The sequence below is a fragment of the Triticum aestivum genome, chromosome 3B, assembly GCF_018294505.1.
Source record: "Triticum aestivum cultivar Chinese Spring chromosome 3B, IWGSC CS RefSeq v2.1, whole genome shotgun sequence".
NCBI lineage: Eukaryota > Viridiplantae > Streptophyta > Magnoliopsida > Poales > Poaceae > Triticum > Triticum aestivum.
The window spans coordinates 30,589,445-30,661,533 of NC_057801.1; the positions used below are offsets into that span (position 1 = coordinate 30,589,445).

At 47.7% G+C, this 72,089-nt stretch overlaps 1 protein-coding gene across 6 annotated transcripts; it reads left to right on the forward strand.

Moving 5' to 3' along the window:
• The first annotated feature begins 25,127 nt into the window (after positions 1-25,127).
• Positions 25,128-58,261, forward strand: LOC123068393 (LEAF RUST 10 DISEASE-RESISTANCE LOCUS RECEPTOR-LIKE PROTEIN KINASE-like 1.2). 6 transcript variants are annotated; one of them, XM_044490975.1, is made up of 4 exons: positions 25,128-26,078; positions 56,500-56,535; positions 56,697-56,948; positions 57,053-58,261. In XM_044490975.1, exons 1-4 carry the CDS (start codon positions 25,214-25,216, stop codon positions 57,991-57,993), a joined length of 2,094 nt encoding a protein of 697 aa, XP_044346910.1. In that variant the 5' UTR covers positions 25,128-25,213; the 3' UTR covers positions 57,994-58,261. The 6 variants fall into 6 exon arrangements, with proteins under 6 accessions (XP_044346910.1, XP_044346913.1, XP_044346911.1 ...); XM_044490978.1 differs by lacking the exon at positions 25,128-26,078 and adding an exon at positions 26,110-34,119; XM_044490976.1 differs by lacking the exon at positions 25,128-26,078 and adding an exon at positions 41,741-42,709.
• The last annotated feature ends 13,828 nt before the right edge of the window (positions 58,262-72,089 follow it).

Genomic DNA, 72,089 nt, shown 5'->3' on the forward strand with positions numbered 1-72,089 from the left:
ATATGATTTTGTAGAGATAAGCTTTCTTTGGCTATGTTATTTTGATAAGACATAAACTGCTTGATTAGTATGCTTGAAGTATTACTATTTTATGTCAATATTAAACTTATATCTTGAATCTTTTGGATCTGAACATTCATGCCACAATAAAGAAAATTAAATTGAGAATTATGTTAGGTAGCATTCCACATCAAAAATTCTGTTTTTATCATTTACCTACTCGAGAACGAGCAGGAATTAAGCTTGGGGATGCTTGATACGTCTCCAATATATCTATAATTTTTGATTGTTCCATGCTATTATATTACCCATTTTGGATGTTTAATGGGCTTTACTATGCAATTTTATATTATTTTTGGGACTAATCTATTAACCGGAGGCCCAGCCCAAATTGCTGTTTTTTTGCCTATTTCAGTGTTTCGCAGAAAAGGAATATCAAATGGAGTCCAAACGGAATGAAACCTTCGGTAGAGTTGTTCTTGGAACAAACGCAATCCAGGAGACTTGGAGTGGGCGTCAAGAAAGAAACGAGGCGGCCACGAGGTAGGGAGGTGCGCCCCCACCCTCGTGGGCCCCTCGTGGCTCCCCTGACCGACTTCCTTCACCTATATATACTCGTATACCCTGAAAACATTAGAGAGCACCACGAAACCCTATTTCCACCGCCGCAACCTTCTGTACCCATGAGATCCCATCTTGGGGCCTTTTCCGGCGCTCCGCCGGAGGGGGAATCGATCACGGAGGGCTTCTACATCAACACCATAGCCTCTCCGATGAAGTGTGAGTAGTTTACCACAGACCTTCGGGTCCATATAGTTATTAGCTACAAGGCTTCTCTCTCTTTGGATCTCAATACAAAGTTCTCCTCGATCTTCTTGGAGATCTATTCGATGTAATTCTTTTTGCGGTGTGTTTGTCGAGATCCGATGAATTGTGGGTTTATGATCAAGATTATCTATGAACAATATTTGAATCTCCTCTGAATTATTTTATGTATGATTTGTTATCCTTGTAAGTCTCTTCGAATTATCAGTTTGGTTTGGCCTACTAGATTGATCTTTCTTGCAATGGGAGAAGTGCTTAGCTTTGGGTTCAATCTTGTGGTGTCCTTTCCCAGTGACAATAGGGGCGGCAAGGCACGTATTGTATTGTTGCCATTGAGGATAAAAAGATGGGGTTTATATCATATTTCTTGAGTTTATCCCTCTACATCATGTCATCTTGCCTAATGTGTTACTCTGTTCTTATGAACTTAATACTCTAGATGCATGCTGGATAGCGGTCGATGTGTGGAGTAATAGTAGTAGAGGCAGAATCATTTCGATCTACTTGTCGTGGACGTGATGCCTATATACATCATCATGCCTAGATATTCTCATAACTATGCACTTTCCTATTAATTGCTCGACAGTAATTTGTTCGCCCACCGTAATACATATGCTATCTTGAGAGAAGCCACTAGTGAAACCTATGGCCCCGGGGTCTATTTTCTATCATATAAGTTTTCGATCTATTTTATTTTGCAATCTTTACTTTCCAATCTATATCATAAAAATACCAAAAATGTTATCTTATTACCTCTATTAGATCTCACTTTTGCAAGTGGTCGTAAAGGGATTGACAACCCCTTTATCGCGTTGGTTGCAAGGTTCTTATTTGTTTGTGCAGGTACGAGGGATTTGCATGTAGCCTCCTACTGGATTGATACCTTGGTTCTCAAAAACTGAGGGAAATACTTACGCCACTTTGCTGCATCACCCTTTCCTCTTCAAGGGAAAACCAACGCATGCTCAAGAGGTAGCAATCCTGCCGGAGACCTCCAGTAGGCCAATGCCGCCCTCGCGCCCCTCTTTCTCCCTCCTTTCTCTTCCTTCTCCCCTCACCCGTTCTCTCCCTGTCTCCCGCAGGAGCTCCACCATGGCCGCTCCAGTGAGCTCTGCCACATGCCTCATCGTGATCTACCTCATCGGGCGTCGTCGTCGACCACCGCGGCCGGATCCGGGATCCCCATGCCCGGATCCACCCATTCTCGGCCTCCCCGACCCTCGCCGGAGTCCCATGCCTCCACCTCGACGGCGTTGACTTCCGTGCCCACAGTTCTGTACGAGAGAAGGAGCCGACCCCAACCTGCCAAATTTTTTTGCGTGGTGAAAAAACTGCTGACCCTGAGATTCAAACTTCATGTGTGCATGTTTGACCCATCATAACTTTGTGCATATTGCTCCATTTTGTGTGCATAATATGTCAAAATATTCATCTTAGAGTGCTATTCATGTTGGAGTAGTTTGCATTCATGTTACTGTCCATATTGATGCCTTAATCATTGTTGCAAAACTATCAAGTGATATAAATTGCTAGAATCTGCTGATTGTTAACATCATGTATGCATCTTGTGAGTGGTGTAACTTTGTCTCCGTTGATCCTATGATGATGATCTTGATATGCAAATGTTCTGCTCTTCATGGTCTACATGTTGGTTTGCTTTGCATTCATGTTATGGTGCATCTTGACATCTTAATCTCTGTTGCAAAAGTGCACATTGTTGTTAACTACTAAAACTGTTATAAGTTGTCATTTTGTCATTTTAATATCTTTTTGTGTGATTTTCTTTTGAGCATCATGTCTACATGTTTAGGAGCATAATTATGCCTTCTTTACTGGGGTGAAATCCATGTATTTTGATATGCCCTCTAGTGAGTGCAACAAGCTTGTGAAATGGACTACTCGTTGTTAATGTGCTGTCATTTCTGAATTTGTCATATCATGATGCCATGTTTGCTTGATGCTACCAATTAATCGATGCATAATCTGGAGATGCTTAGTTTACATGTTTTGTTTTACATGTTATGATCTATCATGACATGCCTTTTGACGCCTCATATATGTCATGTAGAATATGTTTTCATTGCCATGAACATGCTTATATTATGTTCCAGTTTTCTGTTAACTTCATGATGCCATGTTGTGAACTTGTTAATGATTGATCCATGCCTCTTTTGGAGATGCTACAATTACATGTTTTGAATTATGCTATGAGTACTTTGTCCACATGCCAAGTTTGATAATTTTGGATATCATATGCCTTTGTTCCATGCTTGCAAACATGCTATCGTAATGTTGTTGTTTTCACTTGCTGAAAATGTTTCAACATTCAATATTGTCTTGTTGGTACCCACTAATCCATGAGTCATATGCAGATGATATCTGGATGTTATTTGCTCTTTGTTATGTTTAGTTTGATGCCATGCCATTGGTTGCTATGCATAGTTGTTGTAGCATCTTTGTTTTATGCCTCCAACATGTCATCATATTAACTCTGCTCATGTATATGTCCCTGTGTTATAAACTTGCATTTTGCATTGATCATATTGGTTTAATCTTGATGTCTATAAACCTTAACCTTAATGATATTTGAAGTATATTATCTGTACTTGAAGTGCATGTCAAGTTTGTGCTCATATGATTCCTGTAGCATGTTGTTTTGACGATTGCAAAGTGCCTAGTTGTTGTTTTGGGAAGATTGTTGTTATATCTTGTTTGGAGTGTATGTATTGCACCATTGCTCGGTTTTGAGCATGCTCTATATGAAACTTGCTTAGAATTGCATGTAGTTTCATCATGTCATGTTGAATCCTTATTTTGAGTGTGTTTGCTTGATGTTTGAATGCATTTTGCATCAATGCCATGTTTAACTTGTTTTAACTACTTGAACATAATGTGTTATTCAGATCTGGACCAATTTCGAAATTAGCATATGAGGACTTACCGGATTTGTTATATGTCGTTTCCGGCCTCATTTAAACTTGCTTTGATGTGTTGTTTTTGTATGCATCATCCATTGCCATGAGTAGCATCATATAGCCTTGTCATGCATCATACTTGGTTGAGCATCATGTCATGTTTATGTGTTGTGTGTTTACCATGTTGTTTGCTTCTTTTCGGTTGTGTTCCTTCTCGATAGTTCCTGTTTCCTTGCGATCGTGAGGATTCGTTCGACTATGCTTGGTTCATCTTCGTCCGTTCGTCTTGTTCACAGACTCGTTCTTCTTTCTAGTGGGATTTTAGGCAAGATGACCGTCACCCTGGATCTCACTACTATCGTTGCTATGCTAGTTGTCTAGATGCTATCGCTATGTCACACTTCCTACCACTTGTTTATCAAGCCTCCCAAATTGCCATGACAACCTCTAACCTTTTTCACCCTTTCTAGCAAACTGTTGTTTGGCTATGTTACCGCTTTGCTCAGTCCCTCTTAAGCATTGCTAGTTGCAGGTGCAGTTGCAGTTGCAGGTTGTTCCATGTTGGAACATGACAATACCTCTTATTTTAATTAATGCATCTATATACTTGGTAAAGGGTGGAAGGCTCGGCCTTATGCCTGGTGTTTGTTCCACTCTTGCCGCCCTAGTTTCCGTCATACCGGTGTTATGTTCCTTGATTTTGCATCCCTAACACGGTGAGGGGTATGGGACCCTCTTGACAGTTCGCTTTGAATAAAACTCTTCCAGCAAGGCCCAACATTGGTTTTCCATTTGCCCAATAACAACTAAAACCTAAATAGGGGATTTTCTCTGGACCCCTAGTATTTTTAATCAACCCCCGGGCCAATGCTCCTATGAGTGTTAGTCCAACCTGGGCGATGTCCGGCGCCCCCTGGGCAACCAGGGTCTCAGCCAACCCGATGTATGGCCCATCCGTTGTGCCCTGAGAACGAGATACGTGCGGCTCCTATCGGGATTTGTCGGCACACCGGGAGGTCTTGCTGGTTTTATTTGACCATTGTCGAAATGTCTTGTGCACCGGGATCCCAAGTCTGATCGGATGTCCTGCGATGGAGAATTGTCTCCACGGATCGTGAGCTTGTAATGGGCTAAGTTAGGACACCCCTGCAGGGTATAAACTTTCGAGAGCCGTGCCCGCGGTTATGTGGCAGATGGGAGTTTTTAATATCCGATTGTAGAGAACTTGACACCAGATTCGAACTAAAATACCCAACCGCGTGTGTAGCCGTGACGGTTTCTTTTCGAGTGGGTCGAGAAGAGAACACGATGGGGTTATGTTTGAACGTAAGTAGTTCAGGATCACTTCTTGATCATTACTAGTTTGCGGCCGTTTGCGTAGCTTCTCATCTTATTCTTGTACTCATAAGTTAGCCACCATACATTGCTTAGTCGCTGCTGAAACCTCACCACTTATCCATTCCATACCCTTTAAGCTTTGCTAGTCTTGATACCCATGGTAATGGGATTGCTGACTCCTCGTGGCTCACAGATTACTACAAAAATAGTTGCAGGTATAGGTAATGCGATGATCATGACGTGAGAGCGATGTTTGCTTGTTTTGGAGTTATTCTTATGCTTCTTCTTCTTCGGTCAGGGGATAGGTTCCTGGTCGGCAGCCTGGCTAGCAGGGTGGATGTCGTTTGAGTTTCTTTTTGTGTTTCATCCATAGTCGGATGATGCTCTGATGTATGATGTTGTTGTAATCATGTGGCCTTGTATGCCTTTGTATATATCCCCATCTATTATGTAATGGTACGATGTAATGATATCCACCTTGCAAAAGCGTCTCCAATATGCGCTTCTATCCTTGTGAGACCTTCGAGTTCCTTTAGGATAGGGCCGCATATTGGGCGTGACAACCCTTCGGGTGCTTTCTTGGCCCACTGGATGTCTTCTAGCCCAAAAAAAGTCCACAAAAGGTTTCGCTGTGTTTGGACTCCGTTTGGTATTGATTTCCTGCGATGTAAAAAACATGCAGGAAACAGCAACTGTCAATAGGTTAGTACCAAAAAATGATATAAAATGACTATAAAATAATTGTAAAACATCCAAGAATGATAATATAACAGCATGGAACAATCAAAAATTATGGATACGCTGGAGACGTATCAGCATCCCCAAGCTTAATTCCTGCTCGTCCTCGAGTATGTAAATAATAAAAACAATTTTTTTTATGTGGAATGCTGCCTAACAGTTCATCACATTTCTTTTCTTTATAGTATGGACATTTGGACTTTTATATGATTAAAAGCAATAGCCTAACATGTTCATCACATTTCTTTTCTTTATAGCATGGACATTGACATGAAGACTTTAATACTCAAGCATACCGACAAGCAACCATGTCTTTCAAAATATCAACACTAAAGCAAGTTTTACCTAGCCCATTATGCTCAATCATTGATCCATTCATGAAACACACTCGAATATTAGCTACACCCAATACTCAAATACGATCATAGTTCCCCTTAGTTAGTGTTGTATAAGAGAAGATGGAGACTCAAATTAAAAATAAAAATTGCATAAGTAAAAGAAAGGCCCTTCGCGGAGGGAAGTAGGAATTTGTAGAGGTGCCAGAGCTCAAAGCTTAAATTGGGAGATAAACACATTTTTGAGAGGCATACTTTTCCCACCAACGAAAACGTCTTAGAGCTCCCAACACTTTCCATGCTAGATACATCATAGGCGGTTCCCAAACAAAAAATAAATTTTATTCCTTTTTCCACCATTACTTTCACTTTCCATGGCTAGCTGAATCCAAGGTTGCCCTCCGTACCAACACTTTTAAAGGAATTTATTATTTGGTAACATAAAGTAAATTCATTTTTCATTTCGGGACTGGACATCCCTAATACCTTTGTCGTACTCTCGTGCAATGACAAGTGAATAAACACTCATCGTGAGAATAACACATCTAGCATGGAAAATATTGGCCATCCTTCACCGCCTCGCGAGCGGTAGAGCACACAAAAGAGAAATTTACTTTGAAAATTAGAGATGGCACATGCAAATTTGCTTAGAACGGCATGGAAATACCGCATATAGGTAGGTATAGTGGACTCATATGGCAAAACTGGTTTAAAGGGTTTTGGATGCACAAGTAGTGATCATACTTAGTGCAAAATGAAGGCTAGCAAAAAGATTGAGAAACGACCAACCAAAAAGCAAAAAATCTCATACCCAAGCATTAAGCATAAGTAACACCGAATAATGCACCATCAGTACGATATAAATTTCATTGCATAATTATTGACTTTTGTGCTTGCATAGGGAATCACAAACCTTAACATCAATATTCTTACTAAACCACAATTACTCATCAACATGACTCACATATCATATCGTCATATTTCAAAACCATTACTAAGAATCAAGTTTATTTTGTCCAATGATCTTCATGAAATTTTTATTATATCCTCCTTGGATATCTATCACTTTGGGACTATTTTCATATGTTGCTTTTGATAATCTCAAACAAATATAAGTGAAGAACATGAGCATAATTATTATTTCTCTCAAAATAATCTAAGTGAAGCAAGAGAGAATTTCTGAAAATTTTACTAACTCCCAAATAAATCTAAGTGAAGCATGAGAGCATTTCTTCAGAAATAACAAAGCACACCGTTCTCAAAAAGATATAAGTGAAGCACTAGAGCAAATCCATGGCTCTAAAAACGTAAATGAAGCATAGGAGCAAGCATAGCATAATTTTTGGCTCTCTCAAAAAGGTGTGTTCAGCAAGGATTCAACACTTAAAACATAAAGCAAAACAAGAAAAGACTCATATCATACAATACGCTCCAAGCAAAACTCATAATATGTGAAGAATAAAAATATAGCTTAAGTAAAATACCAATAGTTGTTAGAAGAAAGTGGGGATGCCACTCGGGGGCATCCCCAAGCTTAGTTGCTTGCTACTTCATGAATATTATCTTGGGTTGCCTCGGGAATCCCCAAGCTTAGGCTTTTGCAAATTCTTATTCCTTCATCCATAGTAAGATCACCCAAAACTTGAAAACTTAAATCACACAAAACTCAACAAAACCTTCGTGAGATCCGTTAGTATAAGAAAGCAAACCACTACTATAAGTACTGTTGCAAACCTATTCATGTTTTATTTCTGCATTATATCTACTGTATTCCAACTTTTATATGGCAAAAAATCATCAAAGAAAACCATCGAATCATCAAAACAAGCACACAACGCAAAGAAAATAGAATCTGTCAAAAACAGAAGAGACTGTAGCAATCTGGATATTTCGAATACTTCTGTAAATCCCAAAATCTTTAGAAATTAGGAAAACCTGAGAAATTTCTATATTAATTTTCTGAAAAAAGAATCAACTCAAAATCACGTTTCTGTGATTTATGAAAATTATTTTCGTGAGTGCATAAGTTTCTGTTATTCAGCAAGATCAAATCAACTTTCACCCAAATCAACCCAAAGGCCTTGCTTGGCACAAACACTAAATTAAAACACGAAAACACATCTAACCAAAGGTATAATTGTGTATTTTATTTAAAACAGTAAGAAAACCAAAAAGCAAAAAAGATACAAGTTGGGTTGTCTCCCAACGAGCGCTATCGTTTTACGCCCCTAGCTAGGCATAAAGCGAAGGATCTAAGTTTTTTCATCCTTATACTTGTTTTCCTTGGAGGTATTTGTGTCGGGAGGTTTTGTAAATAAAACATAAAACACATTGTCCATGGAAACTGTAGCACTATCAAGTTGCTTTTTATCATAACCCCTTTGATTTCCGATAATGATCCAAGATTAGTGTTGATTAACATAATTAAAAACTTGCTGGATCATATCTAAAACGGGGACTTGCTTTTTAAGATTCTCATCAAAGATTTGGTTATCTCCAAGCAAATGTCTCAAAACATAATCACTATTATAAAGAATTTCATCAATCATGGATTTTTCATGATTCATGCCATAAAAATCAAAGATTTCCCTAGCTTCCCGTATTATGTCGTCAAATTCATTCATTAGAACAAGAGTGGCTAACTTTTTAGCTTTAGGGTTCTTTATAACGGGCAACTGATAGAAAAATCTTTGCAAGGTAGGATGAGTACGGATAAATCTAGTTTCAAGTTTTAGAACAAGTGCCGAAATAGCTTCCGCATAAGATTTAGTCATTTTAAGTATAGGAATATCATCATGGCTTAATTTTTCGACACAATTGAAAAATTCTTGGATATGTTCTTTTTACATAAAATTAACTTGCCCCAAGACAAAAGTTTTGGCATCCAGATTACCCGTACGCTCCATTTTAGGAGTTAGGCCATCATCTGTTTCTGCCATACCAAAATTACTCATGGTGACTTCACGACAAGATTGCACCCAAAAACAGATCTGACAAGAAAACGTCGAACGAAAAAGAAGGGCGAATAAAAAAGGCAAATTTTTGTGAACTGGGGGGAGAGGAAAATGAGAGGCAAATGGCAAATAATGTAAATTGCAAGGAGATGAGATTTCTGATTAGGAACCTGGTTGATGTTGAAGATCCTCCCCGGCAACGGCGCCAGAAATCTCTTTTGATGTCTGCTAGAACTATGTCAGTATTTCCCCAAAGAAGAAGGGATGATGCAGTATAGCGACGGTAGGTATTTCCCTCAGTGATGAGACGAAGGTTATCGAACCAGTAGGAGAACCTCCTCACACCATGTAAACATCACTTGCACACAAATAGCAAATACTCACAACCCGATGTGTAAAAGGGGTTGTCAATCCCTTTCGGGTACGGCACCTCAAGATAGGCAAATAACATGAGGTAAAAGTGGTAGATAGGATAAATAGATCGTGGAACAAATAAATTGCAGTAAGGTATTTTTGTATTTTTCGTTTAATAGATCTGAAAATAAATTCAAAGGAAAATAGATCACAAAGGCAAATATGATGAAAAGAGACCCGGGGCCGTAGGTTTCACTAGTGACTTCTCTCGAGAAAAATAGCAAACGATGGGAAAACAATTACTGTTGGGCAATTGATAGAACTTTAAATAATCATTACGATATTCAAGCACTGATCATTATATAGGCATCACGTCCAAGATTAGTAGACCGACTCCTGCCTGCATCTACTATTATTACTCCACACATCGACCGCTATCCAGCATGCATCTAGTGTATTAAGTTCATGGAAAAACGGAGTAATGCAATAAGAAAGATGACATGATGTAGACAAGATCTATTTATGTAGAAATAGACCCCATCTTGTTGTCCTTAATAGCAATGATACATACATGTCGTTGCCCTTTCTGTCACTGGGATCAAGCACCGTAAGATCGAACCCATCACAAAGCACCTCTTCCCATTGCAAGATAAATATATCAAGTTGGCCAAAAAACCAAATATCAGAGAAGAAATACGAGGCTATAATCAATCATGCATATAAGAGATCAAAGAAGACTCAAATAACTTTCATGGATAAAAACATAGATCTGATCATAAACTCAAAGTTCATCGGATCCCAACAAACACACCGCAAAAATACTTACATCATATGGATCTCCAAGAGACCATTGTATTGATAATAGAGAGAGAGAGAGAGAGAGAGAGAGAGAGAGGAAGCCATCTAGCAACTAACTACGGACCCATAGGTATACAAAGAACTACTCACGCATCATCGGAGAGGCACCAATGGACATGATGCACCCCTCCGAGATGGTGTCTAGATTGGATCTTGTGTTCCTGGACTCTGCGGCGGCTAGAATTGATTTTCGTCGACTTCCCTAGGGTTTCTGAAATATTGGGGTATTTATAGAGCAAAGAGGTGGTTCAGGGGGCACCTGAGGTGGGCACAACCCACCGGGGCGCGCCTGGGCCTCCAGGCGCGCCCTGGTGGGTTGTGCTCCCCTCGGAGCACCCCTCTAGTGCTTTCCTGGCCCACTAGATGTCTTCTGGCCCAAAAAAATCCACAAAAAGTTTCGCTGGACTCCGTTTGATATTGATTTCCTGCAATGTAAAAAACATGTAGAAAACAGCAACTGGCACTGGGCACTATGTAAATAGGTTAGTACCAAAAAATAATATAAAATGACTATAAAATGATTGTAAAACATCCAGGAATGATAATATAACAGCATGGAACAATCAAAAATTATAGATACGTTGGAGACGTATCGGGCCTAGGGTGTGTGCTTTTGCTAGTGCAATCTCTCAACAATGCTAATATAATAGGATCATATAACCATCCCTCAACGTGCGATGAAGAATCACTCCAAAGTTATTATCTAGCGGAGAACATAAGAAGAAATTGTTTGTAGGCTACGAAACCACCTCAATGCTATTCTTTACGATCAATCTATTCTAGAGTTCGTACTAAAAAAACACCAAGCTATTATTTCCAATCGATCTAACCAAGAGTTCGTACTAAAATAACACCATATGATACACATCAACCAACTCTAATGTCACCTAGATACTCCAATGCCACCGCGAGTATCCATGAGTTGATTATACGATATGCATCAAATTATTTCAAATTCGTAATACTCAATCCAACACAAAGAACCTTAAAAGGTGCCCCAAGATTTCTACCGGAGAAACAAAGACGAGAACATGCATCAACCCCTATGCATAGATTACCCCAATGTCACCTCGGGAATCCGCGAGTTAAGTGCCAAAACACATATCAAGTGAATCAATATGATACCCCATTGTCACCACAGGTATTCATAGCAAGACATACATCAAGTGTTCTCAAATCCATAAAAGTATTCAATCCAATAAAAACGAAATCTCAAAGGAAAAACACAATTCATCACAATAAGATAGAGAGGGGAAAACACCATATAATCCAACTATATTAATAAAGCCCACGATATATCAAGATCGTGCCATCTCAAGAACACGAGAGTGAGAGAGAGATTAAACACATAGCTACTGGTACAAACCCTCAACCCCGAGGGTGGACTACTCCCTCCTCATCATGGTGGCCGCCGGGATGATGAAGATGGCCCCCAGTGATGATTTCCCCCTCTGGCAGGGTGCCGGAACGGGGTCTAGATTGGTTTTTCGTGGCTACAGAGGCTTGCGGCGGCGGAACTTCTGATCTATCGACTCCCCTAGGGTTTTTGGAATATTTGGCAATTTATAGGGTGAAGAGGCGGCGCGCCCTGGTGGGTTGTGCTCCCCTCGGAGTCCCCTCTGGTACTTCTTTGGCCCACCGGTTGTCTTCTGATCCAGAAAATTCTACAAAAAGTTTCACTGCGTTTGGACTCCGTTTGGTATTGATTTTTTGCGAAGTAAAAAAACAAAAAAACAACAACTGATATTGGGCACTATGTTAATAGGTTAGTCCCAAAAAATGATATAAAGTTGTTATAAAATAATTGTAAAATATCCAAGAATGATAATATAACAGCATGGAACAAGAAAAAATTATAGATATGTTGGAGACGTATCAGGTCCCAGCTGTCCGGGCAGGAATAATTCTTTTCGCATAATAAGGAAGCAGTTGCATGAGTGCGTCCATGGACCTGGTGCATTCGTACTGTCAGTCTCTCCACGTACAATTCTCTTCCGATGACTTTGTTGACCACGCCGCGCCGAGCGCACCAAGGCGATGAACAACCGCGAGTCCCCGTATGGGAACGAACGGGAGATGGGAAGGCGCAGCAGTGGAGTCGCATACGGAGAGGAGTACAAGGGTTAACTGATTCTGGTGTGGCGTGGGGCTGCAGCCGGCGAAGAACAACAGGAGGTGTAGAGGGATGGCTTGCCGGCTGTAGGGTAGCGCCTCGCAGCGAGGCATGCTAAGCAGAGCCGCTAGCCGTCGAAAGCGGGAGTAGGCGATCCCGACAGCGCTGGTGGAAGTAGATAAGAGAATGAAGATGCATGCCGGCTGTTGGATGTTAAAATCATTTGTTGACTAAATTGACAATGCCTTGCGTAGGCTTTAACATATTGGCCCACATGTCAGCCTCCAAAAATGTGGCACATACTCAACCCATTTAAAAAACTTTTGTGCTGGGTGAACAAATAATATAGCGTCTATGCGGCTCATTTAATATATTTTTTAAGAAATCATAACTCATTTGCACTTTCTTTAAATACACCAATTTAGTGGGTTGCTTGTAAATATAATGTTGAGTTGGCAGAACAATGTTCTTCTCTTTCTCTGTTTCCGCAGGTGCGCGCTTAGCCATGGCATGATCTCGCCACTTCTCCCAGCGAGGTAGCTCGGCTGTCTGCAATTCTATAGTTCCCTTTCTTTTCTAAGATTTCTTACCCTCTGCTCCACGTCACTAAATTTCTACATAGAATCTTTAACAGAGTACAGGCACACATAGTGTCGCACATTCCCTTAGCAATTTTATCTTGGGAAACGTTGGCTTCCGGCGCATCGGCTAGCGATTGGGCCGGTCTCGTGCGCGACGTTCGATCGCCCCGATCCAGCGAACACCACGCAAGCCACGTGTCCTTTGTTGCTCCCGCAGCTGCCCTCCCGCTCCTATCCTTATTCTATCTATCCTTATCCTATCCTTTTCCATGGACTCCTAGCTGTATCTTCTTTCTTCCCTCTCCTTCAACCTCCCGCCTGCCCCCATCAAGATCTGCTCCTTCTCTTCCCTTTTTCTATAGCAGCCATAGCCGGTGGTGCTTCCTTCCTTTTTTCCATCCTGCACAACCACCATGAGCGGTGCTACTAAAGGCATCGGATGCTGCCCATTTTTCTCTCGCGGAGCTACTCCAAGGGGGTGGTCCTTGCACACACGCCGCCGCGACAGCCCAAACACCGTTACTGCATGCGGCGACGAGCGTGCTGCAACTAGCGCTCGTTGCCATGGCTGCCCGCAGCTGGTCGCGCTCCTGTCCATGACCATCGCAACAAGATTTTTGCTACCACCATGTTGTTTTTTGCTGGAACCGACCCATGTTTTTGCTACCACCCACTCACCTCAAATCTGCTACCATGGTGATTTTTTGCTGGAACCAGCGAACCATTTTGCTACAACCGTTTTGGGTTTCGTTACTACTGGTGTTTTGTGAATTTTTGCTACATCCATCTCTATGACATAGTCTGTTTTTTCTAGTCAATTTTGCTACAACCATGCTTTGATTTTGCTGGAAACAAAGACAATTTTTGCTACAATCATATTTTGCTTTTGCTGGAACCGAAGATAATTTTTGTTACATCCACCAAACGGCGATGGCTTTCATTTTGCTGCAACCGTCTTGGATTTTTGCTACCATAGGAGTTGCCACTTTGCTACTACCAGAGTCTTGCTCGAAGCATCAAGAGTTTTTGCTACCACTCCCTTTTATTTTTGTTTTGATTTTGCTGGAACCAGCCTAAAAATTGCTCCAACCGTCGTTTGATTTTGCTGGAACTGGCATTTTTTGCTTCGCCGGTGGCGGTGAAGGCGGGTGGCGTTTTGCTTCGCCAGCGGCGGCTAGGCTGCGAGCGCCGGCGGCGAGCAGAAGCAACGAGGGTCCAAAGGAGAGCAGGGGGGCTAGCGTGCGGGATCCCGCGAGCTGCGGCGGCGCTCGCTTTTTTCCCCTTTTTTCCCTGTGCGGAGGATGACGAAAGGGGATGCGGGACAGATCAGATGGTCCCGCGCGTCCAGATCGAGCGGCTCGGGTTGGACCGGCCGAAACTCGCGCCGGTGCGCCGGCGCAGAGTACTGCCCTTTTATTTTCTTTTTTTTGTATGCTTCGGTGAAGCTGTTGGCACGTCGGGAGCATTATCTATTATAATATATGGAATTGGTACCTTGGCAGGATTTCAGTAAATACCTTCACACATCTCTCTCTTCAGTTCGTCGTCGCACATCTTGGATGAAATGGAGTTACCCGCGTGAGATGGTAACAATCAATTACGCATGATCTCGCTCCCGGTTGCCGGTTCAACAAGAATTGATGGAAGTCGCAAAGGCAAAGCCATCCGTGAGTGGAGAGCAACAATGGCGATGGCGACGCTCCCACTTTCCTATCACCTCCACCTTTTCCTCTTCCTCTCTAGCATCGTCGTTCAGTTGATACTTCAAAAATTATTGTCGATACTTGTAGAATTACAATCATTATGACAGCAGCAAATACAGCAGTTCACCAATTTAAGAAGATTCAGTAAAATATTCAGTTTGATTCAGTTAACTTCTCACTGATATTAACTGAAGATAACTGAAGATTTTGGGAGTACTGGAGTACTGGAAATTTCAGATGGGATCACGTTTAATCTTTAGTCAGATTTAATCTGGACGCCATCATGATTCATGAGGTGTGTGTGTGTGCCTTCGTTTCAAGAAGGTGAACCACATAACGGATTGAAGAAAAGAATGAAGTTGGACTACTAAAATCAAAGAAAATACTCCATGAGTTTTGTCATCTTGTCTCTGGAACGGCTTGTAAAATGGTGCAGTGCCATCTTGACTCAAAAACATCACGCATCACCGAGTCCCACGGATTCCTTCCGGGTGCAAGTCCGATCCTGTTGGCTGGCCACGTCCGCCAAAAACTGGGCAAACGCCACGCGTGACGACCCGCCGTCGTTCCAAGCTGCCGCGGCGTCTTCCTTGTGCGCCTCGACCCGCACCCTGAGCTCTCTGCCCTCCTCAGACTCCATGACAAGCCTTACCTTGCCCTCCACCTCGCCGGCCTTGACCAGCCCCTGCTGCCACCCGACAATCTCTACGGCGACCCCCATGTCCCCCACCATGAACAGCTTGTTCATCTTCTGCTCCGCGTACAGCGGCCAGCACAGCATCGGCACGCCCGCCGTGACGCCCTCCAGCACTGAGTTCCATCCGCAGTGCGTCACGAACGCCCCGGTGGCCTTGTGGCGGAGAACGTCCGCCTGCGGTGCCCACAGCTTGACGACGAGGCCACGGCCATTGGTGCGCTCCATGAACCCGTCCGGCAGTAGAGCGTCGAAGTCCGGGTCGGCACGGGGGTCCAACGGCTTCTCCGGGTCGTCATCGCTGACTGGGGCTCGCACAACCCACAGGAAGCGGTGGCCGGACTTTTCAAGCCCCACGGCGATCTCCCTGAGCTGCTCCTCGGAGTGGTTTCCTATGCCGATGCTCCCGAAGCAGAGGAACACGACGCTGCGGTCCGGTTGGCCGTCTAGCCAAGCGAGGCACTCGTGACGCTCTTTCGCCTCGGCGGCGGCGATGCTACCGACAAATGGCCCGACGCAGTACACGGGAGGCAATACCCGGCCGGGGACACACCGAGGGTCCCTGAGAGCAGCCACCCCCCGAGCCTCCAACGACTCAAGCGTGTTCACCAACGGAGCATCTGCATCTGCATCTGCGATAACGTTACGCTCACATCACATGGCACAACAATGATTGAGAAGCATCGACTGGCCCTGGGCCCTGCAATAACGTTAAGCACTGGTGCAGTGTAGCAATCACACAGGGAAGCAAACGTGCTAGTGGATGAGCCAGCTAGGGATGATGTGTCTCTTCTTCACTCACGGTGATAAGGATTGAAGTTACAAGTTTTGGTGCTCCTCTTCTCTGAACGTGGCAACTCTGTGATTCTCTAGTTGGTTTTTGTCCGATGAATCGCTGTTAGAGCGTAGCTGGTGTGGCTTCCAACTGTGTTCCCATAATGATTGTGTTTGTGAGTGGAATCGAGAGTTAACTCAAGTTTATCATAAGACTTCTATGCTTGCAGTTTCTGAACACCAAATTGAGTTTAGGTTGTCGCGTTGCTGCAGTTTCTGTACTCCCTCCATCTCATGATGTAAGACGTTTTTTGACATTTCAAAAAACGTCTTACATTATGGGACGGAGGGAGTATTTCTTTTTGAGCTTTGACTCTGCTCACGAGGTGGTTTTGAGCACTAAATTCATCTCTTTTCAACGGGATGTATCTCCAGGATCAATATCCCAGCTCGTAGATTTCTGAATGCAGAGTACTTCAGTACTTATATTTTCTCATTATAAAATAAATCGTGGAAGTCCTCCTATGTTCTGTTGCCCTGCAGATCTTTAAGCTCGCCCGTTTCAAGAAAATTACGGCCAGGAAGGTGTTGACGAATGGTCGCTGGATGCAAGGTTTGCAAAGGATGAGCAATGAGGATCAGCTGACGCAATTCGTCAGGCTATGGGAGGAAGTGTGGATGGTCACCCTCACTGATCCAAAGGACACGATCGGCTGGTCACTAACGGCCAATGCCAGTTACTCTGCGTGCTCTACTTATGGAATTGATCGGATGGATGCATTGGAGTAGGTAGTAGTTGTTAGAAATCATCCATCCTCGTATTGATGGTATAGGAGTATAGAAGGCAAAGCACACAAGTTGTATTTCTACTCTCATGTGTGATATCTCCCTTCCTTGCCAATTTCCAATGTCGTGAGCCCTCGCACCGGCTAAACACTCAGTAAACTGGCCCGGTCTCTACCTCTTCCAAAATAGAGAAGTGGGGAGTAGCAATACAAGTGAAAGCAGTAGAAGGCGTATTTCATACATCTTTAAGAGAGGAAGACACGGAACCGGCTGGGCGGCCTCGACCAAGACATTCAAAACCTAGCTAGCATTGCAGGTTGTCGAGCTAAGCATGCGACCAACCCCGAAGTTGGCAATCTTTAATTACTCTGTTAGCATCATCAACCAGAGTGTTGCCTGGTTTAATATCTCGATGAACAATTTTTCGGCTGTGTAAATAGGCAATAGCTGATAGCATCTGCTTAGCCACTAAGTTGGATTATGAAATCAGAGGAAGGTTTTGGGCCAAGTTGTCTCTCGTCAGTGATGTGCCGGCCTTCAAGAAATCCCGACTCCATAAATTCAAGCAGAATCATAATCTTCCCTTCAAACTAGTCCGCATCATAATACTCAATGAGGTTTGGGTGCTTCACGGTCTGCAATATGGATATTTTAGATCATTAGGGGGCAAAGCCCCCCCCCCCCCCCCCGGTTCCATTATATTCTTTTCCATGATCTCTTCTATATGTTTTGAATCTGGATTCTGGATTTGTAGCATTGCATATACTTTGTTCTTTTTTTTTTTAGGGAAAAAGCAGGTGTACTGCTAATGCATTTCAGGAGAGGAGCAATTAAGATTCAGTTACGGAGTTGGGGATTGGGGCTCCCCCAGGCCACAAGATTAATCATGAAAATAAAAAACCTAATCTGGCTCGGGTTCCGGCTCGTTTTCGCCAAAGACGCTCCAGGTGATGCGGGCGTTAGCAATAGCCACCTCCTGCTTGAGAAGGCAGAACACCTGGTCAGCGTTGCAGGTTGCATTATCGAAGACCCTTCGGTTCCGTTCCTTCCATATGTTCCAGCAACCGTAGATTGCCACAGCGAGATGGTGAGGAGGCAGGCCGCAAACCGTGTCATGCCACCATGTCGACGGAGAGTCGCCAGATGCCACAGGCAGTATGAGCGCAGGCTGGGCAATCCAATCAGCGATTAGGAACCAAACCTCGCGCGCGAAGATGCAGTGCAGAAGGAGGTGGGCGGGGGACTCGATGTCTTGGTCGCAAAGGTTACATGCGCCGTTGTTTGGCAGTCCGCGCTTGCGCAGGTTGTCGTTTGTGAGGATCCTCTCGTTCAGCCACAACCACATGAAAAATTTGCATTTAGGCTCCACTTTGGCAGACCAAATCTTCTTGAGGTTGACTGATGTGTACGTGCCAACGAACTGTTGCAGGTAAGCCGATTTTGCTGAGTACACGGAATCTGGAGTCCACCGCCAGGTAATAGAATCCTCTTCATTAGACAGATGCATGTCACGAATACGCAGCCAAAGATCGACGAACTGACGTAGTTGAGCCTCCGAAGAGATACGCTGAAACCCAGTCATCCATTTGTCATAAGCAATTCCTGCAGCAACTGTGATGGATTTCTTGCGGCTAAGCTTGAACAGATCCGGAGCTAACTCTTTTGGGGCTTGACCCTGAAGCCAGCAAGAGGACCAGAAGCTGGCAGTTTCGCCATTGCCGATGGAGATGACCGTGGAAGCGTTGAACAGAGCAGCATCCATGGAATCACAGGGGATATTGGAGCCAATCCAGGACCGCTTCCTGTCGGTCCATTGAAGCCACAGCCATCGCAGTCGCAGAGCCCGCCCAAAGGAGTGCGGATCAATGATGCCTAGCCCCCCCAAAAGTTTGGGGCGACAAACTTTCCTCCAACTGACTAGGCAGGTGGCACGACTGGCATCCGGGTTAGCTTTCCAAAGAAAGTTCCTTCTCATCTTATCGATCTGCTTAATGGCCCATCGTCCAACTTTGAAGATGGAGAGAAGATATATGGGAATGGCTGAAAGGACCAAATCAATGAGAGTGAGCCGAGCAGCATACGATAAGAGTTTGCCTCTCCATCTCTGAAGCTTAGCGGCTATTTTATCAAGGAGTGGTTGAAGGTCAGCTTTGGAAATAGCACGGTAATGGAGCGGCAGGCCCAAGTAGACACAAGGAAAGGACTTGATAAGTACTGGGAAGGATTGCAGCAGTGTAGGAACATGAAGGTGCTCACAGCGGATAGGGTAGAACGCACACTTGTTGGTGTTAGCATGCAGACCCGAGGCTTTGCCGAAGCAAGTGAGGATCAATTTGACCAACAGGACATCTAGAGGTGAAGGGTGAATGAAAAGGGCAGCATCATCGGCGTACAGGCTGACTCGAAGTTTGGAGGGAGGCAGATCAAGGGGGGTAAGCAGGCCCAAATCGGAAGCTTTTTGGAAGATCCAATGCAGCGGGGCTATTGCTATAGTGAAGAGCATAGGAGATAAAGGGTCGCCCTGGCGAAGGCCCTGACAGTGGATGAATCTGTCCCCAAGCTGACCATTAACAAAATTTTTGGAAGATGCTGAACTCCATAAAAGTGATACCATGTCTCTCCAACGGTGACCAAAACCTAGGTGTTGGAGGAGATCCAGCAGAAAACTCCACGAAACCGAGTCAAAAGCGCCGGCAATGTCAAGTTTGAGGAATAAGGCTGGGCTGCGATTGCAGTGAAAAGAGGTGATGGAGTTGCGAACATATAGGAAATTGTCTTGGATGTTCCTCTTTTTAATGAAAGCACTCTGCGAGTGGGGAATGATTTCTTGTAGGTGTGGGGCAAGTCTGATGGCCAGGGCCTTACAGATGATTTTAGAAACAGAGTGCATGAGACTTATAGGCCGGAAATCCTTCACCTTGGAAGCGGATTCAGATTTTGGCAGGAGGGTGATGTGTGCTGAGTTAAGCAGGTGTAGTCGATTCGCCCTGAGCCCATAAAATTGGTGAATGGCCCTCATAAGGTCCCCCTTGATCGTGGCCCAACACTTTTTGAAGAAATCAGCGGTGAATCCGTCCGGTCCAGGAGCCTTATCCGTCGGCAATGCCATAACAGCAGCATTGATCTCGTCTTCGGTGAAGGGTGTATCCAGCTCAGAGAGATCGAACGTTGAAATGCCGAGGGCATTCCAATTAAGGGAGCAGCCAGTTGGAGTAACCGAGCCAAAGGAGTTCTTGAAGTGCTGCAGGAGAAGTCGCTGCTTGTCTTCTTGTAAAGAGAAGGTTTGTCCCTCAGATTCCAAAACCGGGATGAAATTTTTCCGTCTTCTCCCATTTGCCCTGATATGGAACAGCTTGGAGTTGGCATCTCCATGCTTGAGCCAGACCAATCTTGATCGTTGCCTTATGTGGATGCGATTCACCGCAGCCAAACCTAGAACCTTGTGCCGGAGGTGCTGTCTCAGCTGAATTTCAGCCAGGGTGAGGTCCCTGAGATCTTGAGCATAGTCCAGACCGTAGATCACCTGATTAGCGATCTCAGTTAGTAGCTTGATGTTCCCAACTCTTGTCCTGCTCCAAAGGCGCAGAGCTTTACCTAACCTTGATAACTTAATGTGCAGGACACGCATGGCATCGCTATTGTTTACTGGCTTCGCCCAGCAGTTGGCGACAAGATCCTGGAACCCATGGAGGCGCAACCAGTATTGCTCAAATCTGAAACCTCGATATCTTTGATGCCGAACTTGCCCGGTTAGAACAAAGGCACAATCATCAGACACGGACGAAGTGACAGCAGATAGATGGCACTGAGGGAACATGATATTCCAGTCAGCTGAGCAGAAAGCGTGGTCGATCTTTGTTCTAGTTTGTTGCTGGCAGCTGCTGGTCCAGGTGAAACGCCGGCCATGAAGGCGCAATTCAGACAGCTCCAGTGAGTTTACGGCAGCTCGGAAGGAGTTCAGCAGGCGTCGGTTGATATTGGAGTTGCTCTTGTCTGATGCCCGATACAACAGGTTGAAATCGCCAATCACAAGCCAACAGGGAAGAGTAGAAGGCTTGATGCTCTTGAGCTCATTGATAAAAAGAAACTTCTCCTGATCAGATTGCGGTCTATAGACCGTAGAGAGACTCCATTTGGAGCCGTTTGCTCGCATGACAATGTTTGCAGTGATAGCGTTTTCAGAGAAAATGTGGCTGTCAATCATGAAAAAATCCTGAGAGACGGCAAGAAGTAAGCCTCCTCGAGTTCCATTGGCTGGCAAAAATCTGAAGTTATCACAGAACGCTGCGCCCAAGGTTTCCGTGACAATCTGGCGATCAATCAGTGCCAACTTTGTCTCTTGCAGACAGACTATTGAAGCTCTTTTCTGTAGTACTAGATCATGAACTACCTTCCTCCTAGCCGGATTATTTAATCCTCTCACATTCCAGTTGAACACAGTGCAGTTGCAATTATCCATAGACACTGATACTAGCTCGAAGGAACAGAACAGGAAAACGCTGCTTAGAAGGACTACAACAGCAGGACGAACACTGAACAAGAAAGGTTGCACACAGGCGAAACTGAAACCGAAGCTGAAGACAGTAAGGAGGGGATACACTCGCGGACTGAGCGTTGGCGATCCGCGACATGGCGATGTGGTCGATCATACTGAGATGATGCACATCTGAGCAGGCAGCGGGGGATCAGGCCTGGCCCCTTCGACCCCTTGGCCGACGGGAAGCAGGGGCAGGCCTGGGGGGCGGTGGAGCAGCCTTGGAGAGCTTGAAAGACCCCATGAGTGCTCTGACAGCCTCAATCTCGGCCGGTGCCAGCGGGTCCTTGAACAGGTCGACGAATCGCTGCAATAGCACCTCCTCGGGAGAGTCGTCTTCCTCTTCGCTGATCCCCCATTTCTTCCTGAGTACAGCCCTAGCGCGCTCGATGGTGCCGAGCACGGAGGATTGCATCTTTGCCAGCCTTGAGCTTTTGCGGAGCTGGGTGGCGGAGGGGGTGGCCGGGGGCCTCTGGGAAGCAGTTGGTGCCGGCGTTGGGGTGGAGAGCAGGGCGGTTGGAGCCGGGGCGGCGATGAGGTCGATGAAGTCGTTGACCCTTTCCTCGGAGGGTTGTAGCGGCTGCTGGGCGTGGGCCTGGGCCTGAGTGGCCGGCTCTTGCACCACAGCGGTAAGTGGCTGGGCTTGGAAGGGTGGCCCGGACGACTGACCAGCGTCTTCCAGCAGGCTGGTTGAGCAAGGGAGAGGGAGCCGTGATCCACCGGGCTGCGCTAGGTGGCCCTGGTCAACCACGCCTGCGTCAAGGAGCACGGGTGCACAGGGTGCCATGCATGCAGCAGGGGACAGCACCGAGCTGCCCGAACTGGGAGAGGCAACAACAAAAGTCGCCGGGACGGGAGGCTCGTTGTGGATGTTGGCGTCGTTGACATCTTCATGTGAGCCAGCGAGCCTGGGCGAAGATAAGGAAGGTAGTCGCTGCAGCGGGGCAGGCTGCTCCTGCAGGGCACCAGGCGGCGCAACCTGCTCGCCCGTGGGGTCGTTGACGGTCGTCTCCGTTAGGGCAGCCACGCCCTGCGCGACTGTGAGGATGACGGCGTCACGACGCCTCCAAGCTCCCGTAGCCTCGCCGAGGAAGCCGCCGTTGGAGCCGTTGGCGTACGAACGCCTGCGGGGTGGCCCCCCATGGCAGGCTGGGCCGCGCTGGCTGCCACTGCTGCCACCAAGACCACGACCATTGGGCGAGCGGTCGCGCCGCTGTGACCCGAGTCGGAGGTGGGCGGAGACGCAAATGGTGGGGAGGACGCCGCCTTCGAAACCTTAGTGCCAGGAGAGCCGCCGGCGGCGGGAGCCGTACCCATCCAAATCAGAGGATGGAATACCGCTTTGGCCTGAATGATCGCTGCCGCTGTAGCTGCCACCCGAGCCGCCGACCGTGAAGTCGATGATGGTGTCGATGTGGATGAGGACGGGGTAGGAGAGCGCGGTGGCTGGCCCCTCACGCACGGGAGGGGGCTCCGAAATCCCCAGCTCGGGGAAGTCCATCAAGGGCGACGAAGGCCGGACGCGCTCCTCGATGATGACGACGCCCCGGCGAGCTAGGGTGTCGGGGTCGGCGCAGTTGACCCAAAGGCACAGGCATGCCTTCTCGCTGTCGGTGATGGGGTTGTCGTCGACGGATTCGATGAAGCACGAGTTGTTGAAGAGGGGCTCCGCGGTCTCCGGCTGGCGGGATTGCTTGGGGATGCCCTCGATGCACACGCGCACGCGGTAAGGCATGGAGTGCAGCGTGGCGCCGGCCAGATGGGTCCATGGGCGGAAACGCAGAGCTGCGTACCCGACCAACAGCTCCTCCGCCATCTGGACGGCCTGGTTGCGGACCGCGCAGTCGTTGAAGAAGACGAAGAAGTCTCCCCCATTGGAGAACAGCGTGACATGGAAGTCCTGGTCCCGTACCAGGTCGAAGCGGGCACCGATGGCATGGGACACCTGCCCCATGGTGAGAGCCGGGTGCGTGCCCACCGTGATCAGGATAGCGCCGTGCCGCTCGTTCGCACGTTCGGCCGAGATCATGGCCAACGAGAAACGGACACAGCCCGTCACCATGGAAGGCCGGTTTTGCGGCTCATCACGCGAGTACGCAAACTCCATGCTGGGGCGGTCAGGCTGGGCCGGAGCAACGGGGGGAAGCGAAGCTGGAAGGGGAGGCGGAGGCGGATTGGCAAGCAGCGGAGGGAAGGAGAGGCGCTCTCTGGCTGGAAGTCGCAGGGAGTTGGGATGATCTGGTGGGAATGTGAGGCGAGAGGCGGTAGGCTGACAGCGCGGGATAGGATGGTCGGCAGGAAAAAGGAGGCGACGGTGAGCAGGAGGACGCGAAGGCAGCTGGAGAGGCGGAAAGTCGAACTGAAACTTGAGGCACCCACGGGCTTTGTGACCGGAGCAGCCACAGAGGAGGCAGGTGGGAGTATCCCGACAATCACCGATGCGGTGGTCTCGAGCAAAGCACTTGAAGCACTTGCCTGCCGCCTTCTCCTTAAGAAGAGCTTTCAGCTCCGGTGGCGGACCGCGGGGGGGGGGGGGGAGCAGGGGCAGCGGAGTCATGATGACGCTGCTGGCGCCGCCTGCCGCCATTAGTGCTGTTCTGGCGCGCGTGCTGTTGAGCTTTCCTCTCCTTATGCCACCAGCCTTTCTTCCTCTGCACCGTCCAAGGTCCCTCGGCAGGGGCAGGCGCAGCGGAAGGCCTGCCGGCTTGCACGAGAGAGGGGGACGCGGCTCTGCGGCCGCCCGCATGCGGTGCTTGAAAGGACCCCGAAGCGGACGCCGAGGCATTAACCTCTGCAGCTTGGACGGCAGGGGGTGCTGCGGCGCCGAAGGAGCCCGGAAGGGGCGCTTGAAGATTGCCCGAGCCAGCAGTCAAGGCGACCGGGCTGGCGGTAGCAGACCTGGGTTCCCCATTAATGGCCGAGGATAGAAGTGCCTCCCTATAGGTGGCTCTTTTGGGGTTTGCGTCAGATCCAGCGGGTGAAGGGGTGGAGCTGGGGCTGAAAGAGAGGCAGCGTGGGCTGATGTCCCCTTGCGTTGGACGACGGTGGCCGGACAGGTCCACCGGCGTGCTTGGGGCTGCGGTGGTCGGGGTTGGGGAGGGGCGCTCGGGGGAGGGGGACATCGGGCATATACTTTGTTCCAAAACCCCATTTGAATTGCCAACGATGCAATGCCCAACATTTGGAGGTACAGATGACTCTATCCTGTTTACAAGATGAACCTACCTAGAGGTGATGTGTATGTCAGAAACAGCTAAGTTGATGACGTCTCGCGTAGGTTTCAACATATTGGCCCAAATGTCAGCCTCCGGTGCTGGTTGCTTCAGGTTTTGGTTCAGATCATCATATGCTGAATCTGTACTTCTTTAATTAACAAGATACATGCACATTCCCTTAGCACTGTTTCTTTCTTTCTTTCTTTTTTGGTATGCTTCGGTGAAGCTGTTGGCACGTCCAGAACAAGATACATGCACATGAGCATTATCTATTATATGGAATTTGTACGTTGGCAGGATTTCAGCAAATAGCACATCTCTCTTCATTCAGTTTCAGTTGGTCGTCACACATCTTGGATGAAATGGAGTTGCCCCCGCGCGAAATGGTAACAATCAATTACGCATGATCTCACTCCCGGCTGCTGGTTCAACAAGAATTGATGGAATCTCCTGTCGCAAAGGCAGAGGCAAAGCCATCCGTGAGTGGAGTGCAACAATGGCGATGGTGACGCTCCCGATTACCTGTCACCTCCACCTTTTCCTCTTCCTCTCTAGTAGCATCGTCATCGTCGTGGTCGCCGGCGTCGCGGCCACAGAGAGAGTCCCAAATCCAAACAACACCACCGCCGGCAGCACGTCCGCCTGCCCGTCGTACCGGTGCGGGCACGCGGTGGACATCCGGTACCCGTTCTGGATCGACGGCGGGAACGGCAGTTTGAACGGCTCCCACCACTGCGGGTACCCGAGCCTGCGGCTGGAGTGCCGGCGCGACACGCCGGTGCTGCGGCTCCCGTCGGGCGACTACGCGGTGACGCACATCCTGTACGGCGACCGCACGGTGTCCCTGTTCGACCTGGGCGTCTTCTCCCGGTCCAACACGTGCCCGCTCGTGGGCCGCAACCTCACCCTCCCGGACGGCTCGCCGCTGTCGCTGACGGCGAGGGACGCCAACCTGACCTTCTTCATCCACTGCTCCTTCATGGGCATCCCGGCGGCGCACCAGGTGGCGTGCCTGGAGGGCGACGGGCGGCACCACTCGTACGTCTTCCGGGACGGCGACGACCTCACGCCGTACGGCTACGCCGGGCTGTGCCAGGACGTCGTGGGAATGCCGGTGCTCAGGAGGTCCCTGCTCGGCAGGACGGGCGCGGCATCCAGCGGCCCGCTGGACGCCGTCGTGCCGGCGCTGAACATGGGGTTCGAGCTGAGCTGGAGGCCGGAGGCGATGGGGGAGTGCGGCGGCTGCGAGAAATCCGGCGGCCTGTGCGGTCACCGTCGGCATGCGGCGCGAGATGCATGGACGTTCACGTGCTTCAGGACGGCAACGACGACTTCTGCATGGGGCGCACCCAAATCTTCAGGTACGCAACACTGTATCGCCTTCGATCAGCTGAGATTGTTCTCTGCAACTTTCTGTTAGCCTATATTTTTCTTTAGAGCGAAAGCATTTTCATTTTCAAAGTCTGCCACTTTAGTTCAAACTAGCTGGTACGCACCCAAAAGGGTTTAAGTTTAGATCATATGTACGCAGTAGTGCTGGTGCCCGCCCGAAGCCAATCGACACCAACATTAGACTAAAACTAGCTGAATGCCCGTGCGTTGCCACGGAACAATAGACTTAGACATGAGACATTGCTCAAAATAAATCAAATATTTCATAACAATATGTTTGAGCAATGATACGCGCCGGCGCGCCAACCCAAATTTGGGCCGGTCGGCCTCCTGCCGCCCGATCCAACAGGCAGGGGCCGTCCGATCCGCCTTCCCCCATGTCATGATCTTCTTCCCCCTCTGCCCCGCGCACGCGTCTTGGTTCAAATCCGCCAGTGACATGTCCCTGCCCTAGCCACCGCGAGTGTGTGCTCCGGCGAGACGCGAAAGCACCCGCGTCCTTTCCCTCACCGTTGCCGCTCGTCGCAGTACCCAGCTGCTCGTCGTTACAACCTCTCTTGGATCGCCGATGTCACGTTTTTTTGCTCCGACGATGGTAGCAAAAGAAATCGTCGGTTCCAGCTTTTTTGGTCGTAGCATCGGCGGCCAAAACTTCAACATCGCCGCTTGCAACATATATAGCCGCGAGTTGTAGCTTTTTCTATTGCCGGTTGTAGCATTTTCTCCAGCGGGATGCATCTTCCTTGGTCGCCAGTAGCAGTCATCTACCTCACATGCCAAAAAAATCATCGTCGCCGATGCAACAAAAACCGGCCGCTGGTTGTAGCTTTTTCTAGGGCGGTTGCAGCACTGGCGCATTAGTTTGCAGCTTCCACAGGCCACGGCCCATCGTCGCAGCCCCGATGCTCACCTTCGCTGTCCGCATCTTCACCTTCGCCGCTTGCAGCAAAATGGTCAGCGAGTTGTAGATTTTTCTTTTGCCAGTTGTAGATTTTTGTTCCACGGGATGCATCTTCATGATAGCATGTAGCGAACAAGGACACCGGTTGTAGCAATTTGTGATGCCGGTTGTAGCTTGCAGCTCCGGTGATGTCCTCGCCCATCCCATCCCCATGTCAGGTGCACCCCGTCGTCACAGCTTCTCGTGCCTTGGGTGTACCTCGCCGAGATGGTGAGCTAGGAGCTATCGCTGGCCGTGCGGAGAGGAACTGGAGATGGTGAGCTAGGAGAATCGCCGGCCATGCGAAGGACGACGACCTCACCGGTGAGATTGGGCTGCAGCGAGGTAGGGGCCGATGCGGGGGTGGACGACGGCCTCGCCGGCGAAATTGGGCTGCAACAGGGGGTGGGGAGGGGGTGGGGATGCAAGGGTAGAGAGCGGCCTCGCAGATGAGATTGGCCTGCAGCAGGGCAGCGCGATTTGCGGGGCTTGCGGAAACAGGAGCGCGTGGTAGCGGGCGAACGGCCAAAACTCCGGCCGGCGTGCCATCTTCATACATTTTCCTATATGTTTTGAGAACAGAGTTGTAGGTGCCATACATATATTTCTTGCAATCAGTTCAAAACAAATCAAACATATCTCTCTTCCATGTAGTTCTTCGGTAAGTCAATTAATTGCTTGCTAGAGTAACAGGAACTTTAGTATACACTCAAAGGATTAAACAAGATTAATCTTCGATTTCTACGTGGAGCTAAATATAGTTCACAACCACAGAAAATTATACAGGCATAAAATAGACTATGACCACAACCATACAAACGAAAACAGGCAATATTTTTGTCCGTACCTCGATACCTTAGCAGCAAAATTTCTATTTCATTGCCAAGCACAACCTACAGATCGAGTCACATTACTGCTACAGTTGGTGAGATATTGTCAAGCTTAGTGACAAAAAAATAAATCATATTGTACCATCCCTTTAGCTGGTGACCTCTTGGAATTAAGTATATATGATTTCCAAAAACAAGAAGTGAGATGTTGTATCCGGGCCTCACCCAACACACTTCTGTTCATTCTCTTGTTGTTTATGTTCAATAACCTACAATAGAAAATGGTGTCAAGAAAGACCAACATAATAAAATGGGTTGCAACATATAGTCAATAACCTCTAGCTAGGTGCATGCCATATTTCTTTTATGAAAATCAGAACAAAGTTATTTATGTGCATCTCTAGTTAGAAACCAACTGAAAATTAATAAAATCTCTGAGGTTAAAATGCATAAAAACTAATGGACTAAGAAATAGCAGGATTGAGCACCACATCACAGGGGTTACATGTTTGATAGGGTAATCGTTAAGACTAAGGTCGATCCATGATGAACGAAAGCCTGCACAAATGGTCAAATTCTGTAAAAAAAAAAAAACAAACAAATATTATTCAGAGGACTGTCAACTAACACCTCAGGGAGCATTTTGAAGCAGGCAAATATCATGATTATCATGATTCTCGACAAGTTGAGAATTGTACCTTAAGCTTGACCTCCTATATGAAGTATCTTATAGTACAACATAGCAAGGTAGCCTATATGAAAGAACAAATGGGACAATAAAAACAATTACTACTCAAGCTGGCCGATCAAAACCTAATTGAACACATGCGATTTCAGAATCCGCTCCATTCGCAAAAAATGGAAAAGCAGCAAAACATGAACTATATCAATAAATCTAGTAATAGACTAATAGTTAGGTTAGATGATTGCTTAGCACTACTTGAATTAGCACAATGAGTCTAGAACTCTAGATAAAATGGTGAAATCAGCAGCTTGATAGTTCTCTCTGTTGGGTGCCTATAGATCTCACGTGCATATAGCCAGATTTCACCAACGATTGCTTGTCCAAAGTAATATAGAAATTCTAATTCTACTTAGAAAGGTGATACATGTAGCTCCTAGGTTTTATCACCGTGAGTTGAAGTATAAACAGTAAATACGTCACATACCAGTGTGCGCGTGCGTTGCTAGTCGATCAATAGAATCCACCTGCTAGTCGATCAATCAATCCACCAATTGGATCCATCTCAAGGCAAAGCTAGCTAGCTACATTGTTAGCTGATTTAACCCCTTAAGGCAAACCAGGTTTGCTATGTGTTCATTTTGCCATCGAGCGAAAGCGCCGGCCAGGCGGAATACTGGTTTCACAGGAACGGAGACAATCAGACAATGGCATCGAAGGAAAAGATCAAAGATCTACGCACCTGTGACACTGTCCTTGACGGACGCAAAGGGCGTCAAGTTCGAGCTGTTGGTCCTCGCCGTAGCCGCCTGCGATGAAGACGACCCGTCGGATTCTCATACAGGAGGACGCACACCCTCCTCGCATACTTCACAGCTGCCACAACCCCAAATCGGGGAAGCTGCCGGCCGCGGAAGACATCTTGGAGCAAGTGGATGGAGGGCAGAGACGGAGCAGGACTCAACGGTGAGAGGGCGAGCCATCACCCCTCGTCGCCACGACCGAGTCCACTGAAGTTTCTCGGGAGAGATGAGATTGGAATCGATGGGGTTGGAGGAGTTGGGCTGACTCCAACTAAGAAAGAAGAGGAGGGGGTTGGAGAGAGTTGGGGCGCGCGTCATGGGGAGTCGGTCGTGGCTATTTTCCAGTGTTTTCTTACCGCATTAATGCCATGCATCTCGTTTGTGGTTTGAGCCGAACTGTTTTTTTCTTGGTCGTGGTTTTCTGTGCGTGGGCTGATTTGGAGTTGGATTTTTGGGCTGCTGTGGGCATAGCCCTCGCGCGCGATGGTTGTCGTACGAAGGGGGGAGGTGGGGATGTGGTCGAACCATCACGACGTTCGATCCTCCTTTAATAGTAGAGACAAACACGTTGCTATGAATGTACTCGTGCTAGCACCACCCGATGTTCGCCATCGGAAAAAGTGACTGATAATTCGTGGTCATCCATAGCATCAATCACTACTTTCGACAAGTGCGCTTGTTGTGCCCAAGCGTTCCTTTTTGGACTTCTCATTTTTCCGACATGCACTTCCATATCCAGTTGTGACCAGCGTTTTGGTTGCCGCTCAAAATTTTGAGATCTCGAGTAGTTACCGCGTTTATTGTCCCCCCACGAAATACACTCATACCGAGCAAAAAAAAACAAATATTTTTCAAATTTTTTAATCCAAACGCCCACCTTCTAGTTAAATATAAGGCATCCCTCTATAAGAACATTACTGGTCATGGCGTAGTGGCAAAGAAATTCTCTCCGCATCATCCAGTCTCGGGTTCGAATGTGGTCGCTCGCTTTTTGAATACATACATATATCGACCTCAAAAAATTTGAATTCAAAATTTGATTATAAATTTCGTCCGATTTTTTTTTGGTATTTCGGGGTTAACGTGGTAACCGCAATTTCGGTACCCTTCGAAAAAAAGGGTCCACTCGGGATCCAAAACCTTGGTTGTGACACTATTCAACCGCAGCCTTGTTTTTTGAAGCCATAGAAAAAAAAACAACCATTACAAAAGAAAAGCGAGTTTGAACCATTATTAATTGATTGGCTTTAGTCCAACGCCAACATTCATCAAACTTTCAACAAACAATCCGCAAAGCACAACTATTTCTTATAAGCATTTTAAGGAACAAATAACCAAGCTTTCTATTGTTGCTACACAAGCTTTCCCCCCAAAACACTAAAGCTTTCAACTATCTAAACGAGCCTTTGAATAAAATTTTACAAGCTTTGACCTAAAAAATTAAAGAAATGCAAAAACCCTAGATCGAACCCCGTTAATCCTAACCTCCCTCGGTGATGGCCTTGAACCATGGTGACCGTAGCTGACACATCTAGATCCTGAAGGCGGAGAAGAAAGGGGGAAGGAAACGACACCGCACGCACACTGACCAGCTACTAGCTAGCATACTCGAGGAGAGCGCCGACACTGGCGCACAATAAGATACCAAATTAGAAAGACGTCTTGGAGAAAGAGCTTGAGAACATGTGGTATATAAAAGCAAGGAAATTATAGGGAAAGGGTGTGTAGATTAGTTAATTTGGTAGAGAGAAAATATATAATGAGATGAAATAGACGTACCACACATCAGTTACAGATAGTTGGTAGTGAGTACGAGAAGTGATGGAGTGGTTGTAAAAAAAGGAGCGAAGGTGAAGGAGCCTTTGGGATGTTTGGTGAAGACAAAGGCTAAGCTCCTTGGTTTATCATCTTCGTTCGTTCACTCGTAGTCAACCTTGCCGTGCCAGCGACGGCGGCTGGAACGCCGTGGCGGCGTCTCGTGTGGTGGCGCTCTAGATAGAAATAGAACCATAAACTAATTTGGGTGGATGGGCCCCACGTCGATGCATGCATGCGTGCAGTCATGCAGGCGTAACGCCTCTTGTCCGATTCGGAGGACTCCTGAGTCAAGTCTACGTACGCATACAGAGGCTTAACATGTAAGCTGGAGTACTAGCTACTGTATAATGTTCGCTCGTTTGCTCAAGAATCCGCCAATTCAGTTAGAGCATCGTACGCTCGCCTCCTGCCGTCAGGGCGCCTTTCTCCGCCGCCGTCCTCCGGCGGCTCCTCTCCGCTGATGACCTCGGTCGTCAATGGTGAGGGGGATCGCCGGATCCAAGCGTGTGGATTGTTTTAGGCATTAGTTTTTTAGGATTTTGGGTTGTTCATCGTCATGGCTTCGGCGCTGGCGATGGCGGCGTCGATTAATAAATCTTCAGATCCTTCCCCAACGAGGCGATCCGCTTTGGGGTGGACTTGAAAACCAGACTGTTCAAGCCAGGATGGTGCGGCGGCGGCATCCTCGTGGTGGACCTGTGTCCTCGGGCTCCGCCGTTGCGACGACGTTTGCTCCAGCGCCGGCGTGGAGCTTGGGAGGTAGTCCAGGAGCGGATGCAGATTGTGGTCTGCATCGATGGCATCTGGAAGATGGTGGATTTCGGTTCGTGGTTCGTGGCAGGTAGGTATGGTTTTCTCCACCAACGTCTTAGTTGGGCGGGGGAGCCAGATCTGAAGTTCGATGGCGTGTCCGGGGTGTTGCCTCGGTCTGATTCGTTCAACGGCAATGGCTTCGCCTTTATTGGCGAGCCACCTTGGAGGTCCGCAAAGCTGCATATCAGCGATGGAGCCGCGTCGAGCTTGGGTGTGGAGGCGATCCGTCATTTTCTCCTTTGGTGGCTGCTATGGTGGTGTCAGAGGCAGGTGACGGGCGTTGGCGTCAAGCTCAGAGGATTCTTTAGTCTTGTTTGTAATTTTACTTCTTGGCTGGTGTTCCTGTGTGCAAAGGCTGGCGTTCTGCTGTCTTTTCAGATTTGTCAGGTCGGTATGTACGTGGCTTGTACTATGATCCTTGTGATATAAATGAGACACGTATTACTATGAAAAAAAAATGTTCCGCTCGTTTACAAACTACTGCAACGCGTTTGAGAAAATAAAGACAGTCCACGCGTATGAATGATACTACCTTCTCCCGTGAGGGCGGAAAGCCGAAAATATATGCATGATACGTTCTCCCCGGTCACTGTGCGTATTAGGGCATGGCCAATGCATAGCCCCAGGGTGATGCCTCACATGCCATGTAGGATCGGATGACAGAAAAAGTAGGTTCGGATGGGGAAGCAGGATCCTCTCCAGGAGGCGGGTGCTTGGAGAGAAAAGTGTGACCCGGAGCATAAAGTTGGAAAAAGTTGAAGTGAAGATGAGGGATGCATGTGTAGTGAGATTCACTTTTTATTTTTTGATGAGGCCCAGTAGTAGTAGCCTGCATTGGAGAGAAAAAATCAACACATATGCCTCAAATTACTTTTTGTCATGAAGCATCTGTATCCATATGACATCATTGTACATGCCCTTATTCGCCCACAGCCACAGGACAAGGATACGGTAACGACCAGAGCACGCGGCTGTTTTACTTTACCTGCTCGCAGAAAAGGGTAGAGGCGGAAAGGTTGTTTCTCCGTGCAGTAGGTAAGGATGCGTTCAAACCCCAGACCCGGACCGACGACCTCCCTTCCTCCGGCCACTGGCAACCGGGCCAGCGCCGCCGTGAGGACCCACATGGCGGGTGAGCTCCCACTCGGCCACTCGCCGGTGGTGTCCACTTCAGTCAGTCAAACTCCCTGACGACGAATGGTCAACACATCCGGCAACCACGCATCCATGAATGTCCCGGTGCTTTCTTCTCATCATCCTCATATCATCCTTTCCTCTCAACGTCTACCACAGCATCCCGTAGCCGGCGGCCTCTCCCTCCCTTCCGTTGCAACAACAAGATCGACGCGATGCATACGCCGTTTCGTGTCGCCGCCGCCGCCGTGCTCTGTTCAGCCACGCTGCTGCTAACAGCCGTCCTTGCCACCGACGCCATAAACACCACCGCGCCGACGTCCTGCGACCCGGCGGCGTGCGGGGCCCTGCGGATCGCCTACCCGTTCTGGCTCGCCGGCACGCACCTGCCGCAGTGCGGCTACCGGGCCTTCCAGGTCAGCTGCGACGGCAACGGCACGGCCTCCCTCAAGAACTCCCTCTGGACGTACCAGATCCGGGAGATCAATTACGGGGACGACAACGGCACCTTCCGGATCACCAACGCCCAGCTCGCCGACGGCACCTGCGACATCGAGCTCCGCGTGAACGCCTCCTCCGACCTCGGCCTCGCGCCATTCACCATCAGCGCGGCTAACCGGCAGCTCTTCTACCTCTACAACTGCACCGACCAGCAGGCGCGGCCGCCACCGCCTACGTGGGCGCACGTGAACTGCGCCAACGGCCCGCTCAATGACTCGTTCGCGTTCCTCGCCGACCGGTACATGCCCGAAGACAAATGGGGGGCGGTGCCGGGAAACTGCACGGTGTCGACGATGCCGGTGCTGGGCTACCCAGGGGCGGCCGGAAAGGACTACCGGCGGCTGATGAAGGAGGGGTTCCTTCTGGAATACACGGTCGACGACTGTGCGGGGTGCGTGGACAGCGGAGGGCTTTGCCGGGTTAACACCGTCTACGACATGTTAGAGTGTCACTGCCCCGACGGCGTGTCCGACTTCATCATCTGCGGCGGTCAGTGTCAATTCATCTCGGTTTTACCTCTTTTTAATTTCCCTAGACCTGCTAATTACCATAGCTCTCAAGCTTCGGAAATTAATTATCTCGCATGCCATTATTAGTATTACCTCAAACGTGTTTGCAAATGCCAAAAGTGACGGTGAGAGCCAACGGACAGGCTAGCTATATGTATGTAGCCCCCCAACCATGCCATGTGGTTAAAACCCACGTTAAGGAAACACATTTGTTTTGTTATGTAGCTCCCCGGCTCCATTACTAGAAAGAAGCCTGACATCAGGTCTCAGGTGCAGATGTTTTACAGAAAGGAAAACACATTTGTTACTCCTCATGCAACTGAAAATAAATTTCGGATCAGTTGATTCTCGATTTTCATGGACAATGTGTTGTGGAGATGCCGACATAGGGCGGCGCCCTTGGCAGGGTCGAGTCATGATGTCGCTGGTGAAGGCAAGGCCAAGACTAAAGGAGAGCTCGGAGAAGAAATCACATCCAAGGAAGAAGATGAACATTCATGTTGGGAGATGGAGACAGAAGAAAAGGAAGATATGTCCGCACATTTTTTTTTATCCAACGGCTCAGAGCCATTCGTTCTAAAAACGACAGGAACTTAAAACTTTTCAAACAAAAACTCCTAGGCGGTGCCTTGAAAAAAGAAACTAATGTAATACTTATCCAGAGGTAGGAATGGTGCGGCGAGCCATCATGTTGCGGGTGAAGGCAAGGAATGAGCTCGCCGGAGGTAAGAATGGCACGGCGAGCCATGATGCCAGAGGTAGGAATGGCACGGCGAGCCATGGTGTCATGGGTGAAGGCAAGGAAATGACTTCACCATATGTAGGAATAGCGAGACGAGCCATGATGCTAGAGGTAGGAATGGCACAGCGAGCCATGATGGCATGGGTGAAGGCAAGGAACGACCTTCACCATATGTAGGAATAGCGGGACGAGCCATGATGCCAGAGGTAAGAATGGCAAGGCGAACCATGATGTCATGGGTGAAGGCAAGGAACGACTTCGTCATATGTAGGAATAGCGAGACGCGCCATGATGTGAGAGGTGGGAATGGCGTAGCGAGCCAGAGCTCGAGAAGAAATCACATCCGAGGAAGAAGATGAACATTTGCATGGGGAAAAACGGTTGAAGAGAGAAGAAAAGGAAGATATGTCCACACGTTTTTTATCCAATGGCTCAGAGGCATTCGTTCCGAAACAACAGAAACATAAAACTTTTCCAGTAAGTGAATTCTAGGCGGTCCCTTCAAAATTTTATATGATCCGGTCGATCCATGCAGACATCAACTACATGCCTTGAGATGAAAAGGCATAGGTTAATGAGCGGGATTTTATATATTATAAATTTGGGTGGTACTGAAATGTTTGTCAAAACTGGGTGAATGTTGTCTGAAAAATTATAAAACAATTTCAGGAGCCCAAAAATACAGTCATTTTTGTGAAAAGCAAATTAAATATTCTATGTGTTGAAACCATAACCCAGTCGACAGGTAATTAGCAAATCAACCTATTCTTTTTCCTTTCGTCGATGAATTGGGTTGACATGATAATATTTTGTACTTTTTGTCGTCTTTTCCCGTTTGGTTATATTTGGCGAATCCAAAAGGGGCTCAAGACTACGGTACAACTAAGAAATCGACTTTTCAAGAAATCAACATGGTCACTTAGCTCAAGCATTATTTCTTGGCCGTTTTCCAATTTGTTAGCGGTTTTATGCTTCTTGCCAAAATCTCTTCCAGAGATATTGTAAAAAAACATCTTCAAAATTTTCTGTCCTCTTTGATTGATAGAAATTTTGCTCCAAAATAGTTTGCAAATTAATCTTATGGAAAATCCTCCATGGACTCTAATATTCTGAATCAAACAATCAAGGCAGAAAAACCCTTTCCCAGCTCTTGGGAAACGTTTTCTCCCCCGCTGGATGCTTCAAAAAGATCTTTGCAGTTAGTATCTGAGACACGTTCCACCTCTCCCCAATTTTCGCACACATGCACAAAGTCATCCGAAAATATAGCTAAATATGCCGCGAGGATCGATCAAGACCATCTCCCCCAGTTCTACCCTTGACCAAACTCTGTAGCCTCCGTAATCAACGCCCAAAATGTCACACAAATCGGCTGCTCGCTTCACCCGCTACCTCCATGGACGACTACCCCCAATCATAAAATACCCCAAAAATATCCTCCTGCTTCGCCATTCGATCCGAGATGCTGCTCGTGCTACTACTGCTCATGCCTCTGCTGCTTGGCGGCCGCGCGCGGCCGCTGGACGCGAGCTGCGCGCCGGCGGCGTGCGGGGGCCTGACCATCACGTACCCGTTCTGGCTGCGCGGTCACCACGAACCCAGCTGCGGCTACCCGACCTTCGGCGTAACATGCGACGACCCCACCGGCGCGACGGCGCCCACCCTCAGCGAGTCCTACCTCCGCCTCCTGGACATCAGCTACGGCAACCGCTCCGTGGTGGCCTACCACAGCAACCTCGTGTCCGGCAGCGACGACCCCTGCCGCTCCACGCGGTACAACGTGTCCAGCAGCCTCGCGCTGTCGCCGCTGGCCGTCAGCGGCGCCAACTGGGAGCTCTTCTTCTGCAACAACTGCTCGCGCGCGCCGCCGCCGCCCGCGGGTTCGCTCTGGCTGCCCAACAACTGCTCCGGCACAGTCACCGGCACCTGGTCCGTGCACATCGGGCGGAGGTACGAGGCCCGGCCGGCAGGGCCGGCGGAGTGCATGTACTCGGTCGTCCCGGTGCTGCCCGGGTCGGAGCTGAGGGCGTGGGACGACTACGCGGGGATCGTGAGGCGCGGGTTCCTGCTGGAGTGGACGGTGCCCGGGGACTGCGCCGCGTGCACCGCGACCGGCGGCGGGTGCCGGTACGAGGACGGCGCCAACGCGTTCGGGTGCCTCTGCCCCGGCGGCCGCATAGACCCGGCGACGTGCGGTGACTACGGTGAGTTGCTCGACATCTCCGTGTGGATTCGAGTGCCTGTTATAATTTCTTGTGCAGATTGTTATTTTCTGGTCTTTCAGTAGCTTGCATGCTTAGCAGCCCAGCACCAAGACTTTTTGGTGATAAATAGGATTAGCTTGAACGGACCAGCGTTAGCAATTGACTGGGTGATCTGTTCTATTCCAGTATTCCATAGCAGCCGAAATGGGTATAAAAAATTCTGGGGGTGTAGGATAGTGCATAATTTTGACCAGCAAAGTCAGCGTCGCGATTTCCAACACAGAAACATTTTCTTTGTAAGGAATGTGCATCGATCGGTTGATCATCTCTAGTTGGCCCCTTAAAACTGGTTGGAGTAAAAAAAAATTGGTTTCAAAAGATTAAACCGAATTTAACCAAGACCTTGTCTGCTTTAGCCCTTCAAAAAAATTTACTCATTGCTTCAGATGCCGCTTATATTTACTCGTGCGGCGCCGCTTCTCCGAAAAAAGTTCCTTCCCCCTTGCGGCCCGTCCCCCTTGCTCGCACCGCATCGATGTGGACGCAGCCCAAATCCACCTCGCACCACCCACCGGCTCTCCACCCTTAACCCGCAGTCATCCCCACACACCCGTTCATGCTTTCAATCGGCCGGTGCCACCCCGAAATGGCGGGATCTATTCGTTGAAGGTCGCCCCCACCGAGTTGAAGCGAGGATCCATGTCGCGTCGCACAACTGACCCGAGCAGCACGCAGCACCCCCTCCCCTCTCGCTCTTTCACCACCGATGTATTGATGCCGCCGTGAAAGAAGAAGAAGTATCACAGCGTGCGGCAGTGGTCGTGGGGGCGTGGGTGTCAAAAATCAAGGACGCGGACATAAGTCGTCAATACCAGCTTGGCTCCTTCGAGTCGGCAGTGAGGGCATACGACAAGAAGGCGTGAGCCTTTAAGGGCAGCCAGGCGCAGATCAACTTTCCCAACGGCAATGGGTTTAACGACTCTGACTCCTGCTCCGGCCTGCTCCAACAGTTTCCCTAAACCCCAAATTTTCTAGGGTTTCTACTTAAAAACACCTCATCTTCCCCTCATATAGAGGGAGAGATGCAACTTTCCCTACAAACACAATTGAGGTTGGCGGGAACCACCTGTCTGAATTTTCATTCCTCGACGTTGCCCTTCCTCGCCACCGGCTGCCGCCTGACTCGCGGTCGCCCGTACGCCTTTGAGGCCCAATAAATTTATTGGAAGAGTCCCTAAGCACGCTTATAGCGGGGAGGTTTTTGAGAGAACTACTGGATATCGATGCTTTTAGTCCCCTGCACAAGGAACACAAAAAAAAAATACGTGCATTCAGTAGTTTTTTTGCTTCATCCTATACACAAACGTACTGACGGCATCATACTTTTTTTTTGAGACAAAAAAAAAGAAAAAAAGGAGGATTAAACCCCAATCAAATGGATTGTCCAAGAAGAAGCCCAATCAAACTCCCAAACAGACTGAAGCGTGGCATTTGAAAACCAAGTCAAACCTAAAGAAGGCCAAAAGGGGGCTGGTTAGCAGCCTCCGGTCCTTGTAGTAGCCCAGCTGTGTCATTCCATTAGACATTTAAAATTTCACGTTGATTTTCGCCAGAATTTAAAAACCTAATCCGAAAAGAAAGTCAAACATGCATGAAGGACTAGTCAAACAAACCACACCATTCGCTTCTACATCTTCCCTCCGATGACTCCATTGCTTCACACTCGCAACTTCCCAAGTAGAGACAGAGACAGCACCCATCCGGCATTGACAAGCTAGCCTAGAAGCGCGCTTGAATGATGCCTCCGGCTGTGCTCATCCTCCCGCTACTGCTGTCCTCCTCCTTGCTCCTTCACCATGCGGCGGTGGACGCCGAGTGCGAGCCGGCGGCGTGCGGGAACCTCACCATCCAGTACCCCTTCTGGCTGGGCGCCCCCGGCCGCCCCACGCCGGAGCCCTCCTGCGGCCACCCTGCTCTCCAGCTCTGGTGCAGCGGCGGCCACGGCAGCGCATTCACGGCCTCCATGAGGAGCTCCGCCATCCAGGTCCTCAGCATCGACTACGCCCGCAACACCTTGGTCGCCTCCGACAGCAGGCTGGCCGCCGGCGCCGGCGACGCCGCCGTGTGCCGCGCCGACTTCAACGTGTCCTCCAGCCTAGCCCTCAGCCCCTTCAGGGTCAGCCCAGGCAGCCGCGCCATCTATTTCCTGCACGACTGCAACGGGACGGAGCCGATCGGGCGCGGCTTCGTGAACGCCACCACCGGCTGCGGTAGACCTGCCTACGCGTGCCTCGGCGGGGTCTACGACCGGGACACGCTGCCGCCGATCCCGATCCCGGCGAGCTGCACCTACTCGTACCTGCCGGCGCTCGCGACCGAGGCGGCGGCGCGGCCGGCCACGACGGCTGCCGACTACGCCCGGCTTCTCAAGGCCGGGTTCCAGCTGCAGTGGGCGGGCGTCGGCTTTGGCGACTGCGCGGCCTGCGGCGCGAGCGGCGGGCGGTGCCGGTACAGCAACGCCACCGCGGCGTTCGGGTGCCTCTGCCCCGGCAACGGGGAGCTGCGCGGCTCCACATGCGCCGGTAAGCACGACATGCAACGCTGCCAGCTTGCCTGTATATCGGCACGCACATGCTTTGTTTGTCTTTCATTTGTTCTGCACTTTCGCGGCATACCACCGTTAATCACCCAAGCTGGATATGTGGGCTGCAGCCCAATAGCCCTATTTAAGTCGCTCAACTAGCTCGAGACCTAAGTACACTCTTCTCCAAAAACAAAAAACTAGCTCGAGTACACGTGGTTTTTCTCACTCGACCTTCAAAAAAACCCGCAGATGTGGCTTGGAGAAAAACAGGCTGGCGGTTTTCTTTTGCCCAATTTTTTTTGCCAGATTAGAAAATATTCGTGAATTCATGAATATGTAAGGATTTGGTACACATAATATTCAAGTATTTTGAAAAAAATGTTCACGACTTTTTAGAAAATAATTAGAAAACTTAAAAAATGTTAGCACTTTTGAGAAAAAAAACAAAGATTTAAAAAATAATTACAAAATTTAGTAATGCCCAAATATTTTTATGAATTTCCATGCACTTTAAATAATTCTCATAGAACAAAAAATCGCTAATTTTCAATTTTTTTCACGAATTTGAAATAAGTTCATTATTATCTAAAATAGATTTTTTTAAAATAATGTAAAAATATTTAACTGGAAAATTGTTAACAGACTTAAAATTTTAGGAATTAAAAAGTGTTTTTTGTTATGTTTTTAAAACATGAATTTTAAAAATAAAAATAAAAAGGAAAACACAAAAGAAAAGGGAAGAAACTAATGGAGAAAAAAGGACCACAGCGGGAAAACCAGGAGCAATTACTGCTATGTAGGCTCTCTTATAGAACATCGGAAAATAAATCAAACAAAATTTCTCCTAACATATATTAGGCAAGGAAAATCTAAGCGCAGAGAAGTGCGGGAGCACGCAATTTGTAGCAGATGCACTATATCCTTCGCTATGCGTGATATATAGAAAACATACTATATCCTTCACTATGAGCGATACGTAGCAAACACACTATAACCTGCCAGTGTTGTCCCGATATTCACATGCAGGCGATATTCTCCCAACATCATTGGGTTGGCATTGGGTAGATGATTATGGTCATTGACATCGACACCGACACAAGAGATTAGAGATTGACCGGCAAGGTTGCGAGTTTAGAGGAGAAGATAGTACTAGGCTAGGCCATGCTCCATATCGTGACCTTGAAATCCTTCGATTGAGTGATATAGTTGGGTACTATAGTTGCAATCCTTACAAGTAGCCCGGGCCCCGATGGTGGCGTGGTTCCATTGTGTGGGGGTCGTCCCTTTTCTCCCTTTTTCCCTTCTAAGACATAGTACTTATTTTTGCGTCGAACTCAAAGAGCTTTCTTGAGCAAAGGTGTTCAAATACAACCAGTCAAGATGTTGCTAACAACAAAGGTAGGTGGCGAGCACAATCAGTTGTTTGTCAAGGTTTATGATTTTGTTTTTGGATGAATTTTGTTTTTCCCAAATGTGAAAAAAACTATTTACAAATTTGACTTCTACGACCCTCAATGACAAAATTCTGGAAATTTTACCGAGAACTCGCCGAAAATTTGTGAAATTGGCCGAAATTGGAACAAAACATAGTCGCTTGTCGTTTGGTAGATCAATAAGCTTTAGCTGCTACCAAAACAATAAACTTTAACTATGATTTTTAAAACACTTTCAATTTGATTTTATCTAGCTTGTCGGGCCCCATATCTGTGATGCTGTTGGGATAAGGTAGTCCCATCCACCTACAAACTAATCCATGACTTCTTCTACCTTCCTCCTGATCACAAACATCACCAACCTTTTACTAGTAATAACTCATCACACAGTCACATGATCGAGGAGTTGTCCACATATGCGGCAGGCCGGCACATATGACATAACCCCGGAACTAAATTACCGGCAACATAAACATCCCAATCACAAATTCAGAACCACATATGCAGCTCACAATCAATATGTAGAAGTAGTTCAAAATAATACAATAATTAGAACCACAAACCGTAGCTTTCCTTTCCACTCTCACCAGAGACCGGCCCTCAAAAGTCAGAAGCGCCGCCGGTTTCCCACTCCTGCTGATAAAATAAAGTCCAAGGTATAGAAAAAGAAGAGCGGTCAAACAAAGCCACACACCATTGGCATTTGGCATTTCCCCTTTCGTCCACCTAGCTAGCTTCTACATCCTCCCACCAAATTAAGACTCCATTGTCTCTCGCATCATAACCAGAGACACGCATGCAGCAGCACACATCATCCTCTCTAGAAATCTAGATGGCTTCCATGCCTGTGGTCAGCCTGCCGTTCTTGGCATCGTTCCTCCTCGTCTTCCTCCTTCACCGTGTCCATGTGGTGGGCGCCGCCGAGTGCGAGCCGGTGGCCTGCGGGAACTTCACCATCAAGTACCCGTTCTGGCTCGGCGCGCCCGGCCACCCCCCGTCGGAGCCCTCCTGCGGCCACCCGGCCTTCGAGCTCTGGTGCATCGGCGGCAACACCACGGCCGCCATGAGCGGCTCCCCCATCCACGTCCACAGCATCGACTACGCCACCAGCTCCTTCCTCGTCGTCCACAACAGGATCGCCGCGGGCACCGACGGCGCGTGCCTCGCCGACTTCAACGTCTCGTCCAGCCTCGCCCTCAGCCCGTTCAAGATCAGCCCCAGCAACCGTGCCCTGTGCTTCCTCTACAACTGCAACGGGACGGAGCCGCGCGGGCGCGAGTACGCGAACGCCACCGCGGGCTGCAGTAGGCCCATCGTCGCGTACCTGGGCGGGAGCTTCGTTCGGGACACGCCCCCGGCGATCCCTACCGGGAACTGCACGTACACCTACCTCCCGGTGCTCGGCTCGGAGGCGGCGGTCTCCACGGCGGCGGACTACACCCGGCTGCTGAAGGCCGGGTTCCTCCTGGACTGGGCGGGCGCCGGCATCGGCATCGGCGACTGCCCCGCCTGCGCCGCGAGCGGGGGCCAGTGCCGGTACCGCGGCGCGACCGCGGCGCTCGCGTGCCTCTGCCCCGGCGGGAAGCTGCGCGGGCCGACATGCGCCGGTGAGTTCCCACGCCGCCACTTGCCTCTCTACTCTACTGTACCAATCAGACGCGGATAGGATAGCCATATCGGCACATGCGCGTTTGATTATTAGTCTGGTCTTCCTCCCTGGTCCGCTGCATTTCCGCCGCATGGTGGCGTATTGTCGTCGCCAGCCAGCGCCGTCCCGATCTTCGGTAGGGCCCCATGGAGATTTCACCTTTGGCTTTCGCTGAGTACATCGTTTGGTGGCGGCGCCATTGAGGGTTGACTGGTGGATTGCTGTGCTCGGTTGACCTCGGGGTCGGCACGAGAGATCGCCCCGTAAACGCGTGCGGTCGTCTCCTTTCTCCCTTCCAAGGTAGGCAGAGTACTCTCGTTGGGAGCACAGTGAGGGATGATTCGTGTAGTACTTTGCTGCCTGTTGACAGAATAGAGTACTATGTGCAGTGTACTTGGCAGAAGATACGCGTAAACCAGTGCGGTCAGTAGGTACGTGTACTTATATCTAGAAAAAAGTAGTAGTAGGTACGTAGACGCGTGCATCATTGGACAAGTGGAAAGTGGGTATACGACAAGTGGTGGCTTCTGTTCCCTCAAAAAAGAAAAATCCTTAAAAAAACAAATGGCTTCTGAACTCTCAATCTTCCAAGTCTAAAAAAGCAAAAAAACTTTAAATTGAAGACTGGAAGAAGGCAGGAGCGGAGGTTTAGACCGATTAGTGAGAGAATAGCCTTATGTTGTTTGTAGGTGTGGGTGTTGGTGTTGGATCAAGCTTTTGTTCCCATCGGCCATATCTTCTTATAAATTGTCTTGCTCTCTTCTATAAAAATATGGTACGTCGTTGACATATTCTTGAAAAAAAAATAAAAAAAGTTCGAAACTTCTGAGGTCGCCACTGCGGCCGAAATTAGCATCATGCACTTGTTCAGTCCAGATTTTTTTTTGAGGAACTTGTTCAGTCCAGTTAGAGCCTAGTCGTCGATAGACTTTCAGACATACGGCCTATTGGGCCTATATTTATATTTTTTGGACTTTCGGCTGAATTACATCTATTTGGCCCACAATGATGGGTATTGGGCTATTGGCCATCTGGTGAGAATATTTTCTTTGACATTAGCTCCATATTTCTCTTTTGATCCATGCAGAAGAACTGCATGTAATATATTAAGAACATGAGAGGGTTCAGCCGGCCAAACGACCGACTGGTTAGGACTTTGAAATGAACAAGCACAAACAATACAACACACCTAACAAATCCGGTGCAACAACCAGAAACTAATAACAACAGCTACTATATAAAGCAAAGGGACCACAACTAGCTTCCGCCCATAGCTTAAGAACAATATCAAAACAAAAAATAATCTCAACCATTAATATATTTTATTTTTATTGAATAAAATATGTTAGCATTTAGATTCTATGAATTTTCTATTACCTATTTGAATAACAAGATTTAAGCCATAAAAGACATGTTCTTGGAGAATTTGTAGTCTCTAACTCAGCCAAGTAGCACGTTACAAAAGCTAATAATGTACAACAAATATATGATCTCTATGTTTGAAATGGCCTTCTCCCCTATCAAGAAATAAATTTACGTGGAGTTAAAACATAAAAAAGGTTTTTTTTTCTTTTCCTGCTAATTAGTTTGGATCACGCTACAAATCTGATGTCTGACTTTTAACAATGGCAAATCAAACATGTTATATGGAAAATTACGTGTCACGAGCCAGGCAATTCTCTTTAGCAACCATGGCAATGTCATAAAACATTTTATTTGCCATGCTTAAAAATATGACATCAGATTTTTAGCATTTCATTAGTTTTTAGTAGTCATACTAATTAGCTGTCAGTTAAGATTACATTTTGTTGGCCCGATTTTGGTATTGCTACCTCGTTCGATTTACAAACCAACACGATGTGGACCTGTCTCTCCCTAGGAGGAAGAAAGAGAGGAAAATGCGTCTAGCTTTAACCTTAGTTGTCGGCGCTTATCCCGCTAGATCGGCGTCGAGCGGCCGATGCGGGGGAAAGCTAGCGTCGTGCTGGCGTGTAGGAGAGCCGCGCCGTGGACTGCGGAGGAGATGCGGTGCCGGCCTTGTGTTGGAGGAGAGGGAGCCACTGGGGCTCACTGTCGTTGCTGTGGAAGAGCTAGTCTTTTTTTTTCTTGCCTGCTAATGAATGTCACATTGTCACTGCCGTGGAGCTGGGCCCCAGGAAGCCTAGGGAATGGGTTGGGCCGCAGAAAAATTTACAGCCCATATTTAAAAAAAAGATAGGCCTGGGGCACAGCCCATTCTTAACCCTCTAGCTGGGCCAGAGGTCTGTGAAGGCTGGCCCAATACCGCCTAGCGATCGAGAAGCTCAAACAAACCGCTCCTTGGACGAACCCTACCCTGCCGGCCAGGCCGCCGCCGCCCGCCGTCGTGCTCGTGCGGCCATGTTCGGCGAGGCGGCGACCCCGGACAGGCGGCAGGCCGCCCGGCGAGGCGGCCTTTGCCAGGAGGCAGGACCGCAGGAGGCCAGGAGCAACCCACCCAGGTCCCTTCGTTCTTTCGCCTCAGCGGCCCAGCTCCGCCGTTGCACGGAGGTATTGCCCCATCCGGCCATCCCACAAAACTGCCATCTCAGTTCTTCCAAATCTCAACATTTCTTGCCAGATGCCATTGGTTTGATAAACGATGATGATATTTAGTTCTTATTAGTGCTTCCCCCTTTCCAACATAAATATGGAAACCGATTTAGACATTTAGTAATTTTTGTTTCTATATAATCTTACAATTTTACATGAAGATAAGATGAATAAAGAAACAAAATAATGCCATCTTATTTTCAAGTTCAAACCCCCGGATCCACGGAAAGGGATCCTTCAACTCAAACAACCGATAATTGCATTACAGCCTAACTCAAGCCCAGTGATATTCATTATTGGTATAAGGATCATCGCGGCTGGTTCGAATATAGCATTGGAAAAAAAGCGACACTTTGCTTTTATTGTTTCCTGCTTAAGCTACCAAGAACTGAAAACATGCCTTGAAACTGGGGTTTTTTGGCCCTTAGTTTTTCAGCCAATCCTGGCTCCGCCAAGTGGCTGAGATGCAACATGCCACTGTCTCCCCTTCTGCATCTCATCTCGTTTTGTTCTCGTGCTCGTTGGCAAGCAACCTCCAGCATACTGTAGTGTTTCTGTCAGGCACCATTGATCTCTGTGCTCCACCCAACTCCAGCGAGGTTACTCGCCGCTAATTTGTGAGACGCACCCTCGGTTTACTCCCCTTAACTCTGGAAAGGCTGCGCCGCTCCTAGCACATAACAGGTGCACTCCGTGCATGACCTCGCCTGAGATGGAGAATCGTTTTTCTTTTCCCTGTAGAATGTGATCTCTGTACAAACCTATCCCGACCCAAGAATCCATGAACAAGACGTACTTGAAAGACAAGTGCTTAATATGTATTTTTGGTCGACGATAAATTAATCTCCGTCTGGACTAAAATTTGCACGGAGTTTTTAAAATGCACAACCCAATAACCCGACAAATGATCATCTTTTTCATCGGATACTGACATAGCATTACCTGTCAAGTCTGAATGTTGAATAAATATTAGAGTCTGGCATCTAAAACTTTCTCGACGAAGGAATCTTGTACTTAGATAGCTGACAAAAGCATGAAGTAGCCGGTACGGAACCAGCCAACCTATAAGCATCCAGGTTCATGTCACATCACGGGCACACAAAGGTCATGATGATGGCTTACCCGTCAATGGTGTTAGGATTGGAGATTCAGAAACCATGGCCGACAAGTCCAAGCGGTGGTTGAGGGAATTTGTGGATGACGATAGCTTAGCCCCGATTTTCCAGTCATTTGTTCGTACCACCATAGGATTCCTCCACATATATCTTTCTTCAACCACGATATCCTCTCATACACATTTCTCCACCGCCCCACGGCCAAATCTTCTTCTGTTCCTATGGCTACCACTAGCTGCTGGTTCTTGGTGTTCGTCTTGGTAGTATGGTGGCTGCCACTGACGGACGCTGGGGCCGAGGAGCAGCATGGGGAAGGCTGCTCGGGATCGGCCAAGACGTGCGGCATCCTCACCATCTCCCAACCGTTCTGGCTGTCCCAATTGGAGACGGGACGATCGTGTGGTCCTTTGGATTTTGAGGTCGGTTGCTTCAACGGCACCCCAATTCTCCGGAGCTCTGGATCCAGTGGCTTTGCGATCATGGACATCTCCTATGAGGAACGCAGTTTGCGCGTGGTTGATGCACATAAAGAGAGAGACTTCAACGTCTCCAACAGCAGCTGCCATTTCCCAAAGTGGAACACCTCCAGCAAGCTGGCACTGCCGTTTAAGGTTGACCCCGCCAACCTGAACCTCATCTTCTACAACTGCACCAAGACGGTGGCGCGTCCGGACGTGTCACTGGCGGAGGTGAGATGTGGGAACGGGAGGAACACTTATGTCCGCGCGGGAGTGCGCTACGATGCCACCGGGAACTATGGAGGCTACGCCTTGGAGGGCTGTGATGCTCTCCTCGTGCCGATGATGGGCTCGTCAGGCGGGGCCAACGCGAGTGACTACGAGCAGCTCATCAGCGATGGTTTCCTCCTGACATGGGATCCACCCCCTGCACGTAAGTTCACCGGCCAAATCATCTTTTAATCAAGTTTGTAGCTAAGCTAGGACGTGGAGTGCCTACGTAACTTTCATGGATTCCATAATCGATCAAACAATCGAACATGACATTAGCCGAGGATTAGGATGAAGTTGATATTTTAGAAATCCAGTGAATCAAACAGGCCCTAGTTAGTCTGAACTGAACTCCTGAAGTCGGCCATATATACAGCATAAATTGGCATCACACACTTGTTCAGTTATCCAGTCATAGACCAGTCACACTTTTTTTTTTGAGACAAAGTCGCACTTTCAGCTTCAGACAACGTATCAATTTTTTTGGAACTTTTGGATTGGTTGGATTACGCTGCGTTGGCCCACAACTGGCGTAGCGGAGTCCTTAGGCGTCAAATAGGTGGACAAACGACCACGTGCAGCTATTTTGGGCCAGCTGTTGCCACAACCTATGTTAGCCCGTGTCTTTTTTTTTTGCAAAAAATGAATTTTGCTTAGTAAGATTTTAAAATGTTGTGAAAATATCAGCTTTAAAAAGTGCACAAGAGATTGAGGGAAATGAAAGAAATGTTCATTCATACAAACAATTATATTCATGTATAAAAAATCCATGGAATTTTTAAAATCGTATATGTGAAATAAAATGTTCACCACATATTTTATTTTTTCACATGCACAGATAATTATATTCAGATGTTTAACGAATTTACATAATTTTTAATGAACTAAATAAAAATAATCAAAAGAGGAAAGATTTATAAAAATAAATATAAAACTGATACAGAAAGGAAAATTAGAAAAAATAAAAAGCCACCTAAAAAAAGGGAAGCATAAAAATAGAAAACTAGAGAAAATTCTAATAAAAAGAAAAGAAAAGAACGAAACATAAAACTGACCAAACCAGGAGATGTGCTCGATCCAATTATGCGTCCTCTTTTGTGTTATGCTGACATGTTAATGGGCGTCAAATAGGGTTTGTCAGCGTAGCCTGCAAACCTTGTTTTGGGTCCGAGCCCCTTAGTTGTGGGCCACCTGGGCAGATACATAAACCCGCATCCTCGCTCGTAGTTTTATCCGAGTGTCATCTTTGAGTTTTATTTGAGGCCCGTTTCACTGGATAGTTGGTTTCTTAACGGGTTTAAAAAGTTGTGGCGGTTTCTGTAATTAAAATCGATGAGAAGACTTGCTGCTTAAAAAAAACAATATTAAAAAGACGGCGTAAAGAATTAGTTCAGAAATGGTTTTGATGCTTTCAAGTCCTTGGAGAAACCACTAGTCGCATGGTACAAAAGCTAAAATGACGCAAAGTAAAATGTGTGAACTCTAGGTTTGAACAGACGTCTCCCCTGCAAAGACAGGAAAATTGCACTCAATTTCTACAATGCGCAACCCCAATAGCCAATCAGTGTACGGATAGTTACTGCCTGTCAAGTGTGAATGCCGTAGAACAAGAGCATGAAGTGCCCGGAACCGACAGACCCAGCGAAGCATCCTGGTTTAAGGTCACATCACGGGGTCTCTCAGGTCATGGTCATGGCTTTCCAGTCTAAGGGGTCAGTCAATTGGGGAATTTCGTGGAGGACGATCGCTTGGAGAAACTTTCCAGTCAAATGTTCCGGCTAACAGTACTCCGCTGGCTTGCCGTCCCCTTATATTGATGGTGCTTCGACCACGGTATTTCTCTCTTACGTGTAGCCGACCACCACAACCCCCTTTGGCATTGCTCGCTGCAATCTTTCCAAATCCCTTCTACTCCGATGGCTCCGAGTTCCTGGTTCCTCACCTTAATCTGGGTTTGGTGGCTGCCACTGGTGCTCGTGGAGGCTCAGGAGCAGCAAGGAGAAGTCTGCTCGGCCAAGTGCGGCGACGTTAGGATCTCAAATCCATTCTGGTTCACTGACTTGGAGACGGGAAGATCATGTGGTCCGCCTGGATCGCCGGACTTCCAGCTTACATGCCTTAACAACAGTTATCCATTTTTACCGAGCTCCGTGCGCTTCACCCCTGGCTTTGCAATCCTCAATATCTCCTACGGGAAACGCAGCTTGCACGTCATTGATCTGGGCAAGCTGCAACTATTACACGACCCGCCCAAGATCTTCAACCACTGCGCTCCGATCTGGAACACCTCTGTCAAACTGGCGCCCCCGTTTAAGATCGGCCCCGTCAACCTGGAACTCATCTTGTACAACTGCACGGCGGCTGCTGCGGCACGCCGGGGAAATGAACTGGTGCTGGCGAAGACGATGAGGTGCGTGAACACGAGCAACACGTTTGTTCGCGCAGGAGTACCACACGACCCCACCGGGAAATACTCGAGTTATGCTTTGGAGGGCTGCACTCCAATCGTCTTGCCGGTGCTGGGCTTGCCGTCCGGCGAGACAAACGCGAGCCAGTACGAGGAGCTCATCAAGGATGGCTTCCTATTGACATGGGATGAAGCTCCTCGGCCTGCACGTAAGTTCACCCGTCAAATCATCTTTTAATCTGGTTCGGCTAGCCACAGTGCATAATTTGCCAGGATTTCCCTAATCAAACCAAGCAACAATCATGTTAGTACTTTTGGGTTCAGAACAAAGTCTACTGCCAGAACTTCTGCCTTGTCCCACGGTGACTGAACTCTGAACTCCTCAACTCTGCACCACGGCAAAAAATTTTGTTAAGAGAGATGTGCACCACTGACGATATTTTTTATTAAATTACATAAACGTCTAAGCAAGAGCACAAAATATCCTGGTCCTGGTTCCAGGTTTTCAGCAGTCACTTCGCGGGCAAACCAAGGTCATGGGGTCATGGCATACCTTAACTGCAGATTTGATAAGTCATGGCTTACTAGTCCATGGGGTCTCCATTGGGAAACTTCCTGGACAATGATCTCTTGGCAAGAATTTCCAGTCAAATGTTCAATACTAGTCCGCTCGTTCGCCGTCCCCATGCATATATGTGGTTCAAGCTTCGACCACTGTATTCTCTCTTACGTGTAGTCTCTACCTTCCCAATAGCCCATGTCCACCGAATCCAGCCACCCACCTCTGCTGTTCACCATAATCTCTCCCAATATTTGTGCTCCGATGTCTCCCAGCTGCTGCTGGTTCTTGGTCTTCGTCGCGGTGTGGTGGCTGCCACTGATGCTCGTGGTGGCTGAGGACCAGCAGCGGAGAGACTGCTCGGCCAAGAAGTGCGGCAACGTCAGCATCTCTGATCCGTTCTGGCTCGCGACGAAAGAGCTTGAGAGACCATGCGGTTCCTTGGATTTCGAGGTCACCTGCAATGGTACCATCAGCAGTCTACGGAGCTCTATACCCTTCAACAACGGCTTCAAAATCCTCAACATCTCTTACGAGGAACACAGCTTGTATGCCATTGATCTGGGCAAGCTGGACGTGTTGCATGCCAACAACAGCTGCCGTCCGCCGTTCCCGTTCTATAACACCTCAAGCAAGCTGAACCATCTGTTTAGGATCGATCCCGTCAACCTGAACCTCATCCTCTACAACTGCACGGAGGAGGCGGCGGCGGGAGCCTTGGCACGTCAGGACAGAGGCCTGGTGCATACCAGAATGAGGTGCGAGAACAAGTGGGAGGTGCTTGTCCGCGTGGGAGTACCTCATGACCCGAGCGGACACTACGCCAGCTACGCTTTGGAGGGCTGTGCTGCTATCGTCGTGCCGGTGCCGGGCTCATCTGCAGGGGCGAACGCAAGTGACTATGAGGGGCTCATTCACGATGGCTTCCTTCTGACATGGGAACGGCCACGTAAGTTCATCTTGTAGTCAAGTTCGTAGGTGAGCTAGGACGTGCAGTGCCTAATTTGCTTGGATTTTCCCGTATCGAACCAAGCAATAAATCATGTCACCTAAGGAGGATAAGGTTGAGTTGATCGTCGCGGATGTTCTGCCTACCTTTTGCGTAGTCTATTTTCCAGATATTTTCTAGATCACTGCACACTGCATACTATATCTTGGCTGCATGTTGGCAAGGAATCCTGTACAGTAGATGTGTGCATCATTAGACGTTTATTAGCAAGTGGAAGTGGGTACACCATAAGTGTCTTTTGCTTAGTCTGAACTCTGAACTTCTGAAGTCTGCACTATGGCCAAAATTAGCTTCGTTCACTTGTTAAGTGTATAATCCAGTAAGGGCCCAGTCAGAAATAGACATATGGACTTATAGGCTTATGTTTATTTTTTGCAATTTCCAGCCGAATTGCAGCACGCCAGGAGACCTTTACAAAATTAGAAATTTGTATGCAATTTCAAAAGAAAAAAAAATTGCAACCTAGTGACGGATCAGGCTATAGAACCTTCTTTTATACTGGATCTGTCATCCCTAAAAAAACCAGTATCCTGCGAAGTGTGAAGGTTGTACCAGGATTATAATCTGGCCAGATAGCCGACGAGCGCATGAAGTAGAGATACCGAAAAGATCCTGGTTCTAGTCACATCACTGGTTCAAAAGAGGCCATGATCATGGCTTACCTCTTCAAAGGGGAACCCCAAAATTTGATAAGTCATGGCTCACATCACTGTGTTCATTATATTTTGTGGACGACGATCATTTGCCCCAATCTTCCAATCAAATGTTGTCCGCTCACTCGCCGTCTGTCCTCATATATCGTTGGTGCTCAGACCAAGCGTATTCTCTCATACCCTGTAGCCTATGACCACCCTTCCAGCCACGGACCTCCTTTGCTGTTCACTGCAATATTTCCAAATCTTCCATTCCTATGGCTCCGGGCTGCTGGTTCTTTCGGGCGCTATGGCTACCGCTGATGCTCGCGGTCGCGGCGGCTGAGGAACGAGCGGAAGGATGCTCGGGCTCGGCCAAGATGTGCAGCAACCAGACCATCTCTGCCCCGTTCTGGCTCAGGGACAACAAGGCGGGACGAGCATGTGGTCTCTCAGATTTTGAGGTCACCTGCGTCAACAACACTCCAGTTCTCCAGAGCTCTGTTCTCTTGGGGCACGGCTTTGCAATCATGGATATCAAGTACGAGGAACGCAGCTTGCATGTCGTTGATCGGGGCAAGCTGGAACTGTTGTCCAACGGCTGCCTGCCGATGCAGAACACCTCCGCCAAACTCGGCGTCCAGTTCAGGATCGCCCCCGTCAACCTGGACCTCATCTTGTACAACTGCACGGAGAAGGTGGCTGGAGCAGCGGCTCTGGGCGCACGTCGGCGGAGAGAGCTGGTGCCGACGGGGATGGGGTGCCGGAACGGGAGCAAGGTGTTCATCCGCGCTGGAGGGCGTTACAGCGAGACGGGCGGCTACGGCGGCCATGCCGTGCGAGGCTGCGCCGCCCGCTGTCCTGCCGGTGCTGGGCTCGTCCTCCGGCGAGGTGAACGCGAGCGACTACGAGCGGCTCGTCAGGGATGGCTTCCTCTTGACATGGGGTCTGCCGCCTGCACCTGCACCTCCACGTAAGTTGAGTAGCCAAATCATCTTTTAACCAAGTTCGTGTGGCTAAGGTGTAGTACGTGCTGTATCTTTACTTGGATTTGCCTCGTCGAACCAAGCTATCAATCATGCCTTATTTGAGGATAAGGCCGTGGACCCGTACGTAGTCGTGGTGCCCAGTTGTGTCGGATGGATGGATGTGGCCAGCGCGGCACTTCCACCTTCCTGCTCTCGCCCAGTACGTGCGCCCACTTGACCATAGCCAAGTTGGCACGTCCTGACATGCCTGTTCTAGCTAGATTTTCTCCGGTGCACTGCATCTTGGCCGGCAATCATGTTGGCATTGCGCAAGTTAGTGCTGGTACCCTTTTTATCTTCGGTAGGCTGTCGCGTAGATGCATTTCATCCTTGTGTGCTGTGGCTGAGACCTAGTTTCTGAATGAGTTGGGCGGCACTGCTTTATATCCTGTTTTAGACCCAGTGAAATCCTCCTGGCATTTGCATGTTTTAGTGTGACACCTCGTTGCGGCCACGAGTGATGGTCGGGTAAACGTGTAGCGCCGCTGTTAGTTTCTGATGAGCTGGGCAGCAGTGCCTATCTATCTATCTATCTATCTATCTATCTATCTTTCTATCCAGTTTGAGACCTCGTAGCATTCGTTTTAGTGTGAGGCGTGGGTGATCTTTGTAGCATCGTCTCTGTGGGTCTGCGTCCGACCACGTACTGTTACCAGTCCTCGCACAAGTATCCAGCTAGCTCATACCCATGGGTCCATGGCCGACAAGAGCGTGCACTAGCCGCAGCCGATCGACACGATCCACGACCCCGGGCTCGCATCTTCCTTATCCGGTCCAGTCGCATCACTGCTCGACCACGACCTGGAGGGGTGACTGAAATGCGCGTGTGTGGACGTTGGCTGCACCGGTCAAATGTTCCGGCTGATCACTCACTGACCCCCCTCCCCTCCCGGGTGGATGTCCATATACGTAGTAGGTACGTACGATGAGTATCTCAGTTGATAGAATTCTATATCCTCCTCCATCCACCTTGTGCCCAAAGAATTATCCTGCTACTCACCTCAGCCATCTACCAGAATCATCCTCTCTCGCATGTTCCCATGGCGCCTGGGGCCTTGCCTCTTCGTCTCCGTTCTCGCCGTGGTCTATACGATGCCGGCACGGATGCTCGTCGCGGCGGCGTCCTGCGAGCCGGAGCGATGCGGCAACGTGACTGTCTCGCCCCCGTTTGGGATCGTCTCGGGCTCTGAGGAGAACCGGTGCGCGCAGTCCGGGTTCCAGGTCCACTGCACCGACGGCGTCCCCTACCTCGGGTACTACGAGCGCGGGTTCGGGCTGCAGATCCTCAACATATTCTACATCAATAGTTCCTTGCTCGTCTCCGACGTCCACAAGCTCGGCGACTTCAATCTCTCCGGCGAGAGAGGATGCCACGTACCCAAGGCCAACACCGCCACCAAAACCGGGCCTCCCTTCTCCATCAGCAGCCTCAACCGGAACCTCATCTTCTACAACTGCACCAGGGCACCGTCGCTGGAGACGGTGCACCGAGCGGGGCTGGCGGCGACGGTGTGCCGGAACAACACCTTTGTCCGCGCAGGAGGGCGTTACAACGCGACGGGCGTGATCGCCGGCAGCTACGATTTGCCGGGCTGCAACGTCACCGCCGTGCCGGTGCTCGGGGCGACTGGGAAGGTGAATGCCAGCCACTACATAGAGCTCATCAGCGATGGATTCCTCCTCACATGGCGGCCGCTGACGCCGAGTGCCGGTAGTGGTGAGTTCAGTCGTTGAATTAATCTTTTTCTATCGAGTTCCTAGGAAACAAACAATTTGGCCTCAGCTTCCCTTCTCTAGCGGGCCATGCAAAATTAATGGCGGGTTGGCAAGCCGTCGCCGTCGCCGTGGCGGGCCATGGCGGGCGCTCCTCGCCGTCGCCGCGGCATTGCCGCTGTCCAACGGCATCCCCGAAATCTAAGGGAAACTGATTAAAAAAACGGAAATGGAAAAGAAATAGAGCATTGACTCTGACCGGTCAAGCCGCTCTGGCCACCGTCCTTCTTCCCCAAGTCGCACATCCCACCCTCCATTCTGTCCCGTTAACTAGTCCTCTCCCGCTCCGGTCAGTCGGTCGCTTCCTTTCTCCGGCTGCCTGCGCCGGCCGCAGCGGCCTGCTCGCCCAAGAAATGCGGCGACCTGAACATCAGTTACCCGTTCTGGCTGGAGGAGCCCGGCCGGCCGCCGTGCGGGTCCCCGTCGTTCCAGCTGAACTGCAACGGCAGCCAAGCTCTCCTCAGCCGCTCCATACTCGGGGCCTACCAGGTCGTTCAAGTCTTCGCCGAGAACTCCTCCTTCCTCGCCGTCGACAAGAACCTCCCGCTCGACGACGGCTGCCCCAAGTTCTGGTTCAACATTTCGCTGGGTCTCGGGCTGAGCCCGTTCGTCATCAGCAAGAGGAACAAGGAGCTGCTCGTCCTCGACAACTGCACCAAGGAGGCGACGCCGCCGGGATTCAACCGCACTCGTTGCGCCAGCGAGTCCTTCTTCCGCCTTGGCGGGGAGTACGGCAGCCACCGGGAATCAGGGGTTGTCCCGCCGGCCTGCCGTCTCTCCGTTGTGCCAGTTCTTGGTTTTCCGGCGGGCGACGACTACGTCCGGAGCATGAGACGAGGGTTCCTGCTTCAGTGGACGGTGCCGTCGGACGATTGCCCCAAGTGCGAGGCAAGCGGCGGGCAGTGCAGGTATGCCAACAACGGCACCGGGTTTTCCTGCCATTGCTCCGGCGGCGTGTACCCTGAGAAGTGCGGTGAGTTGAGGAAAATTAACTGACAGCGCCACCATGAATTTCCCTAGTCAATAACTAGTTCTTTGATCAAGCTAATCCCCTCAAAATTTCTCAAGTGCTAGCGACCGATTCAGTGTCTCCAAAAATGCCTGACGTAGTTAGCAATTTTGATACTGCTATCTGACATTGAATCGCTGTCAACAAGAGATTCACTGCGTTTTACGTCGCTGTTGCTAGGAGGAACATAGAATGCTGATTGTTGTTTTCTCAACTCTTGAGTGCTTGCTTGGTTTCTTGGAGCTCCTGCAGACTATTATTTTGTTTTTGGTAGTTAGTGATGAAGTTAGCCCATTGATTGAGACGTTGGATGATTGGAGCCTATGGATTCCTAGTCAAATGCATTTGTTGAATTAGTCAAAAACTCTATTCAACAAAGATGCCGTACTGACAGTTCCAAACAGACTATTCCCCGTAATTGCCGATCGATGCGCTTATTTTTCTGTGCCCTGGTCCGTGTTTCAAACGCGTGGAAGTCAATGTTATTGCAACTGTTCGTTGTTGAATTAGTTAGGGGTGTAAAGATGAATTGGGCGCTGTGGTTAGTTTAAGTGGGTACTTAGAGATGCACTGCTTAAGTCACTGAAGGTTGAGTACTTGAGTGTTGCACTGCTTAAGGAGTGCAGAAGAGGAAGGACCAAAAGAACGAAATAGGGCACACATTCACTCTCTAAATGTCATGATTGTGGCTTCTATCAATTTTTTCTTCATATATGTTGTCACCTTCAATTGAGAATCTGAAATTCAGCTGTTGCTGTATTTTCCTCATTAACCAGTCACAAAGGGAGTTCAACTTTATGTAAAAGCTGGCACACTTATCCTAGATAAAATTCTTCTTCATTTGTCAACTTACTACTCATACTTCTTGTTTGTTTCTTCATAAACCGTATAGATATTTTACAGACTCTTCTTATGCAGGGGGGAGTACAAGGATGAAAACAATTTTCATAATAGGTGAGTGTTAATCAACTCTCAAGCTTCCTTCGGTTCTTATTTCCTGTGCTCCATATTGTACCAGAATAAGGGGGTGAAATCTCATGATGCAGAATTAGTCAGATCCCTTGGCTGCTTACTTGCTTCATGTTGCTAATATGTTATATTGTTGTCGTGGACAGTTGGAGCAGTACTCGGTGCTGGTGCAATCTTTCTGTTCGTCTTCTTTGTCTTGCACCAACGAAAGAAGAAGAAACAAGCTATAGCTTCAAATGAGTTCATGCGAAGTGGATCTTCAATGACGACATACAGTAAAGACCTTGAGCTGGGTGGTTCTCCTCATATCTTCACTTTCGAGGAACTCGAAGTGGCTACTGATGGATTTAGTGCTTCAAGGGAGCTTGGTGATGGTGGCTTTGGAACTGTTTATAAAGGTAAAACACATGTTTGCCAAACTCGTTGCTTGTCATTTTTGTCAATCATATACGCAAATTGCAGATGGTAGGAGCTCTGTTCTCAACTGTATTTTATCATTCAGGAAAACTCAAGGATGGGAGAGTAGTTGCGGTGAAACGCCTTTACAAGAACAACTACAGACGGGTTGAGCAGTTCCTGAATGAGGTCGACATCCTGTCCCGCCTGCTCCACCAGAACCTGGTCATCCTATATGGCTGCACGTCGCGAATGAGCCGTGACCTTCTCCTGGTGTACGAGTTCATCGCAAATGGGACTGTCGCAGACCATCTTCACGGATCTCGCTCGGCGGAACGAGGCCTCACGTGGCCTCTAAGACTGAACATTGCCATAGAAACAGCTGAAGCACTGGCCTACCTCCATGCAGTCGAGATCATACATCGGGATGTGAAGACAACCAACATATTGCTTGACAACAGCTTTCATGTCAAAGTTGCAGACTTTGGGTTGTCGCGCCTGTTCCCGCTCGAGGTCACCCATGTCTCGACCGTTCCACAGGGCACACCTGGCTACGTCGACCCCGTGTACCACCAGTGCTACAAGCTGACCGACAAGAGCGACGTTTACAGCTTTGGCGTTGTGTTGGTGGAGCTGATATCCTCAAAGCCTGCTGTGGACATGAGCAGGAGCCACAGTGAGATCAACCTGGCCAACATGGCTCTCAACAGGATTCAGAACCATGAAGTTGTTCAGCTGGTTGATCCGGAGCTCGGCTACGACACCGACCCCGAAACGAAGAGGACGATCGACCGCGTGGCTGAGGTGGCCTTCCAGTGCCTGCAGATGGAGAGGGATCTGAGGCCGTCGATCAAGGAGGTGGTGGAGATCCTGACCTGCGTCAGGGACGGAGACTGTCGGGCTAAGAGCATGAAGAAGAAGGCGTCTCAGAAAGAGGACGCGCACTTGCTCACGGAGGGCCTGCAGTTTTCGCCTGACTCGGTCATCCATAGATTCCATAGCCAGTCAACGAACCACTCGGTAGCGTCGAATGCTAGCGGGTTATGATGTGCTTTGTATTGATTCTGGAGAAATAAGGGCGCTGCCCCTGTCGATCGGATGAGTTGTATATAGCATAGAGTTTGCTAATGAGGTGATTCATCTTACTACTAATAAGTACAGGCTCATGGTTGCAGTAACAATGCATTTCTGAGCTTGGCAATGATTCAAATGGTAGGTGTATGTACTAGGAGCAAATTTCAGGATCAGCACTGTAATATACATATACTCAGTTCAAGTTGACGGAAAGATTGAATTCAGAAGTTGAACTGATCAACATTCATATTGTAAGTAATCACACTGTACTTATATACAGGAGTAATGTACAGTTATTAGAAAGAGGACGCGCACTTGCTCACGGATGGCCTGCAGGTTTCGCCATAGATTCCAATGCTAGCGGATTATCTAACATCAAATGCTGAAAAGAATGTTGCCGAGGCCCGTTTTGGCACTCTTTGGCAATGACAAAACAAAGTTTTGCTTCGATAGACGTCCCAATTTTTTGTATAGATTTTGATGAATTAAAGATGGAGATTAGAAGATACCCTTTTAATAAAAAATATTAGATTGTTCTGATCTCTTGTTCGATGCATTGGGAAAGTAAGGATTATAATTAGTTGATCCTAAATAAACGAGAATACGCAGCACCGAACCTAAAAATTGAAGTCTCCCAATGTCAAAAAATCATGGTTGAAACCAAGGGCCCGTTCTGCCCTACAAGGCCTCAAAGGAAGGAAATCTTCTCATGGGTCTTAAGCAACTTGTTCTTTCCTGATGGGTACAGAGCTAATCTGACAAGGAGAATGAATCTTGTTATGTTGTGATTTTTAAATAAGAGCACTATTATTAACTTAAATTTAGCATCAAACAAATAGAAACCATGACAAAAGATGCCTGGCCGCTGTCTAACAAAGATGCATACAACCAGCACTAACAGGCTACCAGGCTAACAAAATGAGCAAGAACACGTCTCAGAACGCATGCATGCTTAAGGATGGCCTACATTACCCGCCCGACTAAGTTATCCATATATTCCATAGCCATTCAATTAATCAATCGGTAGCGTCAAATGCCAGCGAATCATGAGGTGTTTTTTCTTGACTATGAAGAAACAAGATCTATCTTCATTGAAGTAGCGGCGACCCGGTTATTTAAGCCGACCGGCCATGCATGCCAAGTCCTACACCATCAGACCACCAGCTCTCCTCTCCTTTCCCAAACCCGCCCACCTCTATCATCGTCCGAAGCGCCCAATGTAGGGGAACGTAGCATGCAATTTCAAAAATTTCCTATGCTCACGCAAGATCTATCTAGGAGATGCATAGCAACGAGAGGGGAGAGTGTCTACGTACCCTCATAGACCGTAAGCGGAAGCGTTTAACAACGCGGTTGATGTAGTCGAACTTCTTCGTGCTCCAACTGATCAAGTACCGAACGTACGGCACCTCCATGTTCTGCACATGTTCAACTCGGTGGCGTCCTCCGCCTTCTTGATCCAGCAAGACAACGAGGTAGTAGATGAGTTCCGACAACACGATGGCGTGATGACGGTGATGGTGAAGTGATCTCCTCAGGGCTTCGCCTAAGCACTACGAAAATATGACCGAGGGTGTAAACGGTGGAGGGGGACGCCGCAGACGGCTAGGCAATTGTCTGTGTCCCTATGTGTGGCCCCCCCATGTATATATAGGTGGGAGGGAAGGAGGAGCAGCCCTAGGCGCGCCCCAAGTAGGAGGAATCCTACTTGGGCTTCCTCCCAAGTCGCTCCCGCTGCCATATATGTGTGAGTGGGAAAGGCAGGGGAGGGAGGTGCCCCCCCTTTTTCCTTTCTCCCTTGAGGAGGAAAGGCAGGAGGGGCCTCCCCCTTCCCCTTTCCTTCCCCTAGGGCCGGCTGGCCAGGGCAGGGGGGCACCAGCCCCTTGTGGGCTGGTCTGTCCCTCCTTGGCCCATTAAGCCCATACATATTGCCGGGGGTGTCCGGAACCCCTTCCGGTGACCCGATAAGTACCCCGTGCACTCGAAAACCATTCCGGCGTTCGAATATCATCGTCCTATATATCAATCTTTACCTCTCAACCATTTCGAGACTCATCGTCATGTCCGTGATCTCATACAGGACTCCAAACAACATTCAGTCACCAAATCACATAACTCATATAATACTATATCGTCATCGAACGTTAAGCGTGCGGACCCTACGGGTTCGAGAACTATGTAGACATGACCGAGACACCTCTCCGGTCAATGACTAATATCGGAACCTGGATGCCCATATTGGCTCCTACGTATTTTACGAAGATCTTTATCGGTCGAACCGTTATGACAACATACGTAATTCCCTTTGTCCATCGGTATGTTACTTGCATTAGATTCAATCGTCGGTATCTTCATACCTAGTTCCATCTCGTTACCGGCAAGTCTCTTTACTCGTTCCGTAATACATCACCTCGTGACTAACTCCTTAGTCATTTGCTTGCAAGCTTTGATGTGTATTACCGAGAGGGCCCAGAGATACCTCTCCGATACTCGGAGTGACAAATCCTAATCTCGATCTATGCCAACTCAACAAACACCTTCGGAGATATATGTAGATCATCTTTATAATCACCCAGTTATGTTGTGATGTTTGATAGCACACAAGACATTCCTCCGGTATCCGGGAGTTGCATAATCTCATAGTCGAAGGAATATGTATTTGACATGAAGGAAGTAATAGCAATAAAACTGAACGATCATTATGCTAAGCTAACAGATGGGTCTTGTCCATCACATCATTCTCCTAATGATGTGATCCCGTTCATCAAATGACAACACATGTCTATGGTTAGGAAACTTAACCATCTTTGATTAACGAGCTAGTCTAGTAGAGGCTTACTAGGGACACAGTGTTTTGTCTATGTATCCACACATCTATCAAGTTTCCAGTTAATACAATTCTAGCATGAATAATAAACAGTTATCATGAAATAAGGAAATATAAAATTGAAGGAAATATGCCCTAGAGGCAATAATAAAGTTATTATTTATTTCCTTATATCATGATAAATGTTTATTATTCATGCTAGAATTGTATTAACTGGAAACATAATACATGTGTGAATACATAGACAAACATAGTGTCACTAGTATGCCTCTACTTGACTAGCTCGTTTATTAAAGATGGTTATGTTTCCTAGCCATGGACAAAAGAGTTGTCATTTGATTAACGATATCACATCAGTAGGAGAATGATGTGATTGACATGACCCATTCCGTTAGCCTAGCACTTGATCGTTTAGTATGTTGCTATTGCTTTCTTCATGACTTATATATGTTCCTGTAACTATGAGATTATGCAACTCCCGTTTACCGGAGGAACACTTTGTGTGCTACCAAACGTCACAACGTAACTGGGTGATTATAAAGGAGCTCTACAGGTGTCTCCGAAGGTACATGTTGGGTTGGCGTATTTCGAGATTAGGATTTGTCACTCCGATTGTCGGAGAGGTATCTCTGGGCCCTCTCGGTAATGCACATCACTATAAGCCTTGCAAGCAATGTAGCTAATGAGTTAGTTACAGAATGATGCATTACGTAACGAGTAAAGAGACTTGCCGGTAACGAGATTGAACTAGGTATTGGATACCGACGATCGAATCTCGGGCAAGTAACATGCCGATGACAAAGGGAACAACGTATGTTGTTATGCGGTTTGACCGATAAAGATCTTCGTAGAATATGTGGGAGCCAATATGAGCATCCAAGTTCCGCTATTGGTTATTGACCGAGAATAGTTCTAGGTCATGTCTACATAGTTCTCGAACCCGTAGGGTCCGCACGCTTAACGTTATGATGACAGTTTTATTATGAGTTTATATGTTTTGATGTACCGAAGGTTGTTCGGAGTCCCGGATGTGATCTCGGACATGACGAGGAGTCTTGAAATGATCAAGACATAAAGATTGATATATTGGACGACCATATTCGGACACCGGAAGCGTTCCGGGTAATTTCGGAGTAAACCGGAGTGCCGGAGGGGTTACCGGACCCCCCGGGGAAGTATTGGGCCTTAGTGGGCCTGAGGGGAGAGAGAGGGCTGCAGCCCAGGAGGTGGCGCGCCCCCTCCCATGGGGAGTCCGAATTGGACAAGGGGAGGGGGGGCGCGGCCCCTCTTTCCCTCTCCCTCTCCCTCTCTTTCCTTCCCCCTTCCTCCTTCCTAGTTGGACTAGGAAAGGGGAGTCCTAATCCCACTAGGAGGAGGACTCCCCCTCCTTGGCGCGCCCCTAGGGCCGGCCAGCCTCCCCCCTTGCTCCTTTATATACGGGGGGCAGGGGGGCACCTCTAGACACACAAGTTGATCTTCGTGATCGTTCCTTAGCCGTGTGCGGTGCCCCCCTCCACCATATTCCACCTCAGTCATATCGTAGCGGTGCTTAGGCGAAGCCCTGCGTCGGTAGAACATCGTCATCATCACCACGCCGTCGTGCTGACGGAACTCATCCCCGACACCCTGCTGGATCGGAGTCCGAGGATCGTCATCGAGGTGAACGTGTGCTGAACTCGGAGGTGCCATATGTTCGGTACTTGGATCGGTCGGGTCGTGAACACGTATGACTACATCAACCGCGTTGTCATAACGCTTCCGCTTACGGTCTACGAGTGTACGTGGACAACACTCTCCCCTCTCGTTGCTATGCATCACCATGATCTTGCGTGTGCATATGAATTTTTTTGAAATTACTACGTTCCCCAACAGTGGTATCAGAGCCTAGGTTTTATGCGTAGATGTTATATGCACAAGTAGAACACAAGTGAGTTGTGGGCGATACAAGTCATACTGCTTACCAGCATGTCATACTTTGGTTCGGCGGTATTGTTGGATGAAGCGGCACGAACCGACATTACGCGTACGCTTACGCGAGACTGGTTTTACCGCCGTGCTTTGCACACAGGTGACTAGCGGGTGTCTGTTTCTCCAACTTTAGTTGAACTGAGTGTGGCTACGCCCGGTCCTTGCGAAGGTTAAAACAGCACTAACTTGCCGAACTATCGTTGTGGTTTTGATGCGTAGGTAAGAACGATTCTTGCTCAGCCCGTAGCAGCCACGTAAAATTTGCAACAACAAAGTAGAGGACGTCTAACTTGTTTTTGCAGGGCATGTTGTGATGTGATATGGTCAAGACGTGATGCTATATTTTATTGTATGAGATGATCATGTTTTGTAACCGAAGTTATCGGCAACTGGCAGGAGCCATATGGTTGTCGCTTTATTGTATGAAATGCAAACGCCCTGTAATTGCTTTACTTTATCACTAAGCGGTAGCGATAGTCGTAGAAGCAATAGATGGCGTAACGACAACGATGCTACGATGGAGATCAAGGTGTCGCGCCGGTGACGATGGTGATCACGACGGTGCTTTGGAGATGGAGATCACAAGCACAAGATGATGATGGCCATATCATATCACTTATATTGATTGCATGTGATGTTTATCCTTTATGCATCTTATCTTGCTTTGATTGACGGTAGCATTTTAAGATGATCGCTCACTAAAAATTTTATCAAGAAGTGTTCTTCCTGAGTATGCACCGTTGCGAAAGTTCTTCGTGCTGAGACACCACGTGATGATCGGGTGTGATAGGCTCTACGTTCAAATACAACGGGTGCAAAACAGTTGCACACGCGGAATACTCAGGTTAAACTTGACGAGCCTAGCATATAACAGATATGGCCTCGGAACACGGAGACCGAAAGGTTGAACGTGAATCATATAGTAGATATGATCAACATAGTGATGTTCACCATTGAAACTACTCCATCTCACGTGATGATCGGACATGGTTTAGTTGATTTGGATCACGTGATCACTTAGATGACTAGAGAGATGTCTGTCTAAGTGGAAGTTCTTAAGTAATATGATTAATTGAACTTAAATTTATCATGAACTTAGTCCTGGTAGTATTTTGCAAATGATGTTGTAGATCAATAGCTTGCGTTGTTGCTTTCATATGTTTATTTTTGATATGTTCCTAGAGAAAATTGTGTTGAAAGATGTTAGTAGCAATAATGCGGATTGGATCCGTGATCTGAGGTTTATCCTCATTGCTGCACAGAAAAATTATGTCCTTAATGCACCGATAGGTGACAGACCTATTGCAGGAGCAGATGCAGACGTTATGAATGTTTGGCTAGCTCAATATGATAACTACTTGATAGTTTAGTGCACCATGCTTAACGGCTTAGAATGGGGACTTCAAAGACGTTTTGAATGTCATGGACCATATGAGATGTTCCAAGAGTTGAAGTTAATATTTCAAGCAAATACCCGAGTTGAGAGATATGAAGTCTCCAACAAGTTCTATGGCTAAAAGATGGAGGAGAATCGCTCAACTAGTGAGCATGTGCTCAGATTGTCTGGGTACTACAATCGCTTGAATCAAGTGGGAGTTAATCTTCCAGATAAGATAGTGATTGACAGAATTCTCTAGTCACCATCACCAAGTTAGTAGAACTTTGTGATGAACTATAGTATGCAAGGGATGACGAAAACGATTCCCGAGCTCTTCGTGATGTTGAAATCGACGAAGGTAGAAATCAAGAAAGAGCATCAAGTGTTGATGGTTGACAAGATCACTAGTTTCAAGTAAAGGGCAAAGGGAAAGAAAGGGAACTTCAAGTAGAATGACAAGCAAGTTGTCACTCCCACGAAGAAGCCCAAAGCTGAACCAAAGCCTGAAACTGAGTGCTTACACTGCAAAGGAAATGTTCACTGGAAACGGAAATACCCTGAATATTTGGTGGATAAGAAGGATGGCAGAGTGAACAAGGGTATATTTGATATACAGATTATTGATGTGTACCTTACTAGTGTTTATAGTAGCCCCTGAGTATTTGATATTTGTTCAGTTGCTAAAAATTAGTGACTTGAAACAGGAGTTACAGAATAAACAGAGACTAGTTGAGGGTGAAGTGATGATGAGTGTTGGAAGTAGTTCCAAGATTGATATGATCATCATCGCACACTCCCTATACTTTCGGGATTAGTGTTAAACCTAAATAAATGTTATTTGGCGTTTGCGTTGAGCGTGAATATGATTTGATCATGTTTATTGCAATACATTTATTCATTTAAAATCAGAGAATAATTGTTGTTCTGTTTACATGAATAAAACCTTCAAATGGTCATACACCCAATGAAAATAGTTTGTTGGATCTCGATCGTAGTGATACACATATTCATAATATTGATGCCAAAAGATGCAAAGTTAATAATGATAGTGCAACTTATTTGTGGCACTGCCGTTTGGGTCATATCGGTGTAAAGCGCATGAAGAAACTCCATAAAGATGGATTTTCGGAATCACTTGGTTATGAATCATTTGATGCTTGCGAACCGTGCCTTTTGGGCAAGATGACTAAAACTCCGTTCTCCGGAACAATGGAACGAGCTACTGACTTATTGGAAATAATACATACCGATGTATGCGATCCGATGAGTGTTAAGGCTTGCGACGTGTATCGTTATTTTCTGACCTTCACAAGATGAATTGAGCAGATATGAGTATATCTACTTAATGAAGCACAAGTCTGAAGCATTTGAAAAGTTCAAAGAATTTCAGAGTGAAGTGGAGAATCATCGTAACAAGAAAATAAAGTTTCTGCAATTTGATCGCGGAGACAAATATTTGAGTTACGAGTTTGGTCTTCAATTAAAAAAATGTGGAATAGTTTCACAAACTCATGCCACCTGGAACACCACAACTTAATGGTGTGTCCGAACGTCATAACAGTACTTTATTGGATATAGTGCAATCTATGACGTCTCTTACCGATTTACCACTATCGTTTTGGGGTTATGCATTAGAGACAGCTGCATTCACGTTTAATAGGGCACCATCTAAATCCGTTGAGACGACACCGTATGAACTATGGTTTAGCAATAAACCTAAGCTGTCGTATCTTAAAGTTTGGAGTTGCGATGCTTATGTGAAAAAGGTTTCAACCTGATAAGCTCGAACCCAAATCGGAGAAGTGCATCTTCATAGAATACCGAAAGGAAACTGTTGGGTACACCTTCTATCATAGATCCGAAGGCAAGTTATTCATTGCTAAGATGGATCCTTTCTAGAGAAGAAGTTCCTCTCGAAAGAAGTGAGTGGGAGGAAAGTAGAACTTGATAAGGTAATTGTACCTTCTCCCTTATTGGAAAGTAGTTCATCACAGAAATCAGTTCCAGTGATTCCTACACCAATTAGTGAGGAAGTTAATGATGATGATCATGAAACTTCAGATCAAGTTGCTACCAAACCTCGTAGGTATTCCAGAGTAAGATCCGCACCAGAGTGGTACGGTAATCCTGTTCTAGAAGTCATGTTACTAGACCATGATGAACCTACGAACTATGAGGAAGCGATGGTGAGCCCAGATTCCGCGAAATGGCTTGAAGCCATAAAATCTGAGATAGGATCCATGTATGAGAACAAAGTATGGACTTTGGTTGACTTGCTCGTTGATCAGCAAGCCAAGTTAAATAAATGGATCTTCTAGAGGAAGACGGACACTGATAGTAGTGTTACTATCTACAAAGCTCAACTTGTTGCGAAAGGTTTTCGACAAGTTCAAGGTGTTGAATACGATGAGATTTTCTCACTTGTAACGATGCTTAAGTCTGTCTGGATCATGTTAGCAATTGCCACATTTTATGAAATCTGGCAATTAGATGTCAAAACTACATTCCTTAATGGATTTATTAAAGAAGAGTTGTATATGATGCAACCAGAAGGTTTTGTCAATCCTAAAGGTGCTAACAAAGTGTGCAAGCTCCAGCAATCCATCAATGGACTGGTGCAAGCATCTCGGAGTTGGAATATACGCTTTGATGAGTTGATCAAAGCATATGGTTTTATACAGACTTTTGGAAAGGCCTGTATTTACAGGAAAGTGAGTGGGAGCACTACAACCTTTCTGATAAGTATATGTGAATGACATATTGTTGATCAGAAATGATGTAGAATTTTCTGGAAAGCATAAAGGAGTGTTTGAAAGGAGTTTTTCAAAGAAAGACCTCGGTGAAGCTGCTTACACATTGAGCATCAAGATCTATAGAGATAGATCAAGATGCTTGATAGGAGTTTTCAATGAACACATACCTCGACAAGATTTTGAAATAGTTCAAAATGGAACAGTCAAAGAAAGAGTTCTTGCCTATGTTGCAAAGTGTGAAGTTGAGTAAGACTCAAAACCCGACCATGGCAGAAAATAGAAAGAGAATGAAAAGTCATTCCTTATGCCTCAGTCATAGGTTCTATAAAGTATGCTATGCTGTGAACCAGACCTATTGTATACCTTGCTTTGTGTTTGGCAAAGGAATACAATTTTGATCTAATAGTAGATCACTGGACAACGGTCAAGAATATCCTTAGTGAGGACTAAGGAGATGTTTCTCGATTATGGAGGTGATAAAAGAGTTCGTTGTAAAGAGTTACATCAATGCAAGCTTTTACACCGATCCAGATGACTCTAAGTCTCAATCTGGATACATATTGAAAGTGGGAGCAATTAGCTAGAGTAGCTCCATGCAGAGCATTGTAGACATAGAATATTTGCAAAATACATACGGCTCTGAATGTGACAGACCCGTAGACTAAACTTCTCTCACGAGCAAAACATGATCATACCTTAGTACTCTTTGAGTGTTAATCACATAGCGATGTGAACTAGATTATTGACTCTAGTAAACCCTTTGGGTGTTGATCACATGACAATGTGAACTATGGGTGTTAATCATATACAGATATGAATATTGGTGTTAAATCACATGATGATGTGAACTAGATTATTGACTCTAGTGCAAGTGGGAGACTCAAGGAAATATGCCCTAGAGGCAATAATAAAGTTATTATTTATTTCCTTATATCATGATAAATGTTTATTATTCATGCTAGAATTGTATTAACCGGAAACATAATACATGTGTGAATACATAGACAAACATAGTGTCACTAGTATGCCTCTACTTGACTAGCTCGTTTATCAAAGATGGTTATGTTTCCTAGCCATGGACAAAAGAGTTGTCATTTGATTAACGAGATCACATCATTAGGAGAATGATGTGATTGACATGACCCATTCCGTTAGCCTAGCACTTGATCGTTTAGTATGTTGCTATTGCTTTCTTCATGACTTATACATGTTCCTGTAACTATGAGATTATGCAACTCCCGTTTACCGGAGGAACACTTTGTGTGGTACCAAACGTCACAACGTAACTGGGTGATTATAAAGGAGCTCTACAGGTGTCTCCGAAGGTACATGTTGGGTTGGCGTATTTCGAGATTAGGATTTGTCACTCCGATTGTCGGAGAGGTATCTCTGGGCCCTCTCGGTAATGCACATCACTATAAGCCTTGCAAGCAATGTAGCTAATGAGTTAGTTACGGAATGGTGCATTATGTAACGAGTAAGGAGACTTGCCGGTAACGAGATTGAACTAGGTATTGGATACCGACGATCGAATCTCGGGCAAGTAACATGCCGATGACAAAGGGAACAACGTATGTTGTTATGCGGTTTGACCGATAAAGATCTTCGTAGAATATGTGGGAGCCAATATGAGCATCCAGGTTCCGCTATTGGTTATTGTCCGAGAATAGTTCTAGGTCATGTCTACATAGTTCTCGAACCCGTAGGGTCCGCACGCTTAACGTTATGATGACAGTTTTATTATGAGTTTATATGTTTTGATGTACCGACGATTGTTCGGAGTCCCGGATGTGATCCCGGACATGACGAGGAGTCTCGAAATGATCGAGACATAAAGATTGATATATTGGACGACCATATTCCGACACCGGAAGCGTTCCGGGTAATTTCGGAGTAAACCGGAGTGCCGGAGGGGTTACCGGAACCCCCCGGGGAAGTATTGGGCCTTAGTGGGCCTGAGGGGAGAGAGAGGGCTGTAGCCCAGGAGGTGGCGCGCCCCCTCCCATGGGGAGTCCGAATTGGACAAGGGGAGGGGGGCGCGACCCCTCTTTCCCTCTCCCTCTCCCTCTCTTTCCTTCCCCCTTCCTCCTTCCTAGTTGGACTAGGAAAGGGGAGTCCTACTCCCACTAGGAGGAGGACTCCCCCCTCCTTGGCGCGTCCCCTAGGGCCGGCCGGCCTCCCCTCTTGCTCCTTTATATACGGGGGCAGGGGGGCACCTCTAGACACACAAGTTGATCTTCGTGATCGTTCCTTAGCCGTGTGCGGTGCCCCCCTCCACCATATTCCACCTCGGTCATAATCGTAGCGGTGCTTAGGCGAAGCCCTGCGTTGGTAGAACATCATCATCGTCACCACGCTGTCGTGCTGACGGAACTCATCCCTGACACCCTGCTGGATCGGAGTCCGGGGATCGTCATCGAGCTGAACGTGTGCTGAACTCGGAGGTGCCGTATGTTCGGTACTTGGATCGGTCGGATCGTGAAGACGTACGACTACATCAACCGCGTTGTCATAACGCTTCCGCTTATGGTCTACGAGGGTACGTGGACAACACTCTCCCCTCTCATTGCTATGCATCACCATGATCTTGCGTGTGCGTAGGAATTTTTTTGAAATTACTATGTTCCCCAACAAAAATAACAACTTTATTATTGCCTCTAGGGCATATTTCCTTCAGTCTTCCACTTGCACTAGAGTCAATAATCTAGTTCACATCGCCATGTGATTAACACCCAAAGAGTTTACTAGAGTCAATAATCTAGTTCATATCGTCATGTGATTAATACCTATAGTTTACATCGCCATGTGATTAACACCCAAAGAGTTTACTAGAGTCAATAATCTAGTTCACATTGTTATGTGATTAACACTCAAAGAGTTGTAAGGTATGATCATGTTTTGCTTGTGAGAGAGGTTTTAGTCAACGTGTCTGCAATATTTAGATCCGTGTGTACTTTGCAAATTTCTATGTCTATAATGCTCTGCATAGAGCTACTCTAGATACTTGCTCCTTCGTTTAATACACATCCAAATTGATAATCAAAGTCATCTGGATTAGTGTCAAAGCTTGCATCAATGTAACCATTTACGACGAACTCTTTATCACCTCATAATCGAGAAACATTTCCTTATCCCCTATGGATAATTTTGACCGTTGTCCAGTGATCCATTCATGGATCACTCTTGTACCCCCTTGCCAAACACGTGGCAAGGCACACATTTGGTCTGGTACACAGCATGACATGCTTTATAGAACCTACGACTGAGGCATAGGGAATGAATTTCATTCTCTCTATTTTTCTGCCGTGGTTTGGTTTTGAGTCTTACTCAACTTCATAGCTTACAACTCAGACAAGAACTCCTTCTTTGACTAATCCATTTTGAACTCCTTCAAAGTCTTATCAAGGTATGTACTCATTGAAATTCTTATCAAGCATCTTGATCTATCTCTATAGATCTTGATGTTGGGGAACGTAGCAGAAATTCAAAATTTTCTATGCAACACCAAGATCAATCTATGGAGATTCTAGCAACACGAGAGGGAGAGGATGAGCATCTTCATACCTTTGAAGATCGCTAAGCAGAAGCGTTACAAGAACACGGATGAAGGAGTCGTACTCGTAGCGATTCAGATCGTGGTTGATTCCGATCTAAGCACCGAACAACGGTGCCTCCGCGTTCAACACACGTACAGCCCGGGGACGTCTCCTCCTTCTTGATCCAGCAAGGGGAGAGGAGAAGTTGAGGGAGAACTCTGACAGCACGACGACATGGTGATGGTGGAGCTCGTGGTTCTCCGGCAGGGCTTCGCCAAGCACTACGGAGGAGGAGGTGTTGGAGGAGGGAGAGGGCTGCGCCAGGGGAAGGGTGTGGCTGCCCTCTCTCTCCCTCACTATATATAGGGGGAAGGGAGGAGGGGAAGGCGCCCTAGGGTTCCCTAGGGGAGGGGCGGCGGCCATAGGGGAAACCCTAGATGGGTTTTGGCGCCCCCACCCCCTAGGAAACTTGCCCCCCAAGCCGGGAGGGGCGGCTGCCCTAGGGGTGGCGCCCCCACATCTCCTTGTTACGTGAGATGGGGTGGGAGGGGCACTCAGCCCCTTAGTGGGCTGATGTGCCCTCTCCCCTTGGCCCATAAGGCCCCCCAACGCTTGTCGGGGCCTCCGAAACCCCTTTCGGACACGCTGGTCGTCACCTGGTACCCCCGGAACAATTCCGGACTCCAATACCCTTCGTCCAATATACCGATCTTCACTCCGGACCATTCCGGAGCTCCTCGTCATGTCCGGGATCTCATCCGGGACTCCGAACAACCTTCGGTAACCACATACTATTTCCCATAACAACTCTAGCGTCACCGAACCTTAAGTGTGTAGACCCTACGGGTTCGGGAACCATGCAGACATGACCGAGACGTTCTCCGGTCAATGACCAACAGCGGGATCTGGATACCCATGTTGGCTCCCACATGTTCCACGATGATCTCATCGGATGAACCATGATGTCAAGGATTCAAGCAACCCGTATGCAATTCCCTTTATCAACCAGTATGTTACTTGCCCGAGATTCGATCGTCGGTATCCCAATACCTCGTTCAATCTCATTATCGGCAAGTCACTTTACTCATTCCGCAATGCATGATCCTGTGACTAACTACTTAGTCACATTGAGCTCATTATGATGATGCATTACCGAGTGGGCCCAGAGATACCTATCCGTCTCACGGAGTGACAAATCCCAGTCTCGATTCGTGCCAACCCAACAGACACTTTCGGAGATACCCGTAGTGCACCTTTATAGCCACCCAATTATGTTGTGACGTTTGGCACACCGAAAGCATTCCTACGGTATCCGGGAGTTGCACAATCTCATGGTCTAAGGAAATGATACTTGACATTAGAAAAGCTTTTAGCAAACGAACTACACGATCTTGTGCTATGCTTAGGATTGGGTCTTGTCCATCACATCATTCTCCTAATGATGTGATCCCGTTATCAATGACATCCAATGTCCATGGTCAGGAAACCATGACCATCTGTGATCAACGAGCTAGTCAACTAGAGGCTCACTAGGGACATTTTGTGGTCTATGTATTCACACATGTATTGCAGTTTCCAGTCAATACAATTATAGCATGAATAATAGA

Excerpts from the sequence above, each read along its gene's own strand:
- LOC123068393 (XM_044490975.1), top strand. The coding sequence starts at position 25,214 with ATGGCGATGGTGACGCTCCCGATTACCTGTCACCTCCACCTTTTCCTC. Across the intron at positions 26,079-56,499 it reads GGGCGCACCCAAATCTTCAG|GGGGGAGTACAAGGATGAAA; the intron begins GTACGCAACACT and ends CTTCTTATGCAG. Across the intron at positions 56,536-56,696 it reads GAAAACAATTTTCATAATAG|TTGGAGCAGTACTCGGTGCT; the intron begins GTGAGTGTTAAT and ends TGTCGTGGACAG.